The sequence below is a fragment of the Pituophis catenifer genome, unplaced genomic scaffold (genome assembly GCF_029215685.1).
Source record: "Pituophis catenifer annectens isolate HBS135680 unplaced genomic scaffold, rPitCat1.0.hap2 SCAF_17, whole genome shotgun sequence".
In the NCBI taxonomy this organism is placed as follows: Eukaryota; Metazoa; Chordata; class Lepidosauria; order Squamata; family Colubridae; genus Pituophis; species Pituophis catenifer.
In genome coordinates this window covers 1,843,189-1,914,382 of record NW_027256897.1, presented here as the reverse complement: position 1 = coordinate 1,914,382, position 71,194 = coordinate 1,843,189, and the positions used below count along the sequence as shown (strand labels likewise).

The 71,194-nt window shown below is 45.4% G+C and overlaps 2 protein-coding genes across 2 annotated transcripts; both read left to right on the top strand.

The window, feature by feature from the left end:
* Positions 1-15,837: 15,837 nt before the first annotated feature.
* FIBCD1 (fibrinogen C domain containing 1) lies at positions 15,838-58,327 on the top strand. Its single transcript, XM_070955690.1, has 7 exons — positions 15,838-15,909; positions 35,998-36,474; positions 39,822-39,981; positions 40,829-40,965; positions 56,136-56,232; positions 57,137-57,316; positions 58,068-58,327. The coding sequence occupies exons 1-7, from the start codon at positions 15,838-15,840 to the stop codon at positions 58,325-58,327; spliced, it is 1,383 nt and encodes a 460-aa protein (XP_070811791.1).
* A 10,793-nt stretch (positions 58,328-69,120) lies between these two features.
* QRFP (pyroglutamylated RFamide peptide) lies at positions 69,121-69,588 on the top strand. Its single transcript, XM_070955471.1, has one exon. It carries the CDS (start codon positions 69,121-69,123, stop codon positions 69,586-69,588), a length of 468 nt encoding a protein of 155 aa, XP_070811572.1.
* Positions 69,589-71,194: the final 1,606 nt, after the last annotated feature.

The following is a 71,194-nucleotide window of genomic DNA, read 5'->3' as shown; positions in this document are numbered from 1 at the left end:
TTCCCCCTCCAACCTCCTCTCTCTCCCTCCCAGCTGGATAAGAAAGGCGAGGGTAGAAGCAGCCTCCTTCAAACGCTCCCCGTTGGAGGGCTCTTCCTTGCTTGACCAAGCCACACTGACCGCTTCCACTTTCTAAAATATTTTTTTTTAATTGCCTTTTAAAATAATAACGGGCGAAATAAAAGCAAAGATACGTGCACACGACCAACAAGGCAGGCTTCCATAGCCACTGGGGGGGAAAGAAAAAAATTAGAAAAACAGTAACAGAGTTGGAAGGGATCTTGGAGGTCATCTAGTCCAACCCCCTGCTCAGGCAGGCAGACCTGTACTAGGGATTCAAACCGCCGAACTGCCGACCTTTCTGATCGACAAGCTCAGTGTCCTAACCACTGAGCCACCTAGTCAGGCTTGAGATAGTATATATACCAGGGGTGAAATCTAGCAGGTTCTGACAGGTTCTGGAGAACCGGTAGCGGAAATTTTGAGTAGTTCGGAGAACCGGCAAATGCCACCTCTGGATGGCCCAAGAGTGGGATGGGAATGGGGATTTTGCAATATCCTTCCCCCAGGAGTGGGGTGGGAATGGAGATTTTGCAGTATCCTTTCCCTGCCACGCTCACCAAGCCCACACCCACAGAACCAGTAGTACAAAAAAAAATGAATTTCACCACTGTCCAAGAGCAAGCAGGCCAAAAGGTGAGCTTCCTCAGCGAGCAGGAAAGATCCAAGATGTTGAATCATAGGAAAAACATCTAATGGACTTTGCTCTGCTTTAAAACTCCCAATTGGAGTATTGGTTTCAGAAGGTTTCAAACCAGCCTCGGTTGCCGGAATGATGGCAGTTCCATCACAAATCTTGTTAAAGAAAACTCGGTGGAAATTGTGCTTGCTTCAGGCAGCTACAAAACCACCCGAATTTCATGCTGCTTCCTAACTTAATTTTTGTTCATTTTTAATGTTTTCGATTTCTATGTTTATCATGGTGCAAGCTGGCCAGGATCACCTGACTGTGAGACGGGTGGCATATAAATTTAATTTAATAAAATGAAATGTACAGGTACCGTATAGGTGGGACCTTGCTCAATAGTAGTGACTGTGAGAGGGATCTTGGAGTCCTAGTGGACAACCATTTAGATAGGAGCCAGCCGTGTGCAGCAGCTGCCAAAAAAGCCAACACAGTTCTAGGCTGCATCAACAGAGGGATAGAATCAAGATCACGGGAAGTGTTAATACCACTTTATAAGGCCTTGGTAAGGCCACACTTGGAATCCTGCATCCAGTTTTGGTCGCCACGATGTAAAAAAGATGTGGAGACTCTAGAAAGAGTGCAGAGAAGAGCAACAAAGAGGATTAGGAGACTGGAGGCTAAAATATATATAAAGAACGGTTGCTGGAACTGGGTATGTCTAGTTTAATGAAAAGAAGGACTAGGAGAGACATGATAGCAGTCTTCCGATATCTCAGGGGCTGCCCCAAAGAAGAGGGAGTCAAGCTATTCTCCAAAGCACCTGAGGGAAGGACAAGAAGCAACAGTTGGAAGCTAATCAAGGAGAGAAGCAACCTAGAACTAAGAAGAAACTTCCTAAACATGAGGACAATTAATCAGTGGAACTGCTTGCCTCCGGAAGTTGTGAATGCTCCATCACTGGAGGTTTTTAAGAAGATGTTGGATAACCATTTGTCTGAAGTGGTGTAGGGTTTCCTGCCTAAGCTGGGGGTTGGACTAGACGACCTCCAAGGTCCCTTCCAACTCTGTTATTCTATTTCTATAACTTGGTTGTTTTCTTGCAGTTTTGTTACCGAACTAGGGTCAGTGCTCAATTTCAAACCTGAGCTACAAATATTCTCCTTTATTGGTAAATATCCTTTAAAAGTTTCAAGGCGTCCTTTTGGACTCAAAAACTACACAGGAAAAGAAAAAAAATAACCTCCAGGATTAACTATCCGCGCTTTGTGGGTCTGCGGAAGACGGCCCTGAAGATTTTAAAACCTAATGCTTTGTATTTGTGTTTGTAGATATGTGGACTGTGTTATTGGCTGTTTACCTACCGAAATTGGATCCTGGAAATAATGTTGAGCAACGCATGAGTTGTGTGGAGCATTAAAAAATAACAACCCAAATTTCAAGGTACACCATCTGAATTTCCTGCTGGGGATTCTGCTCGCAAGTTGCCCTGCAAGGCACGGTTCATCTAAAGTTCCTTCTCGCCAAGTTTCGAATTGAAGGTAGACTGCCCCTGTCCCTGGAGGTTTTGCTCCGACTGAATCTCGCAATGTGATATTCTAGACTAGCATTCTGCAGGGTTAATGCCTTGGAACTGGTCTACACTGACAAACGTTTAGCGATGGGGAAGAAACAAAAGTTTATTCGCGTTTCACAGTTTCTGACCGATGTGGAAGCTGACGGACGGTTTATGTATAATTCATACCTCTCGGAATATCTGCGGTTGCAAGAAAAAGCTTGCAAAAAAATTCTGTGCATTTCATGTTTCTCAGAAAGTGCATTTTGGAGAGACAGACCGGGCATGCCTCCTGCATAGCATTTTTTTTTCTTCTGTCTAACGCACATAGGAGAAAAATCCCAAACGGGAAAAATTCTGTTGGAACAAACATGTACAAAGGATGTTTTCATAAATTAGGGGGGATGGAGGTGTTTAAAACCAAGATAAATTCTCTTAAAATTGCTGAAAATCGAGGAAAATCAGGTCTCAGACTGCTGAGCAATATCGTCGAGAATCCATCGCTTTGATGCATGCTTTCCCCAAAATAAGGAAAACTCACTTGGCCTGCGATTCAAGGCAAAGGAAAGGCATTCCTAATGCTTTAGAGCGTACGGGGATGGTTTTTGGCATTAAAAACAGGAAAAAGGGAAGGAAGGAAGGAAGGGAGGGAGGGAGGGAGGGAAGCTTTGGGACAATCACTAGGAGATGGTAAATTCTAGTCCCAATTTAGGATGGCAGAGAGGGAGCAAGCCAGCAAGGGAGGGAAAGAGGAAGGAAGATTCTGTAAGATGGAGAAGGAAGGAAGGAAGGAAGGAAGGAAGGAAGGAAGGAAGGAAGGAGGGAGGGAGGGAAGAAGAAAAAAGAGGGAGGGAGGGAGGGAGGGAATAAGAAAAAAGAGGAAGAATGGGAGGGAGGGGGAAGGATTAAAAGATTCAAGAAGGAAGGAAGGAAGGAAGGAAGGGAAGGAAGGAGGGAGGGAGGGAGGGAGGGAAGAAGAAAAAAGAGGGAGGGAGGGAGGGAGGGAAGAAGAAAAAAGAGGAAGGACGGGAGGGGAGGGGGAGGATATTGAAAGATTCAAGAAGGAAGGAAGGAATGAAGGAATGAAGGAAGGAAGGAAGGAAGGAAGGAAAGGAGGGAGGGGGGAAGAAGGAAAAAGAGGAAGGGAGGGAGGGAGAGAGAGAGGGAGGGAAGAAGGAAAAAGAGGAAGGGGAGGAAGGAGGAAAAAGAGGAAGGAAAGAAGGGAAGGAGGGAGGGAGGGAAGAAGAAAAAAGAGAAAGGAAGAAAGGTTCTGAAAGACGCTGAGGTCAGAAAATTAAGGAAGGAAGAAGAAAGAAGAAAACAAACAAGTTTTAATTTTCTTCTGCCTTCTCTTGAGTCTGCCTCCCAGAGCAAACCAAAGCTCTTTTCTGTGCTGGGGGGGGGGGGGCGGGGGGGGCAGAGAAACTATATGCTAATCCTCCCGTCCATTCCCAGTTGGGAAGCAGGGGTGAGAAAACTGCCTATTGATTAACCAGCCTGGATGATTCCCCCCCCCACCCCACCCCACGGTCCCCGGGAGAACAGACATCCCTAAAGAAATATTTTTAGAACATATCCCATCATTGTATGAATCTCACTTGTTTTACTATCCCAACCCTTCTCAGTCCAGGAATTTTTTCCTCTCTCTCTTCCCCGTTCAGGGAAGCGGTTATTCAACCGGTCCAGATTTATTTCAGCAGCTCCATCTTCATGGATTTTTTTTTTCTTTCTTTAAAAAAATAATAATAAAAGCTTTGCAAACAGGAATCATGGTGCCGAAAAGCTGCCTCCTCTCTTTGGCGGTTTGCACTGCAATTAATCCACGGTTAAATGAACCGTGGCTTACTTAATTAGCCTAATTTTCCGGATGCAAGCTGAACCGTGAGCTGCGGAGAGCGGGTTCACACAGCTAAGGCTAAAACAGCCGTGGTTAGTTTGCAGTTCGGCGGTTTGTGCAAAGCAGACGAGACGGTGTCATTTGGAGGCCGTCGGATTGAGATTCGCCCAGCTGGCAGCTCCAGGAGAGGGACACGAATTTCAAGAAAATTCAGAATTCTGTGTCCAAAGGTGTAAAAAAAATAAATGGAAGTTTTAGTACCGCTTTATGATTCCTTGGTAAGACCACGCTTGGAGTATTGCCTCCAGATTTGGTCGTTATGAAGGACGTGGTGGCTCAGTGGCTCAGACGCTGAGCTTGTCGATCGAAAGGTCGGCAGTTCAGAGGTTCGAATCCCTAGTGCCGCATAAGGGGGTGAGCTCCCGTGACTTGTCCCAGCTTCTGCCAACCTAGCAGTTCGAAAGCAGGTAAAAAATGCAAGTAGAAAAATAGGGACCACCTTTGGTGGGAAGGTAAGAGCGTTCCGTGGGCCTTTGGCGTTGAGTCATGTCGGCCACATGACCACGGAGACGTCTTCGGACAGCGCTGGCTCTTCGGCTTTGAAAGATGTGCACCGCCCCCTAGAGTCAGGAACGAATATGTGTAAGGGGAACCTTTACCTTTTTACCTTGGTCGTTATGATATAAACAAAGATGTTGAGACCTTAGAAAGAGTGCAGAGAAGAGCAACGAAGATGATATGGGTATGGAGGCTAAACTATATAATGAATAGTTAAGGGAACTGGGTATGTCTAATGAAGAGAAGGACTAGGAGGGACATGATGAGAATCTTCCACTACTTGAGGGGCTGTGATAGAGAAGAGTGGCGGGGTCCATCTATTCTCCAAAGCACCTGAAGGCAGGACAAGAAGCAACGGATGGAAACTAATCAAGGAGAGAAGCAACTTAGAACTAAGGAGAAATTTTCTGGCAGTGAGAACAATTTATCAGTGGAACATCTAGCCTCCAGAAGTTGTAGTTACTCCATCACTGGAGGCTTTTAAGAAGAGAATAAACAGTCTGTCTATCTGCCTGCCTGCCTGCCTGCCTACCTACCTACCTACCTACCTACTTATCTATCTATCTACCTACCTACCTACTATCTATCTATCTATCTATCTATCTATCTATCTATCTATCTATCTATCTATCTATCTATCCATCCATCATTCCATCCATCCATCCATCCACCTACCTACCTACTATATCCATCCATCCACCCATCCATCCATCCACCTACCTACCTACTATATCCATCCATCCATCCATCCATCCATCCACCTACCTACCTATCATCTATCTACCTACCTACCTACTATCTATCTATCTATCTATCTATCTATCTATCTATCTATTTATCTATCTATCTATTTATCTATCAATCTCTCTCTCTCTCTATCTATCCATATCCATCCATCCATCCATCCATCTATCTACCTACCTACCTATCATCTATTTGCCTACCTACCTATCTACTATCTATCTATCTATCTATCTATCTATCTATCTATCTATCTATCTATCTATCTATCTCTCTCTCTCATTTATCATCTATCTCTATCATCTTTATATATCTATATCTTTCCTTCTAGCTCTATCATCTGGTCTATCCATCCGTCCATCTATTAGTCCATCTGTCCATCCCACCTATCCCTCTATCTGCCCATCTATCCAACCATCCCATTTATTCCGCTGCCCATTTCACAAGCGTGGCCGGTGGAGGGCATTCAAGCCCCCGTCTCAAGCAAATAAGACTACCACGGAAAAACAATCCAGCTCAGACATCAACGACTGGGCCCTTCTTTCACTCGGCACATTTCAGACCTGGCAGCTGCTCTCTGGATCCTTGACCCTTCTTTCCTCCCCCCCCACTTCTTCTTCTTCTATCCAGCCCAGATTTAATTTAGCTTCGCTGTGGGGAGGGAGGGGGCTGCAAAACTCTGGCTTAAACAATGCTTGGGTTCCAAAATCCGCACCCTGTTTCGCTCCTGAGCCTGCAGGAGTACGTGTGCATGAATGCTGAGTGTGCAAACGCAGGAAAGAAACCCCTGGAGGAGGAGGGTGGGGGGCCTTTTCCCAGCGTGCCTTTGTCGCCTCTCCGAGCCCCTCCAGAGTGACCGTGGAGTGCAAATGAGGAAGACCCAAATCAAATGCACATCGATCAAGGAAAGAAAACACTCGGCTCGCCCCGATGGAGTCGCCCTTCTCGTGGGCCTCTCTCAGCTCTCCCCCCCCCCCCAAAAAAACCCCTCTTGCAATTGTATTATGGGTTTATGTCAAGGTATGTTAGATGTTAAATTAAACGCCAAGCCGCCCTGCGTGTTCGCCTGCTTGGGCTGCAGAAAATGAGTTGCTGAGCTTGGAAAAGATCCAGTCGCTTAACTCATCGCACCGAACGATGGAGTGTGACAAGGGAGGCTCCTGAATCACTCCCTCTCTAGGCTCCCAGAGCTGTGTGAAGCCAAGATAAATGGGTTTTTAATGGTAAATGTTATTGTCGGAGTGAAGGCAGAACGGGGAGCTCCCATCTACCCCGGTTACGGCTTTCTTGAGATAGCACTGTGGGACCCCATGCGGTTAAAAACCTGCCCAGGGGTGGGAGATGGGGGGGGGGGGAACATGACAAATTAATTGGGTATCACCAGTACCCCATCCAGAGCGTGGAGATCCTGCTGATCTTAGCTGCTTAATCGGATGACAGTCTCCAAGTTCGGTTAGAGAAATGATAGCTAAGAGATGGTGAGTTCTAGTCCTGCCTTAGGCGCGAAAGCCGGCTGGGTGACTTTGGGCCAATCACCAGGCGATGGTGAATTCTAGTCCTGTTTTAGGTAAGAAAGCCAAGTGGGTGACTTTGGGCCAATCACCAGGCGATGGTGAATTCTAGTCCTGCCTTAGGCACGCAAGCTGGCTGGGTGACTTTGGGCCAATCACCAGGAGATGGTGAATTCTAGTCCTGCTTTAGACAGGAAGGGAGGAAGGAAGAAAGGAATTCATGCCCTAGCAAGGATAATTAAATTTGAGCAAACTTGAGAAAGGAAGGAAGGAAGGAAGGAAGGAAGGAAGGAAGGAAGGAAGGAAGGAAGGAAGGAAGGAAGGAAGGAAGGAAGGAAGGAAAATATGGAAAATATAGGAAGAAAAGAAGGGAAGGAAGGAAGAAATTAATTAATTCATGCCCTAGCAGGGATAATTAAATTTGAGCAAACTTGAGGGAGGAAGGAAGGAAGGAAGGAAGGAAGGAAGGAAGGAAGGAAGGAAGGAAGGAAGGAAGGAAGGAAGGAAGGAATTCATGCCCTAGCAAGGATAATTTTTTTTTTTAATTAAATTAAATTTAATTAAATTTGAGCAAGCTTGAGAAAGAAAGAAAGAAAGAAAGAGAGAGAGAGAGAGAGAGAGAGAGAGAGAGAGAGAGAGAGAGAGAGAGAGAGAGAGAGAGAGAGAGAGGGAATCATGGCCTAGCAAGAATAATTAAATTTGAGCAAACCTGAGAAAGTGACAGAAAAGCACCATCAAAGTCGGTGAACTTAACATGAGAAGTTGGGAGCGAAATCTCCAGGGATCTAAAAGCAAGGATACAATCTCAGAAACAAGATCCTAATGAGAATCCGACAAATATTTGACAGGCTGGAAGATGGTTGGAAGCTTCACCCCGAAGATAATTTGCCTTTGTGTGTGTATGTGTGTGTAATATCGCAGGCGTTGGACTCTGTTTTAAAAACCTGCTGACCTAACACCATTTTTAAATGTTTTCCAAAATATAATTTTATTGAAAATGTTAGCTACGGTAAGAGCTAATGCCAATTAAAGTCGAACTGAAAAGGAAAGGAAAAGAAGAGCAATTAAGACAATTAGGGGACTGGAGGCCCGGGGACACTGCAACGCGTCGTAAATCTGAACCAGTTGTTAAGCATCCAAATTTTGATCACGTGACCTTGGGGATGCTGCAACGGTCGTAACTGTGAAAAACTTTTTTTCAATGCTATTGTAATGGTCACTAAATGAATTGTTGTAAGACGAGGACTACCTATCTATCTATCTATCTATCTATATCTATAATGCTTGCTGGCAGTCGTGAAATCCAAATTTTTTTACTACCGGTTCTGTGGGTGTGGCTTGGTGGGCGTGGCAGGGGAAGGATACTGCAAAATGCCCATTCCCTCCCCACTCCAAGGGAAGGATACTGCAAAATGCCCATTCCCTCCCCAATCCTGGGGGAAGGATATTTCAAAATCTCCATTCCCTCCCCACTCTGGGGCCAGCCAGAGATGGCATTTGCCGGTTCTCTGAACTGCTCAAAATTTCCGCTACCGGTTCTCCAGAACCTGTCAGAACCTGCTGGATTTCACCCCTGCTTGCTGAGGAGGGAACCCCGAATCGCTTGGTTGCACCAATTCAAGGATCAACCAATCTTTTTCAGCCATGAATCTCATCTTTTTTTATTCTTCCCTCAAACATCACCGCCGACAAGGCCCCAATTGTAAGGTCCCTGGGAGAGTTAGGAGTGAAATTCTGATTTTTCTCCCAAGGTTTGCAAAGGTTAAACCGAAAGCTCTCCGTGCTGTAGTTTTGTTTTGTTTTTTTAATCTGTTCTTTGGTTGGAAAACAACCCTCTGTAAAATATTGCACTGTGCAAAAACCACCAACCGGCCATTAAAATCCTACAGTGCAATTTGGGAGCTGCGAGCGAGGAGTTCAGAGACCCCGCGGTAATTCAACGCCAGGCTACCTGAAACCTCCCACTAAAAATCCTTTCCCGCCCCCCTTTCAGGATAGAATTAAAAAAAAAAAAAAGAGAGAGAGGAAAATCATTCAGCCACATCTGGACGGGGTCTCCCATGCCTGCTTTAACCACTCTGCTCAGTTGTCTTGGGAACCATTTTCCTGCGGACGGGGTGGAAAACGTTCGCTTGCTAGAGCGGACAACGGATGAATGTCGAGTTTTCAAGAAATGCCTCGTGGCAAATGCAATCTATGCCCTTTGATTCCTTCAGTTCTCCCTCCGAAAAAATGAAATGAGTTTTTTTAGGGGATCAAAAAACAAAACAAAAAAAACATCTAAGGCATCTCCCCAACGGGCGTGACAACTGTGCATTGAGTGAAGGACCAAAAGGCTTGTAAATTGGATGGCCTTTTGCTACTCATCGCCGTTATTTCCTTTTGGCTGTCTGCAGCCTCCCTGGCTTCTTCTTGTCCCATTCAACCCTGGGAGATCTTGGCAAGCAGACCCTGCCGGGGATTTACAGATGGGGAAGCGTGGACAGCAGTGGTGGGATTCAGCTGGTTCGGGCCGGTTCGGGCAAGCCGATTTTTAAATTGCTCACTGGCTGCATCCCTCCACGCCCTTTCCAGGAGTCCCCGGGCACCCCGTTTAGGCTCCCAGGTAAGTGCCGGGAGGCCTACTAAGCCCAAAATCAGGTGTGAATCTGCTGCGGGCCAAAACAAGAAGCTGTGGAAGGACAGAGAGAGGCTGAAGAGACATCCTTCCTCCAACCCCCTGCAGCTTCTCTGGCTGCCCACACTTCCCTTCAATCCCCAGATGTTCCTTGCAGAGCGGTTTTTCAGAGGTTTTTCAGAGGATGTGAGGGCTACAGAAGGATAAAGAGATGGGGAACACACAGGCCTCTCTCCGGCCATCTCTCAGGCTGCCCCCTGTTTGCCTACCTTAAAATTCTGCCTGCAAAAAGAGTTCTGGGGGATCGAAGGGAAGGGTGAACCGCCAGAGAAGTTTCAGTAGGATAGAGAGATGGGAAACAGGCAGTTTTTCCTTCCAGCCCTCTACAGCCTGCTCCTTTCTCTTCTACCTTCCAAAATTCCTTGCAGAGATGTTTTTAGACAGGAACGTGGGATTACCAGGGTGGCTGCAATGCAGGGAGATAATGAGAGGAGAAACAACCTCTCTCCAGCCACCCACAGCCTCCCTGGCTGCTCGCTTTCCCTCCGATAAAAACTCCTTGACAGAGAGGCATCCAAGGAAGGTTGCAGAAGGATAGAGAGATGGTGAAGAGACAATACTTTCTCCGGCCCTCTGCAAGCTTTCCCTGGCTGCCCAACCCTTCCCTTAAAATAGCAGAGTCTTCCGATATCTCAGGGGCTGCCCCAAAGAAAAGGGAGTCAAGCTATTCTCCAAAGGACCTGAGGGCAGGACAAGAAGCAATGGGTGGAAACGAATCAAGGAGAGAAGCAACTTAGAACTAAGGAGAAATTTCCTGACAGGGAGAACAATTAATTAGTGGAACAACTGGCCTCCAGAAGTTGCAAATGCTCCAACACTGGAAGGTTTTAAGACGATGTTGGATAACCATTTGTCTGAACTGGTGTAGGGTTTCCTGCCTAAGCAGGGGGTTGGACTAGAAGACCTCCAAGGTCCCTTCCAACTCTGGTATTCTATTCTATATCTGATCAACCCCAAAAAGTTCCCTATGGAGAGGATGTGGGGTGCAGCCAAGGAGGCCGAAGAGGGGCAAGGAGATGATGAACCCACAAGCCAGAAGTCTGTGATTTCCCTGCCTTTCCGCCCACTTCTTTTCCTTCTCAGCAGGAAAATTCCATTATTTTTTTTTCCCCTAGAGATTTTTTTCTGTAGCCACCATACCAACGCCTCTAAAGTGATCGTCTTCACCTCAAGAGGCGGGTGAGGGAGGGGGGGGAAAGAAAAATCTGCTTTCTCTTCTGGAGATACTCTGGAGAAACCCTATTCTGTGCCCATAAACGGGAGATAGTAGGTGGAGGAGGAAGCGGGGGCGAGGAGAGGATTTCTCAGAAAGTCCAGATTTTAATTGCCCCCCCCCCTTCCCCTCTTAATGTCTCAGGAGATGTCAAATCCCCAGCCGGCAACTTGCGACGGAGAGAAGGGGAGAAATTGCAAAAAGATTCAAGGCAAGAAGCAAAATTGCACACAGGGGTATGTGTGTCTGTGTGTGTGTGTGTGTGTGTGTAACGCAATAGTCTCAGCCACTTTCATTGGCTGGCGGTGTCTGGGGAGCAAAGGGAAACGACACAAGTGTTGGAAGTCGGGGCTCAACTCTGCAAAACCGTATAATTAAAGCGCACAAGACATGCTGGAGTGCCTTTTTGACTCCTACGATTAAACATTTCTCACCACCCGAAGAAAATCTGAAAGGTTAAAGTTTCATCCAGCACGGAGTTGAATTTTCTCATTGTACGCAAAGCAGGGATTTCTCAAAAGGTTTTGTTTTTATTATTTTCCCCTGGCTGTCAAATCGCATCTTGCCTGCAGCTGAAGGATCATCCTGAAACTCGGTTTAAAGATGGAGAAGTCACCCAAAAGAGGGTTTATGAAGATTGGTTTCGAGACCCCAGATGGACCGAAGATTAGTTTGGATGAGTTCACGCAAAAAAGGACACGCTATAGATTGGGAGAAATATACATGTAGATTAAATATAAATGTAAATTAAAGGGGGGCTCCATCACTGGCGGCTTTTAAGAAGAGACTGGACAGCAATTTGTCTGAAATGGTATAGTGCAGTGATGGCTAACCTTTTCTGGACCGAGTACCCAAAGTGCGTGCAAACCCCCAAAATGCAATAAATGTGCAGCCATAAATCCTTAGATTCATTTGAACTGCCCGGGTTTCCTGATTTCCTATGTTTGAAAATAAGTTAATGAATGAAGTGGCAACTTCAACCCTCAAACAAGAAATGCTCTATCTTGCACATTGGCAAAAAAAATAAAAAAATAAAAACATAAAATACAAATTAGATGGACATGACCTTATAGATGACCCTCACTCTCTCAAGGACCTTGGAGTATTCATCTCTAAAGATCTAAGTGCCCGAGCCCACTGTAACAACATTGCCAAAAAGGCATTAAGAGTTGTTAACCTAATCTTGCGTTGCTTCTTCTCTGGGAATGTTGTACTACTAACTAGAGCATACAAAACCTTTGCTAGACCAATTCTTGAATACAGCTCAGCTCTCTGGAACCCGCATATCAGACATAAATATAATCGAGAGAGTCCAGAGATATTTTTACGAGTCCTCCATTCCTCTAACCGCAATAAAATACCTTAGGCCACCAGACTTGAAATGTTGGTCTTAAACAACTTAGAACTATGCCGCCTTCGGTCTGACCTAAGAGTGGTACATAAAATGATCTGCCACAATGTCCTTTCTGTCAATGACTACTTCAGCTTCAACCACAACAATACACGAGCAAATAATAAGATACAAACTCAAGGTAAACCGTTCCAAACTCGATTGCAGAAAATACGACTTCAGCAACAGAGTGGTCAATGCCTGGAATGCACTACCTGACTCTGTAGTTTCTTCCCCAAACCCCCAAAATATTAACCTTAGACTGTCTACTGTGGACCTCACCCCATTCCTAAGAGGTCAGTAAAGGGGCGTGCATAAGCTCACCAGCGTGCCTTCCATCCCTGTCCTACCGTCCCCATTTATTCGTACCCATTTCCTGTGTTCATAATCGTGTTTATACTTATATATGTTATCTTATATATGCTTGACAAATATATATATATTTGTATGTATGCTTGACAAATATATATATATATATATATATAAGTTTTGGCGAAGCCAAGTATTCTGGCTCGGGCAGCAGAGGGCACAGCAGACCCAAAGTGAGTTTGATTCCTGTCTCGGGCACAAAGCCAGCTGAGTGATTTGGACCGGTCCCCTGTCTCGGTCCTAGGAAGGAGGCAGCAAGGGCAAACCACTTCTGAAACTCCTTGCCAAGAAAACTGCGGGAACTCATCCAGTCTCCAGGTATACACAGACACATGAAGCAATTTCCTGACAGTGAGAACAATTAATAAGTGGAACAACTTGCCGGCAGAAGTTGTGAATGCCCCAACACTGGAAATTTTTAAGAAGATGTTGGATAACCATTTGTCTGAAGTGGTGTAGGGTTTCCTGCCTAAGCAGGGGGTTGGACTAGAAGACCTCCAAGGTCCCTTCCAACTCTGTTATTCTATTCTATTCTAAGACAGAGGAATCCGTTTTGGGGAAAAAAAGGGGGGGGGTTAATTTAGAGATGGGAAAAGTTGAGAATGCTACTTTAGAGAGACCGGCAGCTGGTTTTGGGGTATATCAATTAAAAACCCAACAATAATTGCTGCAGAGTTTCTTCTAGAATAGCATCTTCCTTGGATTAATTGTTGGGAAAGGAACATTAACCAACAAGTACGAGACGCTCCATCATTCACACAAACATACACACACAAAAACACACACACAGAGGCAAAGAGAAGATTTTTTGCATTTCTGCAGGAGCGACGTGGGGGAAAAAAAAAGGCTGGCATCCACATTCAGTTTCCCCTGGATCTCGCCTTTAAAAATATTCATGCGCCCGTCAAGTTTCTAGTCCTTATGACTCTAAAAAAACCCGCAGGAGAGAGATTTGCTGGGTTCCCAGAGCATTAATCCATATTGGCAGTTAAAGGGGGAGGAAGGTTTTCCCCTCTTCATCTTCCCCACGGCCACATCAGCAAAAGAAATTATGCAAAAGAGCTCCTCAACCACCTGAATCAATTATGCAAAATCAGAGCTGATCTGCATATGTACATGATTTATGCAAGCTGACAGATTCAGCAACCGCTTGGTGCAGTTTTAGAGGCGCCCCCAGGCCTCGTCATCGAAGTAGGAAATCAAAAAGAGAAAGAAAGAAGAGAAGTTATGAGTTATCACCAATGCAATCCAGGACGGAAATCCAGAAAAACTTTTTCGGGCAGCCAAACCAGCTCGAAGCGAAGTATTTTATTATCCACCCATTTCACAGAAGACGACTGAGGCTTGGAGAAAGCTAAGGACCAGGATCATCTCAAATCCCCTGGTTTCAGAAATCCTACAACAGCAAATGATCAAACCCAGTTCAGCCCACCGTTCAAGTTTGGACCAACAATCGTGGGCAGATCTCTGTTTCAGCTTAGTTTAGCCCGGAGGGATGATGGGAGCCAGGAAATGATGCTTTGGTTAGGGAGGAAGTATGTGGGGAGAACGCTAAGGAGGCTGCAAGGTCAGCTAAAGCCTGAGTAGCCGCATTCACACAACAGGCCAGCGTGGTTTAAACTCGGTGGGTTGTTTCATCGTTGACTGCATCAAAAAACAAAAAACCTCCCTGTGGCTCGTAATATTTTACAAATAAATCAATAAAGGACGCTTTCCCCCCACTTAACTTGCAGCCATGTTGTAACCTGGTCAACACTACTCAAATTTGGGAGTCAAAGGCAGAACATTCTGGAACCGTGATGGTGAACCTATGGCACGCGTGCCACAGGTGGCACACAGAACCACACTGGTGGGTACATGAGCTCAGCTCGGGTGTGCATGTGCACGCCGGCCAGCTGATTTTTGGGCCTTCTGGGCCACCCGGAAGTAGGGAAACAGGCTGTTTCCTGCCTCCAGAGGGCCTGGGGGGATGAGGGAAGGAAGGAAGGAAGGAAGGAAGGAGACAGGAGGGGAGGGAGGGAACGAAGGAAGGGAGGGAGGGAGGGAGGAAAGAAGAAGAAGAAGAAGAAGAAGAAGAAGAAGAAGAAGAAGAAGAAGAAGAAGAAGAAGAAGAAGAAGAAGAAGAAGAAGAAGAAGAAGAAGAAGAAGAAGAAGAAGAAGAAGAAGAAGAAGAAGAAGAAGAAGAAGAAGAAGAAACATCTGCTATGTCAAAAGAACAAAAATATTTTTATTTGCTTTCAGAAATACATCTCTCTCTCTCTCTGTCTCTGTCTCTCTCCCTCTGTCTCTCTCTCTCTCTCTGTCTCTCTCTCTCTCTCCCTCTGTCTCTCTCTCTCTCTGTCTCTCTCTCTCTCTCTGTCTCTCTCTCTCTCTCTGTGTCTCTCTGTCTCTGTCTCTGTCTCTGTGTCTCTCTGTCTCTGTCTCTCTCTCTCTCTCTCAGTGTAATCTAGTTGGCTGAGAAGTGTTCACTTAATACAGCCACGCAGAACCGCCGTCCCCCCAACCCGGGGGGAGGCTCCTTCCCCCACCTCCCCTGCTTGCAGCCAAAATCCATCTCTGACTTTCCCACCAGCTGGGAAACCCCAGCCACAGTCTCTCCTCCCCGAAGCCTTTTCTCTTCCAGCAGGGTGTCCACCGTCAGCCTGGCTGCCTTCACCCAACCACACGCCAACCAGATGCCTTCACACACCAGGATGGGTCCTTCAACTTGGTTCCCCGTGAACAAGGCGCGCTAAAAAAGGTGACGGACCAGTCGTCCTTTTTGCGGGCGGGCGGGCAAGCGTTTCACACGTGGGGTCGAGCCCAACCCAACCCAACCCAACCCAACCCAACTCAACTCAACCCAACCCAACCCAACCAGCCTGGCGAGTGCCTGGTTTTCCTGCGCCGCGCAAAGACCCCGAGACAGGAGGAAAGACGGTGCCCAGGTGCAGGCTGGCGTGGACGTGGCGGCGGCGAGTGCCAGCCTGCGTGTTTCTTTTAGAAGCGGCGGGCGACCCTCCCCATCTCCACGCGAGGCGAGGAAGACGGAGGCAACCGGCTTGGCAAGAAAGCTGCCGAGCCAAAGGGACGTTCCCTTCGGAGCTCAGCGGATCCAGCCTAGGAGGAGGAGACGGCGCCCCCTCCACCCTCCTCCCCTTACCCCACTGAGCAACTCTCGGCTTCCCTGATTCTCGTCCTTTGCTCTTTTTTGGGGGGAGGGGGAGCCCTTCGGAGCCGGGCAGAGGGAGACCTTCCTTGCTGGAGCGTCGCCTTCTCTCGCCAAACCCCCCCCCCTCCTTCCCCTTTTTCCCAACCGAAGATGGTCAACGAACGCTGGAAAAATGTGGGGAGATCGGCGCAGCTGGAAGACGGACCGCAGGAGAAATCTCAGGTAGGCATCGGCCGGCTTTCTGGGGTGGGGGTGGGGGGGAAACAGAGGGATTTGGGGAAGTGGTATGGGGGGGAGGAGAGGAAAGAAGGAAGGAAGGAAGGAAGGAAGGAAGGAAGGAAGGAAGGAAGGAGGGAGGGAGGGAGGGAGGGAGGGAGGAAGGAAGGAAGGAAGGAAGGAAGGAAGGAAGGAAGGAAGGAAGGAAGGAAGGAAGGAAGGAAGGAAGGAGGAGAAGGCGAGGATGGTGCAGGAAAGCGCCCCAGCTCCAAAGGTGAGCCCCCAGGCGTTTTTTTCAACACCTGGATTAGTTGCCCTTCAGACGGCCATCGGAATGTGTAGGGCTGTGTCCGTTTGGGGGGGGGGGATGAGTGGGGGAGAGATGTTAAGAGGGGTAGGGGTAAGGAGTCGGTTTGCAATGACCAGCCTTCCCGACCTGGAAGACCCAAAGCCCGAAGAGGCGATCTTGAAAAGGACAAGGCTGGGATTCCCACTCCCTAGAGGTGTTCCATTCAAAAGGAAGGAGAGCCCTCCCCGACCCCTAACTCCCCCACCCCCCAAAAAAACTTTTCAGCCTCCTGTTGAAGCCTTCCTGCCATGGGGTGGCGGTGGGGAAGGGGGGGGGACACAATTAAAAATAACCCCCCCAAAAAAACTAGGAAGGCGTCTGTTGACACTTAGAGGTTTGCTCAGCCTTCTGGAGTGGAGGAAGAGCTGGGGATTGATGGTCGGGGGGGTGGCAGTTGCACAGCCCCCTCCCCCAGCATTGTGGAAACAGGTGTGCGTTTGCAAAAGGAAGGCTGCAGAAAGCAGAGGAGGCAACTGGGTAGACAGCCGGTTGGCTCCGGAGTGCTTAAAAGGCACCAGGCAAGAAAGTGGGAGTTCTAGTATTGCCTTATCCAGGAAAGCCACCTGGGTGACTTTGGGTCAATCGCTAGGTGGTAATGAATTCTAGTCCCTCCATAAGCATGAAAGCCAGCTGGGTGACCTTCTATCAATTGCTAGGTGACGGTGAGTTCTAGTTCCTCCTTATGCATGAAAGCCAGCTGGGTGACCTTCTGCCAACCACTAGGTGACGGTGAGTTCTAGTCCTGCCTTATGCATGAAAGCCAGCTGGGTGACTTTTTGCCAATCACTAGGTGACAGTGAGTTCTAGTCCCTCCATAAGCATGAAAGCCAGCTGGGTGACCTTCTATCAATCGCTAGGTGATGGTGAGTTCTAGTTCCTCCTTAGGCATGAAAGCCAGCTAGGTGACCTTCTGCCAACCACTATGTGACAGTGAGTTCTAGTCCTGCCTTATGCATGAAAGCCAGCTGGGTGACTTTTTGCCAATCACTAGGTGACAGTGAGTTCTAGTCCCTCCATAAGCATGAAAGCCAGCTGGGTGACCTTCTATCAATCGCTAGGTGATGGTGAGTTCTAGTTCCTCCTTAGGCATGAAAGCCAGCTAGGTGACCTTCTGCCAACCACTATGTGACAGTGAGTTCTAGTCCTGCCTTATGCATGAAAGCCAGCTGGGTGACTTTTTGCCAATCACTAGGTGACAGTGAGTTCTAGTCCTGCCTTCAGCATGCAAGCCAGCTGGGTGACCTTCTGCCAACCACTAGGTGACGGTGAGTTCTAGTCCCTCCTTAAGCAGGAAAGCCAGTTGGGTGGCTTTTGAGTCAGTGCCTCTCTCTCAGCCCAGCCCACCTCACAGGATTGTTGCTGTGGGGAAGACAGGAGGAGGAAGGTATGTCGGATATGTTTGCCACCTTGAGCTATTTATATATATATATTAAAAATAAATAACAAAAGGTGGGATACAAAACAAATAAAACCCATCCTTTTGCCCTCTCTGATTCCTTCTCCGTCCTTTGGGTAAGAGATCTGGGTTGGCTTGCGCCCAGTCTCTGGATGACTTCTTTGCCCTCCCTTTCGCCCCCCCCCGGTCCTTCCCAAGGGACCAGCTGGGAACCTGTGTGGCTGACGGTTGGCAAATGTGCCTTGAATTATTTAGTTTATTTGTTTACAGACAGAATGTCATCTCAGATTTTTTCCCCTCTCTCTCTGGCTCAGGAAGAGGAAGAAAGAAAAGAAAAAAATGGGGAGGCAGGAACCCAAATGCCAGCTAGCTCAAATCCCTTGTTTGCTCAGTCTTCCCCCACGTCTGTTTGTAAAACATCTATCTTTTATTTATTTTTTATTCATTGGTATCCCTCCTCTATTATTTTTATAAATAACTCAAGGTGGCAAATGTATCTAATATCCTTCCTCCTCCTATTTGCTCCATAACAACAACCCTGTGAGGTGGAATTGGGCTGAGACAGGGGGACTGGCCCAAAGTCACCCAGCTGACTTTCATGGTTAGGCAGGACTAGAACTCGCCGTCTCCTGGTGATTGGCCCAGAGTCACCCAGCCAACTTTATGCCTAAGGTGGGACTAGAACTCATCAACTCCTAGTGATTGGTACAAAGTCACCCAGCAGGTTTGTATTGCCTAAGGCAAGACTATAACTCACCGTCTCCTGGTGATTGGCCCGAAGTCACCTAGCCAGTTTTCATGCTTTAAAGGTAGAACTAGAACTCCCTGTCTCCTGGTGATTGGCCCGAAGTCACCTAGCTGGCTTTCATGGCTAAGGTGGGACTAGAACTCCCTGTCTCCTGGTGATTGGCCCAAAATCACCCAGCTGGCTTTCATGGCTAAGGTGAGACTAGAACTCACTGTCTCCTGGTGATTGGCCCAAAGTCACCCAGCTGGTTTTTATGCCTAAGGCAGGACTAGAACTCACGTCTCCCGCTTTCCAGCCTGGTGCGTTCACCACTAGACCAAACTGGCACCTTCATAATGCCTCCCTCTGGATTGTTTGCACGGGGGCCCAACCGCCTGCTACTTTTAAGTCAGATAGATCTCTCTTGGATAAGTTCAAACCTTAAAGGGCTAGGATCATTCTTTGCCACCTCTGGGTATACCCTGGCACATGTGCGCGCGGGGCCGTCTACAGAACCAGCAGCTGCCAAAGATGTTTCTGCTTTTATCTATGCTTGTTTGTAAGAAAAGACCCGCGAATTCCCTCCCGAAGACGTGTGGCCTGTGCACAGGTTACTAAATAAGCAGGTAACCTAATGCCCGCATGCCACGGATTTCGTGTCACGCACTCAAAGCTGCCTCTGAGCACAGCTGTCCACCAGCGAAGAGCAGGTTCTTATTCAAGATCCTGCTCGCCTTCCCTCGTAAAACCGAGACAATAAATCCCAACCAGAGAAATGCAAACATGTGCCAACTCGTGGCAGGGGGCGCTGAAATGAAATATAGACATCCAGAAGGCCAGGCTCAGTTGGCAAAGAACCTTTTAAACCTTGGCCTGGCATCCTTTGTTGCCCACCGTTAATATTGCCCTCCTCTTCACGTGCGCGAGAAGCAACGTTTTTACGGCTGTGGAAAAGATGGTGTGATTCCCAATTTTGTTTTTGTTTTTTTAAAAAAAAAATAGCATGGACATTTTGGAGCATGTTTTGACGTTTATGTGAATGAGAGAACGGATCTACCTGCATGACTAGAATTAAACAAGCCAACTTGTTGTTTTGCAGAGCTGTACAAAATCAGGGTTGAGTTTAGGGCGCCGTTAATTTCTGGGAGGCGTAGATAACTTACAGTCTTGTGGTCACGTGATCAAAATTCAGACCAGTGGTGGGTTTAGAAATTTTTTAATACCGGTTCTGTGGGCGTGGCTTGGTGGGCGTGGCAGGGGAAGGATACTGCAAAATCCCCATTTCTTCCCGATCAGCTGGGACTTGGGAGGCAGAGACTAGATGGGGGCCAGTCAGAATTTTTACTACCAGTTCTCTGAACTACTCAAAATTTCCGCTACCGGTTCTCCAGAACTGGTCAGAACCTGCTGAAACCCACCTCTGATTCAGACGCTTGGCAACTGGCATGTACTTATGACGGTTGCGGTGTCCCGGATCACGTGATCCACTTTTTGCGACCTTTTGACCAAGGAAGCCAACAGGGAACCCAGATTCACTTAACAACCCTGTCATTAACATAGCAACTACACAGTAATTCGCTCAACAACGGTGGTGGGAAATTTTGTAAAACTGGGAGAAACTCGCTTAACGACCGCCTTGCTTTGCAATGGAAAAGGTGGTCGTAAGTCTAGGAAGACCTAGGGGGTGGAAAAACAGAAAATACACCCTTAATTTACAATATGTTTGCAAAATAGCTGATGGTGCCACCAAATCATCACCAAAGACGGAGTCAAGCTATTCTCCAAAGCACCTGAAGGCAGGACAAGAAGCAATGGGTGGAAACTCATCAAGGAGAGAAGCAATTTAGAACTAAGGAGAAATTTCCTGACAGTGAGAACAATTAACCAGTGGAACAACTTGCCTCCAGAAGTTGTGAATGCTCCAACACTGGAAGTTTTTAAGAAGAGGTTGAGTAACCATTTGTCTGAAGTGGTGTAGGGTTTCCTGCCTAAGCAGGGGGTTGGACTAGAAGACCTCCAAGGTCCCTTCCAACTCTGTTATTCTATTGTTCTATTGAATTGGAAAAGTCTTATTTTGCAGAGGTTTTTTGAATGTATGTGGAGAGAGTCTCAAGGGTGCCAATGAGTTGTGATCCCTTGCCTTGGGGGCAAAGAGAAAAAAGACATTTAAGGCTTCGTCCACCTCTTCTAAACTCATGTGGGCACCATATTTTTTGGGATATACTTCTACACACACACACAAAACCCATAATCCAGATCCTAGAAAGTTTGGTCACCAGGGGAAAGTAGAGAGCATGAGGGCGGCCTACCTTGAAGGCAAGAAGCTGGAGAGGTGGAAAAAGAAGTTCAGATGAGGCCCACCATGGGACATGGCCTTCACCCAGAAGTTCCCTTAGATAGCCAGTTGAAGCTGCAAAAGGAACATCAGCTCGGCCCAGGTGTCCTTCTTAATTCATCAGAGATGAATCCAAGGGCTTGGAAGGCTTTATTCATTTCCGCATGGCCTATATGGTATATTTTCTGAAGAAGCTGAGCTTCTCCAAAGCAAAGAAATCATCTTGAGCGTTTGGCTGTCCTCCATCAGTTTTCCTGAAAGACGATGGATGAGAAGTTGACCCTTTTGTCTGAGGAGAACTTTGGAGAAAGGCTTTTGAGGGGAAGTGAGGTTCCATGCGTGACAATGTGGTGGAGATGGTTGTCCTATTTTTTCATGGCACGATTGTTTCCTCAAGTTTCTCTTTAGTAGAAGATCTCAAGAAGGAACTGTTCCCATTGAGAACGTGCTGCTTCTGTCCAGGCCACGGGTCTGCAACCTTAAATACTCTAAGAGTGATTTAGACCTGTTTCCCACAGAAAAGAAAACACCAGGAGCCACAAAATCTGGATGGGTGTGGCCAACTCGATGTCACTCACTTATACCAGTCACATGACACCCCCCCCATCCACACCTACCCAGCCGGTAATTAGGGCAGAGAATGAGAATTAGGAAATTCTGATCAGACAGAAAGATTGGATGGAGACCGTCAAACATTTTACTATTTAGAGTATGTTTTCCTTCCAAGGAGTTGAGCTAACAGATGTGGTTCCTCATTCCAGGTACTCCAAGCATACAGTTGTAGCCTCATAACCTGATGAATATTAGGTTAACATTATGCTTCCCTAGAGACTGAGCCAGATTTTTCTGTATCCTACCTGGAAATGACACGACCGAACTGTGAAATTGTTCAATGCAACGTAGGTCTCTTCGGGAACGCTGAAGGTAGTCTACTTCTCGGTGGAGAAAATGGATTTCTTGAAGATTGTTGAGACAGGAGTCTGAAATTACTCATCGGCAGTGCCAAGCAAGCCAGCAAACACAGAGCTTGCAAATTGGTTACCTAGTAAACATTGTTTATTAAGTTATTCCGTCTAATTATTGCTAATATTGGGGGAAGGAGAAAAACCTTCTAGCATTAAGTGCTAATTTTAAACATCTTGGCGAGGAAAGGGAGGGGATTTTTCTACAGCCGTGGAATTGATGCTATTTTTTTTCCCCTCTGGCAAAGCACAGGGGGAAAGGAGGAGAAGGGAATTTAGAGGAGGGGGCTCTGGAGCATTCCTGGAATAAGTGGGAGGAGTGTGTGTGTGGGGGGTCTCGGCTGTCTCAGATTGTTCCCTGGAGATTTAACTCCCGATCTTTGAAATTAGTGCTATGCAGGGAAAAAATATCCTATGGTTTTTCCCCCACTGTTTTAACGAGCGTTTATTGGTTCCCCTGAAAGGAGAAGCCATTTTAGTTACGAGGGGCTCCCCTCATCCTTCTGCAGGTAATCATCTACGGAAAACCATTCGTTTAGCGACGGTTCAAAGGTATAACGGCACCGAGAAAGTGACTTACGACCGTTTTTTCCACATTTACGTCCGTTGCAGCATCCCCATGGTCATGCGATCAAAATTCGGCTCTTGGCAACTGGCATGTACTTATGACGGTTGCGGTGTGCTTTTGGGGACCTTCCAAGAAGCGAGGTGAATGGGGAAGCCAGGTTCACTTAAGAACCGTGCTACTAACTTCACAACTGGGGTGATTCACTTCTCTGTGGTCGTAAGCCAAGGACTCAGTTCTAAAGAAGGACCTCATCATCAACAAATGGTGTAGGGCAGGAGTGAAATTCAAAATTTTTCCTTACCCGTTCTGTGGGTGTATCTTGGTGGGCATGGTAGGGGAAGGATACTGCAAAATCTCCATTCCCTGTTAAAACTGTTAAGTCCCATAGGACCTTTTCAGATGTGAATGGGATAGAACTACAATAAACTCTACGCCAACCAGTAGCCTCTTCTTTCTGATGTCACCAAGACTGGATAGTCATAAGCAGGACACGGTGAATCCGGAGCGATCCAGACAGTTTCAGTGGGATAAAATAAATATTTAAGCTAACATGGTCTATGATGCTAGGAATAAGCAGATGCATTCAGCACCTTGGACAGAGAAGGTTCCATAGAGAATTCTCCATCACCGTTGAGCCCAACATTTTTGTCGCTAAGCAAGACACCATCACTCGCTTTTTCAGTGCTGTTGTAACTGCAAATGGTCACTAAACAAATGTTTGTAAATCGAGGATTAACCTGTGTTTTTACAAAGAACCCATCGGAGGTGCTACCTCGTCTTTTAAAATTTTAATTAGGCAAAATCTGTGGGTTCAAGGCACATGGGGATGTTGAAAGGCAAGGTAGAACGTGATAATGCTTGGAAATGATTTCCTTTCACACACACACACACACACAAAAAAAACTGTTCCTTCCATATTATTTACAAATATTTTCATAGCACCCTTTGATTATATTCCCAGGCTGGTTTATTCCAAGAAGAAAACAATTAAAATGTAAATACCAACGAGAGAGAGGGAGAGAAGATAACGAGGAGAGGGAAGAGCAGAGAACAAAAAAAAAACCCAAAAAAACAAATCAGCTTCAAGACAGAAAAAAATTATGAAAATCTTAGAGACAGGCCACAGGCCAAAAACTGCATATAAATAAGAGGGGGAAATTAAAATAAGTGTTTTACACGATGACTGAAGGGTTTTAAAGCAGCAATCCTGTAGCCCCACCGAGGATACCAAAGGGGGGGGAATGCAAAGGAGGAAGGGAGGGAGGGAGGGAGGAAGGATTAAGAGAGAGAAAATAGGGAAGACTGAAAAAGAAACATTATGGGAAGAAAGGAAGGGAGGAAGGAAAGAAGGAAAGAGGGAGGGAGGGAAGGGAGGGAGGGAGGGAGGAAGGAAGAAAAGATTAAGAGAGAAAATATGGAAGATTGAAAGAGAAACATGGGAAGGAAGGAAGGAGGGAGGGAGGGAGGGAGGGAAGGAAGGAGAAAGGAATGATTAAAAGAGAAAAAATATGGAAGATTGAAAGAGAAAATTATGAGAAGGGAGGGAGGGATGGAGGGAGGGAGGAAGAAAGGAAGGAAGCAAAGAAAGATTAAGAGAGAGAAAACATGGAAATTGAAAGAAACATTATGAGAAGGAAGGAAGGAAGCAAAGAAAGATTAAGAGAGAGAAAACATGGAAATTGAAAGAGAAATATTGTGGGAAGGAAGGAAGGAAAGATTAAGAGAGAGAAAACATGGAAATTGAAAGAGAAACATTATGAGAAGGAAGGAAGGAAGGAAGGAAGGAAGGAAGGAAGGAAGGAAGGAAGGAAGGAAGGAAGGAAGGAGCATCATGTTTTGGAAACCACTAAGGCAATGTAAACTGGGGCTGTCAGACTGTCACACAGCCAGCCCATCCATGCTCCTTCTAATTTCCTCCTATCCTTGACAGTGAGTTACAATGCTGTAATCAAATAGCTAACTAGCTGTTCATTCAGACATTCAAAATCGCTTGTCCCATCCCTCTGCTTAACAGCGGAGCCTAAGACACCCACTCACCCCAGTACCGGGAGGCCGAAGTTCCTTGAAGGGTTATTTCTACATATACAAAGGTGACCCAGGGCACTCTCTTCCAGAGAGGGAGGGAGGGAGGGAGGGAGGGAGGGAGGGAGGGAGGGGAGAGAGAGAGAGAGAGAGAGAGAGAGAGAGAGAGAGAGAGAGAGAGAGAGAGAGAGAGAGAGAGAGAGAGAGAGAGAGAGAGAGAGAATTATTGGTACATTCCACATGGATGCGCCGACCCCAAATTTATTTCCATTGAAGTCAAAGCACTATTGATTTTGATGGCGTTGACTTTTGGGCAAACCTTCTTAGAGATTGCTTCGCGTCTACTGATCAAAGATAATCATAAAACAGAATTTCTCGAGTTGGAGGAAATTGCTTTTTGTTCAAACAACCATCTGGGCCCAATAATGGAAGGAAAGCACTGGGGAACCAGGGGGGTGGCAGCTGCTCTGCTACTCTCTTGAGCCTTTGGGGAAGGTGACCCAACCTGGTTTATCTCAGTCGAGTGAGTATATTGACAAATTTGGGGATAGATTCAAGTCTGAAAGCCCAGGAACAGAAGGACAAGCAGACAAACTCCTGGATAGGCAGGGCTGAAAGTGAGCGACGTGTGTTTAGCTCCCAGGAAAGAAGATTACGCATGGGGAGAAAGCTATTCAAATATTGCATGGGATAAGAACTTGCTAATAAGGTCAAAATGCTTAAAAGATTTGCATCGCTTCATCCCGAGAAGCTTAGAGCGATGATGCAGCCCAAACATGGGGAAAACAAATTTACCGGTAGTTTGTTTGACCCTCTTCTGAAAATGCTGGATTACAATTTAGCCTTTGGCCACCACATTATAAAAAAGATGTGGAGACTCTAGAAAGAGTGCAGAGAAGAGCAACCAGGATGATGAGGGGACTGGAGGCTAAAACATACGATGAACGGTTGCAGGAACTGGGCCTGGCTAGTCTAGTGAAGAGAAGGACCAGGGGAGACATGAGAGCAGTCTTCCAATATTTGAGGGGCTGCCCCAAAGAAGAGGGAGTCAAGCTATTCTCCAAAGCACCTGAAGGCCAGACAAGGAACAATGGATGGAAACTGACCAAGGAGAGATTCAGCCTGGAAATAAGGAGAAATTTTCTGACAGTGAGAACAATCAACCCATGGAAGAGTAGTTGCCTTCAGAAGTTGTGGGAGCTTCATCACTTGAGACTTTCAAGAAAAGTCTCTGTCAGAAATGATGTAGGGTCTCCTGCTTGAGCAGGGGGTTGGACTAGATGATCTATAAGGTCCCTTCCAACTCTGTTAATCTGTTAAAGACATTTGAAATTCTAGGGTTCATGGCTGACACTGTAGGTAATCCTTGGCTGACAATGATTTGTTTTGTGACCATTCAAAGTTACAATAGCACCAGTTTTCACACCTACGACCATCCCTAGGGACACGGGATCGAAATCTGGATGCTTGGAACTGGTATGTATTGAATATGGTTGTTTTTGCAACAAGCACAGTCAGATGAACTTAGCAACCGTGTTTCTAACATGCCAGCCTTGGTGGCGCAGTGGTTAGAGTGCAGTACTGCAGGCTACTTCTGCTGACTGCCAGCTGACTGCAATTTGGCAGTTCGAATCTCACTAGGCTCAAGGTTGACTCAGCCTTCCATCGTTCGGAGGTTGGTAAAACGAGGACCCCAATTGTTGGGGGGACAATAGGCTGACTCTGTAAACCGCTTAGAGAGGGCTGTAAAGCATTGTGAAGTGGTATATAAATCTAAGTGCTATTGCTATTAACAACTGCAGTAACTCACTTAACAACTATGCCTCATAAAATGGGGCAAATTTCAATATCTGTAGCATCTTTTCTTCTTTGGTATCTGGAAATGCTTTCACTGGGGATGATTGATGGTTACGCAAGTCAAAACTAGGGTGTCCCAAAGGCGCTTCTGAAGAGCTGAAGAAGCTTCTCGGATGAGAAGCGAAACAACTTCAAAGAAAAACAAAGTCCAGTCGCCTTTTGAAAAAGCCCCTTTGGGACAACCAGGACCTGGATGACCGAGAATCTCCATAGAAACTAAAACTATGTTCTTTACTCTTCCCCCTTCAGTTGCCTGGAGGTGATTTTTAAGTTTCCTTAGGCGATCAGCTAGGTTGCTCATAAAAAAACATCTCGACAAAGAGGTTGTCAAAGAAGGAGCCAGAAGTCCTATTTGGGACAATTGCTGGTTTGCAGGACAGTTCTGTAGAATATAGAATCCTAGGGTTAGAAGGGACCTTGGAGGTCTTCTAGTCCAGCCTCTTGTTCAAGGCAGAAGACCTCATACCATACCATGCCATCCTAGTCCAGTCTCTTCTTGAAAACCTCCAGTGATGGAGCACCCATAACTTCTGTTCCAGTGCTTACTTGTTCTCAATCTCAGGACATTTCTTCTTACTTCTAGATTGAATCTCTCTTTAGCAAGCTTCCACTCAGGACTTCACACAATACGCCTATTTTTTTCCCCCTCTCAAATTAACCCACTTATTGTGCTTTTTAAAATGCCCTTTCCTTAATGCACAAAGCAATTGCATTTGCATCGGTTTGAATTGCGAACCATTAAATTTACCAGTTGTGGATTCGGGCATTATCAGCATTGCAATGCAGATAAAGGGATATTCAAATGTAAATTGGGAAATTAAAAAAAAAAGAAAAGAAATCCGCCACAGTCACATCGAAAAAGGAAAGTAATATCTCCTGGGTGGATCTGAAAGAAAGTAAAAGAAAATTGGCTGGGGCTCACCAATCTAGAATTAAGGAGAAATGTCCTGACAGTGAGAGACGGTTCCCACCTTCTTCACACGTTGCTTCATGAGTGGTCTTTTCTTCTTTAGATGTCCCCACCTTCCCTTTTTTTCAGGATGTCTTCAATACAGGTAAGTCCTTGATATACAACCACGATTGCCACCCTACAGTTGTTAAGATGAGTAACAGGGTTGTCCGGTGAATCGGCCTTCCCCATTGATTTTGCTTGTCAGAAGGTCGCCAAAGGGGGGGGGGGTCACATGACCCCAGGGCAGTGCATCATAAATCTGAGTCAGTTGCCAAGAATCTGAATTTTGATCACGTTGACCACATGGATGCTGCAACGGTCATTAAGTGGGAAAAACAGCCATAAGTCTGTTTTTCCAGTGCTGTTGCAACTTTGAATGGTCACTTAAATGAACTGTTGTAAATTGAGGACTACCTGTACTATACAGCTCTCTCCATCTCACCCTTCCTCTTGAATCATTCGCTCTTCCTTCCTAGCTTTGCCTTGCATTCCTTCCTCATTCAGTCATTTATTAACCCAACCCAACCCAACCCAACCCAACCCTACCCTACCCAACCCAACCCAACCCCATTCAACCCAACTCAACTCAACTCAAACCAACCCAACCCAACTCAACTCAACTCAACCCAACCCAACCCCACTCAACCCAACCCAATCCCACTCAATCCAACTCAACTCAACCCAAACCAACACAACACAACACAACCAAACACAACACAACACAACCAAACACAACACAACCAAACACAACCAAATCCCACTCAACCCTCTCATAGCTTTGTACCTTTCACTCATGTTTCTAGTTGATCCTCATTCTGGACCCAGTCTCCTTTTTATTCCACACACATATCCCAAGTCTCTCCCTTCCCACCCCACAATTCAACTTTTAAAATTCAATGTTTATGTTCTTCCTCACCTAGGCAGCAAATATAACCAGCACCGTTTCCCAAAATAAACCGCAAGTGGTCCAGATTTCTGTGTTGTTGAGTTTCTGATCATCCAGCGGCCAGCCGCTTTTTGCAAGAGAGAGGACTGCTCTTGTCCATCGCTACCTTAATCTTGATGTAATTTGCACTTAACGGTTCTTCTTGGCAAGCTGTCCCATCATCTCCTAATAAACATCTCAGCCTCGCTTGTGTTCTGGTAAAAAAACATAAGCAAGTCATCAGCCGCCGGTAACTTGGCTACAGTCTGCACCTCGACAGCTGGCTGGCAGGCAGGGAAAATAGACTGCCATATCAGTCCTAATAGCTGATCGTTTACATCCAAATGAAAGCAAAATGGCTTTGGAAATCCCAGGCCCTCTCCCCACCCAGGCTAATTTTAATCTTCCCTGCGATGCGATGCTTCCTGATCACAAATAAATAATTGGATTTTTTTTTCCTCGTGCATTGCACAGCTTGGTTTATAGATTCGGTCTGCTGTTGGCACTAAAGCAAAGAACTCTCTTTGCTTTGGGTTTACTATTGCAGAAGCCAAGGCTTCATGTCAGATTCAAAAGAAGCCACGGTTGATCACAGATCACGGAACATAAGAGTAATAGAGCTGGAAGGGACCTTGGAGGTCTTCTAGTCCAACCCCCTGCTCGAGCAGGAAACCACATTGTCAGGGTTCTGACAGATGCCCTAATTAAATCATGAGCCTCGAGCCAAGCTTCAAAAGAAATCCAGTTATTTATTCATGTCAGCACATTCCCAAGTGAAGCCAGCTCTGACCCTATATAATTTACGCTCCAATTATGACAGTGTTTCCCCTTCCCCTCAGGGTGTGTCATCAATCACATTAGCCAACGGAGCAATTTCATGAGTTGTAGAGGTCACTCCCCTCCGGCTGCTGTGGGTAACCCTGGGATACAGCCTTGAGAGAGATAAGCATGGAATGTGCATCTGTCTTTGGCTGCTGTGCTGTTTCGCTGGTTTCCCATCACCCCTTGGCCTATGGCAACTCGAAAGCAGGCCAGGGATGCTTTGCGAGTTGACACTCATACCATTTCAGACAAATGGTTATCCAACATCTTCTTAAAAACCTCCAGTGATGGGGCACCCACAACTTCTGAAGGCAAGTTTTCCCACTGATTAATTGTCCTCACTGTTAGGAAGTTTCTCCTTAGTTCTACGTTGCTTCTCTCCTTGATTAGTTTCCACCCATTGCTACTTGTCCTGCCCTCAGGTGCTTTTGAGAATAGGTGGACCCCTTGTCTTTATAGGAGCCCCTCCAATATTGGAACACTTGCTATTGTGTCTCCCCTAGTCCTTCTTTTCACTAGAGTAGACATGCCCAGTTCCTGCAACCGTTCTTCTTATAGCCTCCAGTCCCCTAATCATCTTTGTTGCTCTTCTCTGCACTCTTTCTAGAGTCTCCACATCTTTTTTACATCGTGGTGACCGGAACTGGATGCAGTATTCCAAGTGTGGTCTTACTTTGTAAAGTGGTAGTAAGAACTTCACGTAATCTTGATTCTATCCCTCTGTTAATGCAGACCAAGACTGGGTTAGTTTTTTTAGGCTGCAGCAGCATACTCCTGCCTCATCTTTAAGTGATTGTCCAGTAGAAGTCAAAAGATGCTTCTCACAGTTACTGGCGTTAAGCCAAGGTTTACCTTATGCATTGCTGATGTCAGCCTTAGACGTGCATCCCAACCTGGTATCCCCTCCCGCTTCTGGTTCTTCCATCTCCTGGAAGAGAAGATAATTGGTTTAACTTCAGAGATGTCTCAGTTATCAGTCTTGGCATCTTCGTTCGGGAGGAGAACACAAATCACAAAAATAAAATAAAATTAAAAAATGACAGTACAAGCGCAATGGCTGCTTTCACAGAACCTGCCAAGAGAAGAGCTCCTTCTCATTGAGACTAGAGGTCCTTCCCTTCGGTGGGTTTTGAGGACGGCCCTTTAGTGTAGCGTTGGCCCTTCGGTTTAAGGGCTGCTGTGACCTGTCCCTTTTCTGCGGCACGCTTCCCATATCAAGGACATAACTTGGGAAGGGTGGGGAAGACGGCTTCCGCTTCCTCCCTCCCCTCCTTTCCTAAGGAGCTTATTGCTGAAGTCATCTTAATGCAAATGGTGGCGGGGGTGGAAAAGAGAGAAGGCTGGAAGGGAGACGTCAATCGAAGCAGATTTGCACGGAGACACCACGATGGAAAGGAGGAGAAAGCCACGGAAGGAAAGGAGGAGAAGGGCCCAGGTTTTTTTTTTTGTTTTTTTGCAGAAGTAGTAAGACAGGAAAGGATTGGCTTTGTTTTCCCAGAGAGGAACCTGTCTTGGGTTGCATCTTGGCAAAGATGCAGCCTTCTCTTCTAGGACTTCAAAAACAGCTGCATTGAAAATCAGAAAGCACCCCAGCCCTCTCCGGAGGAAATGCAACGGAAAATGTGCAGCCACGCAGAAGGAAGGAGCCAAACAACAGAAAACAGAGGGAAGGAACAGGGTGGTCCCCGGTTTGAGAAACCCAAAGCAGCAGAGAACTCAAGGAGATGCAACTGAGTTCGGAGCGCTAGCCGAAGGTGTAAAAACCGAACAGAAAGTTGGAAGGGACCTTGGAGGTCTTCTAGTCCAACCCTCTGCTTAAGCAGATAACTGTATACCATTTTCTCCATAAATTTCTCCTTAGTTCCAGGTTACTTCTCTCCTGGATTAGTTCCCGTCCATTGTTTCTTGTCCTTCTGGTGCTTTGGAGAATAGCTTGACTCCCTCTTCTTTGGGGCAGCCCCTGAGATATTGGAACACTGCTATCATGTCTCCCCTAGTCCTTCTCTTCATTAAACTAGCCATTCCCAGTTTCTGCAACCGTTCATATGTTTTAGCCTCCAGCCCCCTAATCATTGTTGTTGCTCTTTTCCGCCCTGTTTCCAGAGTCACGACATCTTTTTAATACCGTGGTGAGCCGAAACGGTTGCAACATTTTAAGTGTGGTCTTACCGAGGCCTTATAAAGCGGCACTAACACTTCACGTGATCTTGATTCCATCCCTCTGTTAATGCAGCCTGGGACTGCGTTGGCTTTTTTGGCTGCTGCCCCACACGGCTGCCGAGCATTTTATATTCAGATGTTTGATCTTCAGAGTGGGGGGAAAAAAAACCCAACAACCCATCATTGTTCCTCTGCCTTGGCCATGTTTGTTTCTTCAAACATCAAATTCAAAAGCCCACTCGTGACTTCCCGGCATTAAGCTTCATAAACGAAGAGGCCATTATCTATCGCAAAGAAGAGCGGCCAGCGAACTCCTCCGAATTGGGGGGCAGCCACTCCAATTCCCTCCGATCATTAACGCTGAGCAGTGGTGTAACGCTTCTGTTGTTCTGAAGGAAGTATCCGATGCTTTGATTGCTAGGAAACTTCAAAAGCATTGCAATTAACACTTCTTCCTCAAAGAAGAAGCTTCGCTGGTTGTGATGTGCTGTGCACAAGCTGGAAAACCAGACCACACTATAAGCACATTACTACCATAGCAATAGCACTTAGACTTATATACTGCTTCACAGTGCTTTTACAGCCCTCTCTAAGCGGTTTATAGAGTCAGCCTATTGTCCCCAATAATCTGGGTCCTCATTTTATCCACCTCGGAAGGATGGAAGGCTGAGTCGACCTTGAGCCAGTCAGGATCGAACTCCTGGCAGTGGGCAGAGTTAGCCTGCAATACTGCATTCTAACCACTGTGGTACCAAGAAGAAGATGGAGAAAGGGAATAAGAGAGGGAAGGAGGAAGGAAGGAAGGAAGGAAGGAAGGAAGGAAGGAAGGAAGGAAGGAAGGAAGGAAGGAAGGAAGGAATAGCAATAGCACTTAGACTTATATACCACTTTACAGTACTTTTACAGCCTCTCTAAGTGGTTTACAGAATCAGCCTCTTGCCCCCAACAATCTGGGTCCTCATTTGACCCACCTCGGAAGGACGGAAGGCTGAGTCCACTTTGAACCAGTCAGGATCAAACTCCAGACTGTGGACAACCATTTGTCGGAAGTGGTGTAGGGTTTCCTGCCTAAGCAGGGGGTTGGACTAGAAGACCTCCAAGGTCCCTTCCAACTCTGTTATTCTATTCAAGTCTATAGCTACTCACATATACATGTTTGTGCCTGTAAGCAGTGCGTGCACCTATTTGCATTAAGCCGCCTCGCTAGGCTACCTGAGCTCAACTTGTTCTTCTCAGCATCCGTTGGACTGCAACTCTGATGGTTTCTCCTCCCAAGAAATTATGGAAGTTGTGACTGCCCAATGCCCAAGTCTGGTTGAGTTCTGTGAAGAGAGGGCAGCTTGATTGAACGCCGTTCCTCAAGACGGCCCCCGAATCCATCTCCTGTGGTGCTTTCAACCCTAACCAGCAGTTTCCCAGCTTCGTAAGAAGTTGTAAATCAAGTGTACTTACTATCCTACCGGGTTGCAGAACCATCCATCACTCCTCTTCCATCTTCCTTCAGAGTGGCGAGGGTCATACGAGTCTTCATTTCCAGCAGGCACCTCATGTCCACGGTCAAGGTTCAGCAGGAGGACGCCTCAAGGTGTGCGTTCAGCCCAGAGATAAAGAAAAATCCAAAAACACACACGAAGGGATGTCTGGTTTTTTTGTCTCAAAATGGTTTTTGAATGTCTCAAAAAATGTTTCAGGAAGGGAACAACCTTCTGGGTCAGGAAATTCCTCCTTAATTCTCCTTGATTGGTTTCCATCCATTGCTTCTTCTCCTGCCTTCTGGTGCTTTGGAGACTAGGTTGACCTCCTCTTCTTTGGGGCAGCCTATGGAACTAATGGAAGACAGATATCTTCTCACCCCTAACTTATTATGCAAATATACCGATGATGTTACCTCCTTGGATAATGAAACATCTGCAAGAGAACAACCAGAGGCTTAGAGCAATCGTATATAAACAGGGAACAGCAAACCCCACACTCACTAGCACTGATGATGTTACCTAGTTGGGTAAGAAAATGTCTTCAAGAAAATAACCAAGCTCAGAAAACATCAAAGACCTCCCAGTCATTCCCTTCCTCTTCCTCTTCCTCCTCCTCCTCCTCTTCTCCAAAAAAACCCACTCCCTTCTAGTACTGATGATGTTACCTGGTTGGGTAAGAAAATGTCTTCAAGAAAACAACCAAGCTCAGAGAACATCAAAGACCTCCCAGTCATTCTCCTCCTCCTCCTCCTCTTCCTCCTCCCCCAATTCCTCTCTGCCAACCCCACTCCCTTTTAGTACTGATGATATTACTTAGTTGGATAATGAAACGTCTTCAAGAAAACAACCAAGCTCAGAGAGCATCAAGGACCCCATAACCACATCTGTTAGGAAAGGCAGCTGTGCATAAAAGGACAGGAGCCAGCTAGAGGGATTTATTCATTTACTTATCTGTTTATCGATTCATTTATTAGATTTATACATCCACCCATCGTGCTGAACAATCCAGGTGCTTTTCAATTTGGGGGAACATAAAAGCAAGGAATTAAATGCAGAATAAAAGGGAATACAATGCCGTAAACATTCGGAATGGAGAGAAAGAGAGAGAAAAGAACAATCACCAACCAATAACTGAAATAAGAATTCGAACAGAATTAATTGGGGATAATCCACATGGAGATCTTTCAATCTACCAAAGGACAGAGCTCCAAACGCACACCCCAAATATAAACCAAGTTTCTCTCCCCCCCCATTTCCACAGTGTGAATGACATGGACTTATTCTGGCAAATCAAGCATTGTTTACCTCTATCAATCATTTCTCTCCATTCTCTCTTAACCCTCCGGCTTTCATCGCTATGCCTGAACTTTTAAAATATATATATATATCTTATTTTCCAATGGAAAGGATTAAGGTGTGAATATGAGAATGCAGCTGGAAGAAAACCAGTTTTGCCTGAAAGAAATGCCACATTAATTTTGAGATTTGACCATTAGAAATGTTTGCGATTAGAGAGAGGCTGTGTACTATTGAAATTTAGCTCAAAAGTTTAATGTGTTTTATAGTTAGAGCTCATTTGAAGAAAGTCAGATGTTTCTCTTTTTCTTTTCTCTTCTTTTTCCCCTTTATATCTTTGTACTTTTTCCTCTATTTGGGGGGCAAATTCAGCAAATGTCTCACTTAGCAACATAAAATTGTGGCTCAATTGTGGTCGTAAGTCGAGAACTTATATTCTGTATATCCCCGAACTGCAACTATAGCAACCTCACCATTTTAAAGTATTGGTTATAATATCATTCATGGGGGACAGCCAAGAGAATTATATTGAGTGATTGGAAAAGTACCATGATCCCAAATATCAAAGAATAGATCCAAGAAATATGTCACTTACCCATTTTTAAAAAGGCAATTTCTTTAACTACTAATAAAAAAAAATGACACCATCATATCCCTTGGGCACAGATTTCATAATATTTTATGAGAGTAAATAAACTTAGATGCACAGTTTGATACGTTATTACATGATGAAATGAATGTAGGCAGAATTGGGTGGTTGATGTTAATTATGTTGATTTTTTTTTTAAAGGAGGGTTTTTTTCCCTGTTTATTTTTTGGATTGACAGTTTTTCTATTTTTGGTACCGCAATTGTATTAGTTGCATTAGTTAATTTATGGGGATATTATTTATTTTCATCCATTATTTTCTTCTACGCTTCTGATTTTTTTTTTAAATGGACTCGTTTTAGACATTGGGAGTTGGATGGCACATACATTTAATTAATCATCATCTTCTAATACACTGTTTTCCTCCGTTGACTTGCAGATATATTGGGCTCTCAACCATCTTAATAACTTTAGTCTGCATTTGGAAGCTAAGGGAGCGTCTGTCTTCTTTAATACTTGGCTGGCAGATCTCCACACGGCATTAAAGTGGAGTAGGATATTTTTTTAAATCCCAGAAAGAGGGATGGATGGATGGATGGATAGAGAGAGAGAGACAGACAGATGATAGAAGACATGGATAGTTTGATAGAAGAGATGGATGGATGGATGGATGGATGGATGGATGGATAAATAAAAGACATACATGGAGGGAGGGAGGGAGACAGATGATACAAGACATAGGTAGATAGAAGGAATGGATGAATGGATGGATAGATAGATAAAAGACATACATAGATGGATGGATGGATGGATGGGTGGGTGGATGAATAAAAGACATACATGGATGGATTGATGGATGGATCGATGGATGGATCGATGGATAGAGAGAGACAGACAGACATAAACATGATAGAAGACATGGATAGATTGATAGAAGGGATGGATGGATGGGTGGGTGGGTGGGTGGGTAGGTGGATGGGTGAGAGGATGGATGGATAAAAGACAGACATGGATGGATGGATGGAGGGAGGGAGACAGATGATAGAAGACATGGATAGATTGATAGAAGGAATGGGTGGATGGATGGATGGATGGATGGATGGATGGATGGATGGATGGATAAAAGACATGGATGGATGGATGGATGGATGGATGGATGGATAAAAGACACGAAGGGAGAGAAGGAGGGAGGGAGGGAGGGAGGGAGGGAGAAAGGAAGAGATAGATGAGAGTAGTAATAGATGGAAGCTTATCAAAGAGAGAAGCAACCTAGAACTAAGGAGAAATTTCCTGACGCTTAGGACAATTCATCAATGGAACGGGTTGCCACCAGAAGTTGTGGGTGCTCCATCACTGGAGGTTTTTAAGAAGAACTTGGACAGCCATTTGTCTGAAATGCTATAGGGTCTCCTGCTTGAGTACTTCCAAGGTTCCTTCCAACCCTTTTATTATTCTACATTCTAATTCTACTTTCTGTTCTGTTCTCTATCGATTATTATTCATTTTCTGGACCCAACTCTATTGTCATCACTCCCCATTGCTAAGTGAGAACACAGAGAAGGTCACAGGGCTGGGAGGATTGGGCTGGATTCCTCCATGGGACGTCATGGTGGGCTTCCAAAATGACCTCACCCTATCCCCGCCTTCTGTCTGTTCCTAGAGAGTGAATTGCGGCTACATACTCTGCACCGTTCTTCTGTCCGTGGTGATCCTCTTAGCCGTAACTGTCACGGCTGCCATCCTCTTTATGAACCACTACCACACGCCGGTCACCGAATCCCCACCTGTCATCACCACCAACCCGGATGATGCCAACGCTTTGGTCACCATCGAGAAAGCCGACAGTTCCCGCATCAACATCTTCATTGACCCCAATTGTCCCAACCAAGCCAACAGCTTCGTCCGCTTGGAGAGCCTGCAATCGTCCCTCCTGAGAGTCGTGACGGACCACGATGCCGAGACCAAGTCCTCCAAGGGGCAAGAGAGGGCCTTGATGGTGGGCCTCTCGGACGAGGTCTCCAAGCTGCTCTCTCATGCCGCGCAGCTCCGGACGGACTGTGAAAATCTGAAGAAGGGGCACGGCGCCATCGGGCAAGAGCTCAGCGCCCTCCAGAATGAACAAGGGCGGCTCATACAGGTGAGTCAAAGATGGGACCTGATTGTCAAAAGGTGAGATTCAACTTGAAGGGGTAGTTTTGTGGCTTTGTTGGCCGCCGGCCCCTCCAGCAGCCAAATCAGATGAGGAGGAGGAGTGGGAGTCAGCGACAGCATCAAGGCAACCTCGCTCTTAAATCGGAAAGTCTCAAATCTGGAACTGCAGCTTCCAACCATCTTCATCTGGTGCAGGGTTTCCTGCCTAAGCAGGGGGTTGGACTAGAAGACCTCCTTCCACCTCTATTATTCTATTCTATTCTATTCTATTCTATTCTATTCTATTCTATTCTATTCTATTCTATTCTATTCTATTCTATTCTATTCTACTCTACTCTTCTCCTCTACTTTTCTACTCTACTCTTCTCTTCTACTCTACTCTACTCTACTCTTCTACTCTACTCTACTCTACTATTCTACTCTTCTCTTCTACTCTACTCTACTCTACTATTCTACTCTACTCTACTCTTCTCTACTCTACTCTACTCTACTCTACTCTTCTCTTCTACTCTACTCTACTCTACTCTACTATTCTCTTCTACTCCACGCTACTCTACTCTACTCTACTCTACTCTACTCTACTCTTCCATTCCATTCCATTCCATTCCATTCCATTCCATTCCATTCCATTCCATTCCATTCTATAACAATCTCAGCTCCAGCCCGAGATATTTGGAAGAGGTTCCCATTTTATGGCAATTCTTCCAGCCCAGTAATTTGATACCCGACGCAATTTAAAAGTGCTAATTAATCTTTACCGAGTCGTTCGTTTTACAAGGGCAATATTCTAGTCTGAATTGCAGATTGTTTTAAAAAATTCAAATGAAATGCAAAGTGCCTTGCTTTCGCTTCTTGTAATTGTAAGCTCGCTTTTTCCAAGTGTGTTTGTGTGTTTCTTTCTTTTTAAAAAAAAAAAAATGTGAGGCCGTTTGCAAAGCTGGCCGGTGTTTGAATCTCAGGTTTTTCCAGCATGCCAATTCGCAAAGCGACATCAACTCCTGGCTGTTACAGAATTCCAGAATCTTAGCTCACTCGGTCTCCTTTGAGCTGGAAATTGGGTAATTTTTGCAAACAGCAGGTGCAGGACCCAACAGGGCAGCCGAGATGGTTCTCTCTCTTTTTTTGGATATATAACCAAGCTTTGTTTCTCACAACAATTTATTTTCTCCTTAACGGCAGAGCAACATTATTATTTTTTTTTTAGAGACTAGGAGAGAAAGATAAAAAGAAATGTGTGCTCAACAGCCTTTCAAAAAGGCAAAAATTTGGGGCTGGAGAAATGGGTTGGGCGACGTCTTCGAATTTTTCTCCAAAATGGAGAAAATGAACGAATCTGGCTCCCCCAACGACTTCGCTGCACGCTGCAACCGTCGTAAATACAAGTCAGTTGCCAATCATCTGAATTTTGACCACGTGACCACGTAGGAGGCTGCAATGGTCATAAGTGTGAAAAATAGTCACAAACAGAGGTGGGCGTCACATACCGTAACAGCCGGTTCGCCCAGCAGCGGAAATGTGAGTGTGCAGACACACATGCTTGCTTTGCTCGTACATGCACCGTCCGTTCATGCGTGCTGCATCACAAAACACGGGAATTCGCTTGTGCACGCCATCCACACATGCATGCAGCATCCACACATGCGTGCAGTGTCACAAAACATGGGAATTTGCTTGCGTGCACCGTCCCAAGTCAAACAACACAGTGATATAGGATGGGACTGCGCCCGGGCAGGTGGCCACGCCCACCCAAAGGTCGCAACTACCGAACCGGCAGCAGCCCACAAGTCACTTTGTTTGAACCGTCATTAAACAAATGGTTATAAGCCAAGGACTGCCTGTAGTTATGACAGCCAACATTCTTTCTGGGCATCTACAACTTAAATCTGATATTTACTAATTACTCTTTTTTTTTGGCACAAACATAAGCCAACATTTGTGCTCAAATGTTAAAGCCATCTAGAATATTCAGCCAAAGATTTCCCTTATATTTGGGGAAGTTCCCCAATATATTTGGGGAAGTTTTCATTGGTCTAAAAGACAAAATATAAATATTTTTCCAGTAAGGTGCAAATTTGGAAGTTTTGGGCTTGTTTAGAGTTCAGCTTTGAGGACGGATGTCAGTTTTTTAGTCACTCACCCCAAATCTTAGGAGGCGAAAATGTTTTCCAGCAACTTTCTGACTGCTGCTCTTTTAAAGATTTCTTCTGCGCAGAAATCAAAATAATGTGGGTTTTTTTGGTTTTTTTTTTTTTTTTTTGCAAAAAGAGACTAGAGCCAGTGGGGCCCATATACTTATTGGCAAGCATGATTCACCAAAAATTGTGATAAATATCAGGCTGCCACTCTTGACAAGTCAAGAGCATCTTGCTTTCCTAGCCGGCAGGGCTGTGGAATAAGAAATATTGCTCATATTTGACGATGAACTATAAAAAACCCAGCCGCCTTAAAAATCAAAAGTTCAGTCCAAAGGTCGGATCAATACATTGACCAAATTAAGACATTGATGGAGACGACTTGTTGATTTGTTGTGAGGTGCAGCCGGTAGAAGAAACTAGCAATTTTCTGATGAAAAGTATCACGTTTGAGCTTTCAGATAAACGGGGGGTGAAAAGAAATCATTATTTATTATATTTGGATTTTCTTCCCACTGTAATAAAAAGCATGCACGCCCCCCCCCCCCTTGGCTTGATAAATTCCCTTTTTTCTTTTCTGGCAAAAGAAATGAATGGCCTTATAATTTGTAAACGGAACTCTCTTCCAGAAATTCATTGTAAGTAGTCCTCAACTTAAAACGGTTCATTTAATGACTTTTTGAAGTTACGGCGGCACTGGAAAAAAAGCGACTTAGGAGCGCTTTTCACTCTTAACGACTGCTGCAATGTCCCCCGTGGTCACGTGATCCGAATTCAGATGCTTGGCGACTGACTCGTATTTACGACGGTGGCGGGGATGCTCTTTTGTGACCTTCCGACCAGCGAAGTCAAGGGGGGAAAAGCCAGATCCCCTTAACAACCGTGTTGCTCGCTTAACAACGGCCGGGATTTCCCTTAACAACGGTGGCAAGGAAGGTTGTAAAACAGGGCAGAAGTCACTTGATAACTGTTCCTTGCTCAGCCCCAGAGGTTTTGGGCTCCATTACGGTCGTAAATCGAGGACTAGCTATAAACACAGGGTCTTTACAAAAAGAGAAGAAAAAAAAAGGAATGAGTAAGTGAAAAACTGGAGAATCAATCTTTCTTTCTTTCTTTCTTTCTTTCTTTCTTTCTTTCTTTCTTTCTTTCTTTCTTTCTTTCTTTCTTTCTTTCTTTCTTTCTTTCTTTCTTTTATGTGCAGCTGCTTTCCGAAAGCCAGACCAACATAGCGAGGCTGGTCAGCTCCGTCAGCGATATTCTGGAGACTCTGCAGAAGGACCGCGGCCTCGCCCGACCACGCATGAAGGCGGACCTTCAGCGGATCCCATCCCGGACCACGCGGCCCAAAGGATGCCCGAATGGTGGGTCAAATCCCTCCTCTTTTCTTTCTTGAGCCAGCGGTGCAGGCGGTCCTTGATTTGTGTCTACAGTTGTGCCCAGGAGTGGGCTTCAAAAATTTTAGCAAGGTGTTCTCTGCCCGGTTGCTGGGTGGGCGTGGCCATGGTGGGCGTGGCCTAGTCAGCCTCCTACATCATGGTGGGGGGGGGGCGTTTTTGCCTTCCCCGGGCTCCAGAGGCCCTCTGGAGGCTGGAAATGGTCCCAAACTTCCGGTAGGCCTCTCCCCCTTGTTCAAGAAAGTAAAGACTCTTGAAGCTTGGAATTTCAAAGGTAAAGGTTCCCTTCGCACATACATGCTAGTCGTTCCTGACTCTAGGGGGCGGTGCTCATCTCCGTTTCAAAGCCGAAGAGCCAGCGCTGTCCGAAGACGTCTCCGTGGTCATGTGGCCGGCATGACTCAACGCCAAAGGCGCACGGAACGCTCTTACCTTCCCACCAAAGGTGGTCCCTATTTTTTCTACTTGCATTTTTTAAGTGCTTTCGAACTGCTATGTTGGCAGAAGCTGGGACAAGTCACGGGAGCTCACCCCGTTACGCGCCACTAGGGATTCGAACCGCTGAACTGCCGACCTTTCGATCGACAAGCTTAGCGTCTTAGCCACTGAGCCACTGCGTCCCTTGGAATTTCAAAAAGAACCTTTTACTGAAAAGGGGTGATAGCAAGGCAGATTCAAAGCAGGCTCTGAAGTCCTTCAGGGCATACAACTAGAATAAATGAAATTAGAGACCCCTCCCAACAGTCCCCTTCCTCAGAAGAATGGCAGATACACGGATCTGACATTATCCTTCTATTCCATCTCTTGCTTGCAGGCTCAAAGCCTCGGGATTGTTTTGATGTCTTTGCCGGTGGACAACAGGGCGATGGAGTCTTCTCCGTCTTCCCCACCCACTACCCCGAGGGGTTCCAGGTCTACTGCGACATGACCACCGATGGTGGAGGATGGACGGTAAGGGGGGCATCGAAGCTCTGGGTGGGTCTCTTCTCTTCTCTCCCCCACCAGAGCTGAAACCACTTGATTTTCCCTCAAGGTGGACACCAAATTGAGGAGATGCAAGGGTGGAGAAGGCCAGGAGGGACCTCAGAAGGGAATCAGGGAGGAGGAGGGGGTTCTTTCTGGAGGGAGGGGCAAGGAAATTTGGGCTTGGTGTCATCTTGGACCGCAAGCAAAGGGATGGGTGGCTCAGAATGAGTTTAGAGGGCAGACTTTGAAGACTTCAAGAGTTTTAAAAATGGGTTTTGTTTCTGTGAACCTATCCCTCCTTGATTCTTGCAAACGCCTCTCTTCTTCAGCGATGGGCAAATGACAGGTTTATGAAAATGTTCTTTCTTTCTTTCCCTTCCCTCCTTCCTTCCTCCTTTCCCATTTTCTTTCTTCTTCTTTCTGCTTTTCCTTCCTCCCTTCCTCCTCTTTTCCTTCCTTCCTTCTGCCATCTTTTTCTTTCTCGCTCTTTTTTCTTCTGCCTTTTCCTTCCTTCCTCCATCCTTTCTTTCCTTCCTTCCTTCTTTCTCTTTCTTTCTTCTTTTTCTTTCTTTTCTCTTCCTTCCTTCCTTCCTTTTTCTTTCTTCCCCTTCCTTCCTTTCTTTCTCCTGCCATCTTTTTCTTTCTCATTCTTTTTTCTTCTGCTTTTTCCTTCCTTCCTTCCTTCCTCCATCCTTTCTTTCTTTCCTTCTTTCTTTCTCCTTTTTCTTTCTTTCCCCTACTTCCTTCCTTCCTTCCTTTCTTTCTTCTCATTCCTTCCTTTCTTTCTCCTGCCATTTTTTTTCTTTCTTCCTCATTCTTTTCCTTCCTTCCTTCCTTCCTTCCTTCCTTCCTCCCTCCCTCCCTCCCTCCCTCCCTCCCTCCCTCCCTTCCTCTCAATCCCATTTCTCCCTTCCCTTCTTCCCTTCCTTCTGCCAGGCATCCAAACTTCTTCCTCCCTTGGGGGAATTAAATCTCCTTTTTTACCCACCCCCCAAAGTCCATCATAATGTTAGAAAAGAAATGGGTAATTGCTACCATGACCACATTTCATTATATTTTTGGGGGTGGGGTGGGGTGGGTGGGGAGCAGAGTTCCTAAAAAGAAAATAACAAGCATTGGCTTCATCATGCGGGTGCAAAATAAACTAATTTCCGGAGAACAGCAGATGGGAAAATAAATCTATACAAGTGTAAATGTGAAAGATTGCAATAATGTCAACTTTATTATTAATAGATGTGGCTGCCTGGGCCATTTGCTGTACGGAAGAGTGGGTTGTTTGATATGCCAGCAGTTAGATGCTCGGTGGGTACAGTTGAATTGAGACACCATAATCAACATAATGAGTCTGGGTTTGTTTTAGCGTAGAATGTTAAGTGCCTTTCTAAAGAACAGTTTGCAAACTTGGCAACTTTTGAGATGTGTGGACTTCAACTCCCAGAATTCCCATGCTGGCTGAGGAATTCTGGGAGCCAGGCCACGTTTGATAATAATAATAATATTAAAAAAAAAAAAAAACAGGTTTAAATGCTATCTCAGCAGCAGATTTTGCCGCTAACTTTCTCAGTTGGTTTCCCTGGTTTGATCCCGGTCTTAGCAAGACAAATGTGTGTGTGCCTTAAATCAAGAAACGAAATCCAGATCTGTTTCTTATGCCCTGTTAGACGGTGTGGATTTTAGAGCTGGATGGAGGGGTTAGAAGTGAATGGGTGTCTCTCTGGTTACATCCATCCCATCAACCTTTTGACTTGCTGGATTCTGAGCCAGCTGGATGTTACTATTTTATTTTTTTTTCCAAGAAAGAAATCTCACCCTAAATTTGAGGATCATAAAACCAACTTACTTACTTACTTACTTTTTCCTTCTTTCCCTCTTCCTTCTCTCCCTTCCCCTCCTCCCCCTTCCTTCCTTCCTTCTTTCCTTCCTTCCTCCCTTCCTCTCTTTCTTCCCTCCCTTCCCCTCCTCCCCTTCTTCCCTCCCCCTTCCTTCCTTCCCTTTCTTTTTTCTTCTTTCCTCCCTTCCTCTCTTTCTTCCCTCCCTTCCTCTCCCCACTTCCTCCTTCCTTCCTTCCTCCCTTCCTCTTTCTTCCCTCCCTCCCCCTCCTCCCCTACTTCCCTTCCCTTCCTTCCTCCCCTTTATTTTTCTCTTTCCTCCCTTCCTCTCTTTCTTCCCTCCCTTCCCCTCCCCTCCCTCCCTTCTTTCCTCCCTCCCTTTCCTCTCTTTCTTCCCTCCTTCCCCCTTCCTTCCCACCCTTCCTTTTTCCTTCTTTTCTCCCTTTCTTCCCCTCCTCCCATTCCTCCCTTCCTCCCCTTCTCTCTCTCTCTCTTTCTCTCTCTTTCTTTCTTTCTTCCTTCCTTTCTCTCCCTCCCTCTGTTCCTTCCTTCTTTCCTCATTGGGCTTGTCAAAGGGAAGCTGAAAACATTAGCAGCAGTTAAAGCTACTTTTCACAAATGGACACCTCCTTATTAATGTTGTGTAAATCCAGGAGGCTCCAGCTTGGTTAGATATTTGAATGGGAAAATATTGAAAAAAATTTTCTTTGAACCAGAGAAACAAGCTTTGCTTTGAAAATAACAGATGCTATTACTATTTCCGGCAAGAAAGTCCTGCCTGGTTCTCCTCTATGAAATTGTCACGAGCCAAAAACGACTTGAAAGAAACCTGATTGTGTTTTTCACTGTTCCTTTGGGGGGGGGGAGCGAGTTGCAGAGTTGTACAGTACTTATTCTTCGAGGCCCCCATGAATTTTCCACCACTTTTGTTTAAATAAATCTACTTAAAGGAAAAAAAAATGAAAAAGTCACAAATGCCTAGAGGTGTAAATTACCGGTGATTTCCAGTTCTTTCACCTCCATACTGTATTTTTTTTTTTTTTTTACAAAAAAGTGTGAGCAGAAGGCCGTTTAAAACACACCTACCTGCCTCTAAGATACCTCGCCATGTCACTTCACCAAAATTCCTTTCTACCCACATTTTTAATGGTAATTTTTCCCCCCTTCGCACAATTACACTTAAATGAAAATTGGGCTGTGCGAAGGGAGGAATTGATTTTAAAAACGCCTGACCTTTCTTTTTTCCTCGCCAACATCCCAGCACCGTCCTAATTTGTTAATTAATCTTTTCTGACAAGTTTGTGGGTAGCACGAAGGTATGGAGCCTTTGCGCAGCTTTCGGAAAATTGAGAAGTTTCTTTTGAGGCTGCCACCCACTTTCCCACCCCTGGGAGTAGCTCAGTTTTATAAAGAAAGAGGGAATAAATTATTATATGACGGGTGTATCGATACTTTATGCACGCAACTAAACAAAGCTTGCAGCTTTTCGTACTGGTTCTCGTTTCAATTTACCTCAGAAATCTATATATTTTTTTCTCCAATGGGTAACGGAACTTCGCTTAAAATTCTTCTAGTTTTTGAAGTTCAAAAACTCCATCAGGACGATCTGTCTGAAGACCGAGTCTTAGCTTGTTAGTCAAAAGCAGAATGGAGAAGTATGGAACCTCGTTCATTTCATTTCCCCTACAGCCGTGGTTATTTTTATTATTATTATTTTTTTTCAATCAACACATTGGCTACGTGGCACCGCAACCGAAGCCTCCGGGTACAGATTTGCAGCAGATTGTCAAATTAAATCATTTACACCCTTTGCTTGACATTTCCCTGCAAATTGGCCAATGAGTAGGCCAATTGCAGAAAAACCAATTCGGCCCTCCAATTGGTGCATGATTCACGTATTATCCAGAGCCCCAGAGAAAGGGCGACAGAGCAAACCAGGTTAAATGGGGCCAGACAACACTCGGGAAGGGAATTGCGCTAAAAACAATTAATATATGCGTGATAAGGAACTCTAGCAGAATAATCTCGCTCCTGATGACAGCCTTTCCAGGTAGACCAAGCAGGAAACATGACAGGTGTGCTAATTCTACTTTATTCGAAAGCTACATTCATAGAATTTTACATGTCTGAAAGTACAAATCTCCCACCATTTCTTTCACAGCCTGAGAAACTAGGGAGGGGAGACTTTTGAATTTCTTTCTCCGCCCATTATGGAGCAGAGGGCTTTGCGGTCTCTTATCTCTCCCCTAAGCAGCATCTCCTTTCCTCCATCTCTCAAAGTCTTCCTCACATACTTTACATTTGCTTCCTGAATAGAACATAGAATCATAGGGCTGGAAGAGACCTCAGAGGTCTTCTAGTCCAACCCCCCAGCCAAGGAAGGACACCTTGTACTATCCTGGTCAAGTGGTTGTCCAGTCTCTTCTTAAAAACCTCCAGGGAGGGACCCACAACTTCTGAAGGAAAGCCATTCCAATCAGGGGTGGGTTCTACTTACCTTTACTACCAGCTTGCAACGGAATCGCACACACGCCTTGCTTCTGCGCATGCGCAGATCGCCAATTATGATATCCAGGGCGGTGGGCGGGGCCTCCCGCCGGTTTTACTACTGGTTCTTGCGAACCGGTCCGAACCGGGGGCAATCCACCACTGATTCCAGTGGTTGATTGTTCTCACTGTCAGGAAATTTCTCCTTAGTTTTAGGTTGGTTCTCTCCTTGATAATCTTCCACCCGTTACTTCTTCTCCTGCCCTCTGGTGCTTTGGAGAATAGGTGGACCCCCTCTTCTCTACGACAGCCCCCCAAGTACTAGAAGGCAGTTATCATCTCAACCCTAGTCCTTCTCTTTGTTAGGCTAGACTTAACTAGTTCCCTCAACACATTCATAGTATGGTTTAGCCACCAGGCCTTTTATCATCTTTATTGTTGTTCTCTGCACATGTTTTAGGTCTAACTTGCACAATTCTATTATTTTCTTCTTCTTTTTTAAATCCATGCCCCATAACGTGAGCTGCCCAAAGCAGATGTGGATATAAACAGGTTGTGTGTTTCTTCCGACTTTACCTCATCCCTTTTAGCAAGTTCTGAAATTCTTTTGGGAATCATGAGTGGGGTTAAATGGCCCCCAGAGCTCTATAAATCATCTCGGATGAGGTCACTGAATTTCTCCAACTCAAAAGAGATCCCGCCGTCAGCAAGATCTCGCCACAAGCTGCCAGCTTGTTTTCTCAACTCGTAAGTAAACCAATATCGCTCTATCCTGCATTGGGGAGGCCACAATAGAGAGACTCCAATCAGTTCTGGTCACCACAATACGAAAAGGTTGCTAGAAAGAGTGCAGAGAAGAGCAACGAAGATGATTAAGAGACCGGAGGCAAAATCATACGAGGGAGAGTTAAAAGTTCTAGGTGCGCTTAACTTAACGAAGAGTAGAATGGCAGGATAACATGATTCTGTTAAGGTAGCCTTAAAATTTGTTTATTTATGTCTATCCCACCTTTATTATATTTATAATTAACAAAGTCAAAGTTAAGGATGACAAACGTATCCAATACACCTTCCTCCTCCTATTTTCCTCACAACAACAATCCTGTGAGGTGGATTGGATTGAGAGAAAGAGTGACTGGCCCAAAGTCACCGAGCTGGCTTTCATGGCTAAGGTGGGACTAGAACTCCCAGCCCCCTGGTGATTGGCCCAAAGACATCCAGCTGTCTTTCATGACCAAGGCAGGACTAGAATTCACCATCTCCTGATGACTGACCCAAAGTCACCCAAATATATTTCATGCCTAAAGTGGGACTAGAACTCCCAGTCTCCAGGTGATTCGCCCACCCATCTGTCTTTTATGCCTAAGGCAGGACTAGAACTCACCGTCTTCTGTTTATTAGTACAAAGTCATCAAAATAGATTTCACGCCTAAGTTGGGACTAGAACTCCCAGTCTCCTGGTGACTGGCTCAAAGTCACCCAGCTGGCTGTCATGCTCAAGGCAGGACTAGAACTCACCGTCTTCTGTTTATTGGCCCAAAGTCACCCAAATAGATTTCACGCCTAAGGTGGGACTAGAATTCCCAGTCTCCTGGTGACTGGCTCAAAGTCATCCAGTTGGCTGTCATGCCTAAGGCGGGACCAGAACTCACAACCTCCCAGATTCTACTTTGTTGCCTTACCAAACTGGTTCTCCAATAAAGTACAATTAGATCATCTTTATGTATTTCCTATCTGGTCCATTCAGGAGGCTGACATCCATCCTGCAAGTCTGAAAATACAAAGCTCCCACCTTCTCTTTTTACTGCCTGATAGGTTAGGAACGCGGTGGCTCACTGGCTAAGACGCTGAGCTTGTCAATCGAAAGGTCGGCAGTTCAGCGGTTCGAATCCCTACTGCCGCCTAACGGGGTGAGCTCCCGTGACTTGTCCCAGCTTCTGCCAACCTAGCAGTTTAAAAGCACTTTAAAAAAATAGAAAAATAGGGACTACCTTTGGTGGGAAGGTAACAGCGTTCCATGGGCCTTTGGCATTGAGTCATACTGGCCACATGATCACGGAGACGTCTTCAGACAGCGCTGGCTCTTCGGCTTTGAAACGGAGATGAGCACCGCCCCCTAGAGTTAGGAACAATTAGCACATATGTGCGAGGGGAATCTTTACCTAACTGGGTTTTTTTTTCAATGCCCATTATTCATCTGTCAGCTCCCTCCAAATTTTATGCCCTAGGCAGCGTCTCTTCCCCTTCTCACCCACGGTCTTTCTCACATCCCATTCTTCCTTGCCCAGCCGGCACCTTAATAATGTTATCCCATTTTTTCAGGCGTGGTTGTTGCAAAGAGAGAAAATTTATCAATTCTATGCCTGTGATCAAAGCTGCATGCCAAAGGCCCCTTTGAAATTATTCAGGGCGAGTACACAGGACTCAAGGTCACCAAAAGCCGTGGGTATGGGCCTCAAAGGCACTTTTCCAAAACTAAGCCGAGAACCGTAATTTCGAACGGAGCCCAAAGAGGGAGCGATTGTATTCCCTGCATTAATTAGTTGAAATAAATTACATTTCGGTTACATTTTGTGCTCAATCCCCTTCCGTTCCACCAGGCCTGCCTCGCTTTCAGCGTAGGGTCTCCAGCCAATGTAGGGCTTAACTTCAAAAAAAAGGGAAAAAAAAAAGGTTTCCTCGTTTGCAAGGAAAACAAAACGAGGATGAGAATTTATTTAGTTTTTCTAAAGGGAAAAGAGAGTCTTCAAAGCCCAGAGGCTCAGCGTTGGTGAAACAAATAAGGCAGTTTCCCTCTGCTTTCTTCGGATGATCGGTTCGATTTTAAGTTTACCTTACTGCTTGCACTTTACTTGGGATGCGGTGGCTCAGTGGCTAAGATGCTGAGCTTGTCGATCGAAAGGTCGGCAGTTCAGCGGTTCGAATCCCTCGTGCCGCGTAATGGGGTAGGAGCTCCTGTTCCTTGTCCCAGCTTCTGCCAACCTAGCAGTTCGAAAACAGGTAAAAAAATGCCAGTAGAAAAATAGGGACCACCTTTGGTGGGAAGGAAACAGTGTTCCATGCACCTTTGGCATTGAGTCATGCCGGCCACATGACCACGGAGACGCCTTGGGACAGCGCTGGCTCTTCGGCTTTGAAATGGAGATGAGCACCACCCCCTAGAGTTGGGAACAATTAGCATATATGTGCAAGGGGAACCTTTACCTTTACATTTACTGTTGCACTTTATGGGAAAATGCCAGCCACCTATAACCAAATTTCAGAGAAAATGTTAAGAAGCAGAATTTTAATTTCCCCCCAACCCAGGAGGGGAAAACCACTCAAACATTTCTGCAAAATGATGCCTTCTGAATAATCTGGATTTGATCAATGCTTAAGGGAAACTTTCTGGGCTTCCGTTATGAGACAAATGTGGTTTTTTTTTCCTTGAGAAAGAAAAATGGGACAATCGTAGCCTTTTCAGCAAGCACTGAAAAAGTGACCATCTCAAGAGAAGTAGAAAATGAGACTTAATTTACAGATAATCCCTCGGAGACCCGAGTTTTTTTGGTTTTTTCCTTGAAGATGTTCCACTTCTCATCCAAGAACTGAAGAAGCTTCTTGGACGAGAAGCAAAACATCTTCGAGGAAAAAACAAAGTAAGTTCGGTTGCCTTCTGAAAAAGCACCTTTGGGATAAAACATCAAAAGCTGAGTAAGAACCTTCTCAAGATGTGGTCATCAAAAACAGCTTGACCAAAATACCTTTTGGTACCCCGAAGCTTCCAGGAGATGTGGCTTTTTGAGAGAAAGAAAGAAAATCATTGGAGAGGGAAAAATGTCCTTTCCAAGCATGGTTGAAGGAACGGAAGATCTTGGCTGAGTATTTTCTTCAATCAGGAATCATTTGATGCCATGTACAACTTTTCCCACATCCCTAGGGAGTATTATCCCTGTTGCACTTTTCCTCTTCTTCGGAGGTAGGTTTTTAAAATGGAGTCTAGTTAGCTCTTTTCATCTCTTAGAATGCTATCATAGTCAAGTTCTTCAAACAATTGTGAGAAACTTCTTGAGAAGGTTGTTGAGATGGGGGCCACCAACTCTCTTCTTGTCCAGCTAAAGGAGGAATAACAGAGTTGGAAGGGAAGCAGGAAACCCTAAACCCTATAATGGTTGTCCAGTCTCTTCTTGAAAATCTCCAGTGATGGAGCATCCACAACTTCTGGAGGCAAGTTGTTCCACTGATTAATTGTTCTAACTGTCAGGAAATTTCTCCTAAGTTGCTTCTCTCCTTGATGAGTTTCCACCCGTTGCTTCTTGTCCTGCTTTCAGGTGCTTTGGAGAATAGCTTGACTGCCTCTTCTTTGTGGCAGCCCCTGAGATATTGGAAGACTGCTATCATGTCTCCCATGGTCCTTCTTTAAATATTGGAAGAGTCACTTCTAGTGATCATATCAAGGAGTGGTTCTCTTAGAGATAAACCTTGAGAAGAAAGCTGGTGGATCCATCCTTGCAATTTGAAGCTCTCCAAGGGCCATCACCATCTTGCTTTAAGATTGTATTTAACCCATCACCACATATTTATTTATTTATTTATTTATTTATTTATTTATTTGCAAAAATCCATCTCCTTGTTTCCATTCCTACATCCGAAATGCCAGTTGCTGATCTGCTTGCTTTTTTCCTTGATGACTGCCTTCCCTTGGCAGAATGCTATCGAGATGTCACAGTGAGAATCTTCAAATAATTCATCACTAGGCCCGCAAACGCCCTTCAAATGCCTTTGCGTACTTCCCGTCTTCGTCATGAAAGGCACAAATGCTTTACTCGTCTTATCACCGAGGACAATCACAGCAGCCCTGCTAATTAGCATTTCAAATGATCACGATTATTTTCTGATCCACAGAACGCTCTGACATGTTAGCACTATCAGCCAATATTGTATTAGCAGGATGGAAACTATCTCTTACCTCTGTCTGGTTGCTAAGATTCAATCTTTTTGATGGTACTTAATTCACCTATCAATAGCTTGTTTCCCTGAAAATAAGACCCAACCGGAAAATAAACCCTAACATGATTTTTCAGGATGATCGTAATATTAAGCCCTACCCCCAAAATAAGCCCCAGTTAAGATCGTCAGCAGATGGAGGCGTTTAGTACTGTATTTTCCCCCAAAATAAGACCTAATCAGAAAATAAGCCATAATGCATCTTTTGGAGCAAAAATTAATATAAGACCTGGTCTTATTTTTGGGGAAACACGGTATAGCAACCCAAGTATGTCTCTTGGCTTGATTTGCAACTGCACTAAACCATGTTTAGCTGTGAAAGCTGAACAGCTGCCTTCAGAAACGTGGCTAGCTTTAATCTTTCTGCCTTTGCATCTTAACAGAAGAACAGAATTAGAAGGGACCTCAGAAGTTTTCTAGTCCAACCCCTTACTCAAGCAGGAGACCTGATGCCATGTCAGACAAATGACTGTCCATCTCTTTTTAAAAACCTCCAGTGTTGAAGCACCCGAAACTTGTTGTGACCTAGTCTTCCTGAGTCATTAAAACACACAAGTAGTCCCAAAAACCTCTTTTCTTGCAACAGCTGTGAATTACGTTCATTCACAGCTGAGTCCCAATTAGTTGCAAAATGTCCTTCGGGAGAAGTTCTTTGGGATAATCACCAACTTTTATCTCCCTTTACACTCTGCCAAAGTCCTACTTGGCAAAACCACACGGAGTCCAGAATCAAACAGAGATGCCGACTGGGAACAGAATTAACAACGTTGCTTTCCTGCAAAGGCCCCATGTGTCTTTGCTCCTCTTTTAAGCCTTATGGGAGGGGCCAATCATCTCCAAGCCTTACTCCTGAGTCGTCCCTTTTGTTTTAACTGTTCGTGCCTTCTGGCAGCTCTTCTCATGCGTGCACTAGGAACAGGCTCCTCCTGTTCCTCTGCCTCTCTGCTGTCCGACTCTGAAGGCTCCAGAGTCCGGAGTTTCAAAACTGTTGTGTCGGAATGAAGATTAAGCTTGCGTCCAAACTTTTTAACTCAACCAAAGAAGCCAAAAAGCTAGAACAAGAAACCCCTTTTTTAAAAAAAGGACTGTATGACTTCATTCCCGCAGTCCAAGCTATGCCACTTCTATATCTTCTATATTGTCTTTTTTTTAAAAGGGACACTTGATCTGGGTTTCTTGGCTGAAATCGTCAGGGGAAGGCTAACGGATCTGCTACACCAAAAATGGATTTTCGTTTCACTTCCCACAATTGGGTTATTTTACCAGGAATGACATTTTTTTTTGCCTTGTCAGCGTCTCAGACCCCGGGCTGAATTTTTGCCCTCTTGGGATTTAACAAATAGATCAGTTATAAATGAATATTTGATCTAAGGTAACCGCTTAAGCTCTCTTGTTTCCCTTTCACCACCAATACCTGCTAAATTTTACCTGCTTTTGAAACCCTAGGTTTTTTTTTTTGAAACCTTTTAATAAGCCTACAGACCAACGCTGTTCGTTTTCTGAAGCTGAAAGGAAACCCTGTTTAGTTTTCTGAACCCTCAGTTACCTATGTTAGCCGACATTTCTTGCATAACTGGATAAATAAAACCGCTGCCTTAGAGATACAAGCACAAATCTCAATGCTTTAGCTTTTAGCAGATTTACTGACTTCCACTAGCGGAGAATAGCACTTATTTTCACACTCCCACCGGCTGTTAAAAGGCAGTTCCTGAATAGGAAAGAGTTGCAAGCTTTAAGATGCGTGAACCTCAACTCCTAGAATTCCCCAGCCAGCCTGCTTTAAGATGGGTGGGCTTCGACCCCCAGAATTCCCCCGTGCTGTCTTAAAGTTTCTTAAAGTGCCTAAGTTTGAGAAACAGTTTTAGACAAATTTTTTTTGAACCAGAAGTTGTTCTCCCAAACTGCCTTTGGACCAAGGAAATTTTTTTAGCCAAATTTTGTTTGATCCAGATTTTGGATGGAACAGAATTTTAAGTTTACATCCAAACTAGCCTGAGTCATGCCCACTATCCCTTCTGGCAACGGTAAAGCCATGCCCATATTTTGACGCCAACTGCAGGAAGAGAAAGGAAGGGAAGACGTGATACCAGTCGTAGAGGAGATCAACCCTGACTGACTGCTCTTGAGAAGGCCAGATCCTGAAGAGGAAACTCAAATCCTTTGGCCACCTAATGAGAAGGAAGGACTCCCTGGAGAAGAGCCCAATGCTGGGAACGATGGAGGGCAAAAGAAGAAGAAGGGGACGGCAGAGAAGGAGGTGGCCGGATGGAGTCCCTGAAGCAGTCGGCGTGAGCTTAAATGGACTCCAGAGGATGGTAGAGGACAGGGAGGCCTGGAGGAACATTGTCCATGAGGTCGTGATGGGTTGGACATGACTTCGCAACTAACAACAACAACAACAAAATATGCTCTAATTTTCCCAAGAGGTTTAGAATCCTACTGCAGTCAGGAGAAAACTCAGCAACTGAGCAGAGTCCCACATGTGGAATTTTTCAGGAAATGAGACAGATTTCTCATTTCCCCTCATGCCTGGCTCAATATTGTCTAATTTTAGACAAATAAAAAAAACCCAGCTCTTCATCTCCCTCTTAGCTGCAAAAGGGACAACGGTGCTCTTCAGCATGCAATCCGGCACCCACTGGGTTCCTGGGTTGCACCCCTCCATTTTCGTCCAGCTTTTTTTTTTTAATGAGACCTTTCTTAATTGTTCCCCAGCGGTGCTCTATTTTTTATTTATTTATTTTTTATTGTTTAGCACCTCAGTTGGGTCTCCTTGATGCACTCATAAAAGGAAACTCTACTGCGCCCAATAATGCAAAAAAAAACCCCCAAACCCATAATAATAATCCTGCAAAAGGAATAAATAATGCAAAAAGAAAAAAAGGGAGGAAATCAAAAGAGGAAAATTTTGCCGTTGAGCTGCCAATTGGGAGGCTGGTGCTTTGTCTTCACGAGAAGACCCAAACTTCAAAAGAGAAATAATGTGGGGGGGGAGGAAGTCACATTTTGTCCGCCTCCAATAAAGTCATTGTAGTATATCGTAGGTTTTTATTATATTTTTTTGTGCGATAACCTAATCACAAATAATTTATGCAGCATGAAATTGCCAGAAAGTCCGTTGCAGATTAAAAAGAAAAAAAAAAAAGCTGAAAATTTGCTTTGAGCAACTCAGAGAGATTAATGTTTTTCAGGATATTAACGTGCCAGATTACCCAATTAATTAGTAATAGAATGGAATGGAATGGGTTGGGACGGGACATAATAGAACAGAATAGGACAGGACAGAATAACAACCCTCGATCAGGCTGGAAACCCTGCATCACTTCAGACAAATGGTTGTCCAATCTTTTCTTAAAAACTTCCAGTGTTGGAGCATCTGCAACTTCTGGAGGCAAGTAGTTCCACTGGCTAATCGTCCTCACTGTTAGGAAATTCCCCCTTAGTTCTAGGTTGCTTCTTTCCTTGATTAGTTTCCATCTGTTGCTTCTTCTGGTGCTTTGGAGAATAGCTTGACTCCCTCTTCTTTGGGGCAGCCCTTGAGATATTGGAATGTACTGTTATCATGTCTCCCCTAGTCCTTCTTTTCATAAGACTAGACATACCCAATTCCTGTGGTTGTTCTTCCAGCAGCTGACACCAAATTCAGACATGGCTTTACTGTTCTGATGATATGACCATGGGGATGCTGCAATGGTCATAAGTGTGGAAAAACAGCCATACGTTTTTTTCCCCCAGTGCTACTGTAACTCCAAACGGTCATAGATGAATGGTTGAGGGCTACCTGTAATCATTGGATAAAGGAAAGTGCCTCCGTGTTGCATAGGATTTTGGAGAAAGCGGAAAAGCTCCTGAGATGAGCCTCTGGAGGCCCCTCAAAGCATCTTCTCGAGATCCTTTCCAATTAAAGTGAACCCAAGCTAAGTTCAGAGCGATTAAATCTAGGGATGAGGGCTTAATTAATAGCAAGCGGTCAGTGGCATTTTCCTTACCCCAGTCAATAAATTAACCTTTCAATCAAAGGAAGACATTTCCCCGGGCTAATTTGAGAGTCTCACCAGAAAACGAATTGTTCAAAAAGTCTTCTCCAGCTTGGAAACCCCCCAGGCGGCTGAGCTGCTAGAGGTTGGGAGATCCTTTGTTGAGAATCTGAGGTGAAGACACTTACCTGTGATGCTATCCAGGTTAAGAAGGCTGACTTTGATTCACAGGTAGGGAAGGATTGATGGATGTCTCTTCATCCAAATGAGTGTTGACCTTCAGCAACCCCATAGATAAATGTTCTCCATGATGACCTGTCTCTAACCTGGTCCTTCAGATCTTCCAATGGTTCTCCCATCATCACCACTGGAACTGAGTCCATCCGCCTTGTTGCTGGTCACCCTCTAAAGAGAAGAGGGCTACTTCCACTAGTCACATCATTGTGGACATCTCCGGAAATTGCATAGCTCTTACTTAGATGGATAGATGGGTAGATGATGGATAGATGGAGGGATGGAGGGATGGATGAATGGAGGGCTAGACTGATTATGTGTCATCAAGTCAGAGTTGTCCTTCAGCAACCCCATAGATAAATGTTCTCCATGATGACCTGTCTCTAACCCGGTCCTTCAGATCTTCCAATGGTTCTCCCATCATCACCACTGGAACTGAGTCCATCCGCCTTGTTGCTGGTCACCCTCTTCTCTTTAATTCCCCTACTCGAGGACTACCTGTAGATAAATGTGTAAGGACGCCTGTCCCAGATCCCAAATCAGAGCCTCCCTCTTCCAAACATGTGCCAAACCCACTTTATCCATTTCCTTCTGACACAGGTAGTCCTCGACTTACGACCGCAATGGGGATCAGGATTTCACATTGCTAATTCAGTGATTGTTCAGTGAGTGAGTCATGCCTGATTCTAGGAGCTTTTTGGCCATGATTGTTAAGCAAATCACCGTGGTTGTTAAGTGAGTCACATAGTTATTAAGCGAATCCAGCTTCCTCCATTGACTTTGCTTATCAGAAACCGGTTGGGAAGGTGATCAAATGGCGATCACGTGATCCCCGGTTGTAAATACATTTCAGTTGCCAAGTGCCCAAATTTGATCAGGTGACTGTGGGAGATCCTCCAATGGTCGTAAGCGCGAGGACTGGCCCTTTTTCCAGTGCTGTTGTAACTTTGTCGCGAGCAAATGGTTGTAGACACGAGGAGTGACTTTTTTTCAGTGCCGTTGTAACTTCATTTCATTCTATCCTATCTTATTTGCTAAATTTATTGGCCGTACAGCTTACACCCCAGCTTAAAATAAAACACCAGTGCTAAACGAATGGTTGTAAGTCGAGGACCAGCCCACATAAGGTCCAATAATTGATGGAGAGGGAGTGGAGGTGCAAATCGGCACCCGTTCATTCCTTCCCCGATGACTTTTCCATTGGCTAGAGAAACGATCATTGGCCGAAATCAACCCGTTCGGGAGGGCGGAGAGTTTCCGGAGAGCCCGTCTTAAAGCAGAAACCGGTAAATTGGACTGTCCTTTCCTTTCCCATCTGACTGAAGGGGTGCATTTTTCACGCAACCCCAACCGCCTATTAATCTTGACAGGCAGCGTTTGCGGAGTTCCCGATGCCGAACCACTCCACCTAATTAGCCAATTTCCAACCCTTTAATTAATGCGCATTTTGCACTCAAAACCTAATAAGCGGCTCTCCTCAAAGGCAGCCTGACGGTGGAAAAGCAAGAACCGGAGGGGACTGAAAGCGACAGGGGCTCTTGGACATCAGCAAGTGGGATTTTGTGTGTTGGGGTTGTTTTGTGTGTGTGTGTGTGCGTTTTTGGGGTTTGCGCCCACTCTTGTTCATTCTGCGCCCCTCCAGGTCTTTCAGAGGCGCGAGGACGGATCCGTGAATTTCTTCCGCGGGTGGGAAGCTTACAAAGATGGATTTGGAAAACTCACGGGAGAACACTGGCTGGGTACGTCCACCGCTGGGGAATATTGGACAGAGAATTCTAGTCCCGCCCTAGGTAGGAGAGCCGGCTAGGTGACTTTGAGCCAAGCACAAGGAGAAGGTGAGTTCTAGTCCCACCTTAGGCAAGAAAGCCAGCTGAGTGAGCGGATCACAAGGAGACAAGGGAATTCTAGTCCCACCTTAGGCAAGAAAGCCGGCTGGATGACTTTGGGCCAATCACCAGGAGACTGTGAGTTCTAGTTTCACCATAACCATGAAAGCCACCTGGATTATTTTAAGACAATCACCAGGAGACGAGAGAGTTCTAGTCTCATTTTAGGTACGAAAGCTGGCTGAATGATTTTGGACCAATAGCCAGGAGAGGATGAGTTCTAGTCCTGCCTTATGTATGAAAGCCAGCTGAATGACTTTGGGCCAATCACCAGGAGACTGTGAGTTCTAGTCCCACCTTAGGTACGAAAGCTGGCTGGGTGATTTTGGACCAGTCATTCACTCTCAGCCCAATCCACCTCACAAGGTTGTTGTTGTGGGGGAAACAGGAAGAGACAGGTATGCTCACCGCCTGGAGTTATTTCTAAAAAAAAATAATAAAGGTGGGATACAAATCAATATATAAGACCACGCAAACAATAACCCAAGAAGCAGCAAATAATGGTATTAAAAAGAATCTTGTCACCCGTTTTGACTAGGAACAGAAACGCCTATTTTGCTTTCAACCCCAGATTATATAGCAGCAAGAATCCCATCATCATCAAACTCATGTAAACATCCAGTCTGGGCTGGAAGGGACCCTGGAGGTCTTCTAATCCAACCCCTTGCTCCAGGCAGGAGTCTTTGCTACCCATGGCCAGGAAGGAAAGAAGGAGAAACGCAAAGCTGATTATTTCCTTAATCTCTTCTGGATTTAGGTCTGAAGCGAATCCATGCTCTGAGCACACAAGGAACGTATGAATTGCGCATCGACCTGGAAGATTTTGATAACGGCACAGCCTATGCCCATTACGGGACGTTTGCCGTCGGCCTGTTCTCCGTGGATCCGGAGGAAGATGGCTACCCCATCACTATTGCCGAGTATTCTGGAACAGCAGGTGGGTCTCCTTTCTAAACTCCCTCCCTTTGAGGGAGTCTTGCTTCTTTTTTTGTGGGGTCTTTGGTGCTCTCTGAGCTTTTGCTGTTTTCCGGAAGACATTTCATTACCCAGCTAGGTAACATCATCAGTGCTAGAAGAGAGTGGAGGGAGGAGGAGGAGGAGGAGGGGGAGGACTGTGGAGGGGGTGTCATTGGTGCTCTCTGAGTTTAGTAGTTTGCTTCTGTATATGTTTTAATAATCGCCCGGAAGTCGTTTTGTGTGTAATTTTTCACGTTATCATTCTGACGGAAGAAGACTTCCAAGGTTCCTTCCGACTCTGTTATTCTGCATTCTATTCTTTGGCTAGTTTCTTTCTCAAAGGTAGGTTGGGTTGCCATCTGGCCAGAAGGTTTTAACTCACTGTTCTGCCCTCAACAGAAGGTGGATTAAATGACCCCAATGTTCCCTTCCAAGTTTCCATGATGTGGTAGAGTTATGGTTCCTTCCCAAGACGGGATGGGAAGGGATGCCAACGTCACTCAGAACGAATCTTGTGGAACGGTGGAACGTAACATTCTAGCATAAATTGTAATTTGATGATGGAGACAGTTCTCCCAGGAGGTTGATGGGTCTCCATGCTGGATGTTCCTCCGAGATGAGGTTGGAGACATCCTCATTGAGGGAGAAGGACCTCAGTCGCTTCTTCTACAGTTCCATGAAACTTCATTTTGACATTATCTCGCCAACCTAACATGCTTTCTCCTTTGTAGGAGATTCTCTCTTGAAACACAACGCCATGAAGTTCACCACCAAAGACCTGGACAATGACCACTCGGAAAACAACTGCGCTGCCTTCTACCACGGTGCTTGGTGGTACCGCAACTGCCACACGTCCAACCTGAACGGTCAATACCTTAAGGGCCACCACAGCTCCTACGCGGACGGAATCGAGTGGTCTTCCTGGACAGGTTGGCAATATTCGCTCAAGTTCACCGAAATGAAGATTCGGCCGGTCAAAGATGAAAAATAGCCGAAGCCCCTCTTGGGTTCTTCCTTTGTTCCTCTCCTGCTTTCCCTTTGAAGCCCACCGTGGTATTTTTTTTTTTCTGGGTCTGGACTGGAGAAACACAGAAGCTGAGACATTCCCTTGCCACCTCTTAACACTTGACTGTGTCAAATGTTCTCTTCGTGTCCTCCACTGAGCTTTCGGAGAAGACACTCATCGTATACCTCTCTCTGACGCAAGACAGGCATTCTTGTAAATCTGTTTTCTTCTCTACACTCAAAGGGACAGGCTGGAGAGAGAGAGAAAAAAAAAACCATATCTCCTCACTTCATCGTGATGGGTCTAATATCCTACACCTCCCCTACCAATTCGAGATGTTATTTTAAGAGAGGTCCTTTGCTTTGCTCTTCTGGGAAGTTAGCCTTGTGGTTCAAGAGCATCTTCCCAAGGACCTCCATTGTTAGTGTTGTTTTTTTTTTTTTTTTTTTAAAAATGCCCTAATTGTTTTTATGGAGAGCCACACATTAATTATTCAGCCAAGGTGAGCTCCGAGGAAGGCCGCTCGAAAAGGAAGAAAAGATTTCACCGGTAACCAGAATGAGTCAAAGTTTAAGTAGGAGATGCTCAGGGTGAAAGCTATAACGGGGAGTCGGGGGGCGGGGGACGGGGAGACAAATTGCATGGATGGAGATTGGAGGTCAATTTATCATTGGACGCAAATTGGTTTTCGTCGCCTGAACGCTGCTGAATACAGAAATGTGTTGGTGCGAGAGAGCTAGTCAGAGGTGGGCAAGGGGGTCTCTGCCCGGTTGCTGGGTGGGCGTGGCTATGGTGGGAATGGCCTAGTCGGCCTCCTGTACCACGGCAGGTGTGTGTGGTGTTTTTGCCCTCCCCAGGCTCCAGAGGCTTTCCTTGAGCCTCCGGGAAGGCGAAATCGACCTCCCCAGGCGCTGGAGGCCCTCTGGAGGTAGGAAATGGGCCTGTTTCCGGCCTTCCCAAACTTCCGGTAGGGCCGTTTTTCGCCCTCCCCGAGCCTCCACGCACGCCCTGCACTTACGTGCATCCAAAACGGGCCCCGTGGGGACTCCTGGGAGGGGAGGAGTGGGATGGGTGGGGCCATCGAGGAGTGAGATTTGGGGGTTCTCCGAACTGCACAGAATCTTAGCTAGAGGTTCTCCCGAACCCCTGCGAACCCCCAGCAGCCCCACCCTTGGAGCTAGTTTAGTACTGGGCCAACTATGAGAAAAAAATGTATTTTCCATCTGGATGAATCAATCGAGAGAACCAAAAGCCACACGCCAGAAGATCTACAGGACTTTTCAAAGTTAAGTTCCTTGAAGTTTTCCACAACCCGCTTCGATCTAACGTGAGTTGTGAGTTACTTTGTGGACTCTCTTGGAGTTGAAGAAGATGGGAAAAATGATGGCGACCGGGATAGCTATTCCTATAAGACAAAAGGAGATATATTTATAGCTTGCGGTCGAATTGAGGGGGACCTGGAAACATGGAAATTAAAAGCGTCTTTTTAAAATAAATTTACGTGCAGGTAGTCTTTGACTTATAACCATTTATTCATAACAGTTGCAGAATCCCAGGGACCAGAATTTTTTTTGCTAAGCATGGCAGTTTTTAAGTGGGTCACGCCCGATTTTACAACCGGGGGCCATGGTTGTTAAATGAGCCATTGAGTTGTTAAGCGAATCTGGCTTCCTCCCGCCCCTCCCATTGACTTTGCTGGTTGGAAGCCGGCTGGGAAGATCACATATGACAATCCCGTGCTGGTGGCTGAGCACTTGAATTTTGATCACTTGTCTGTCGGGATGCTGCAACGGTTGTAAGTGCGAGGACCGGTTGTAAGTGCGAGGACCGGTTGTAAGTAAGTCAGTGCTTTTTCAGTGCTATTGTAACCTCAAACTGTCACTAACAAATGGTTGTAAAGTCAAGAACTACCAGCCTAATGTTTGATTTTATTTATTTTTTTTGTAAATATTGTCTTGGATTTTGATCTCGGATTTTCCTTTGTAAAGCCAAGTTATAAACAGAAACAATTAAAATGGTTTATCCTTACAGATCTTTGTCAGATTCGTTCCTTTTCTCGGCTCCGTTCGTTCTTTCCTCCAAGAAAAGACGGCCACTGTAATTATCTCTCTCGGGATGCGCTGTGTTAGAAATTTAAAATGGTTAACATGTTTACAGGCGGTCCTCGACGTACGACCACAACTGAGCCCCAAATTTTCTGCCGCTAACCAAAACGGTTGTTAAGCAAGTTTTTGCTCCATTTTACCACTTTTCCTGACACGGTTGTTAAGTGAATTGCTGCACTTGTCAAGTTAGCAACATGGTTATTAAGTGAATCTGGCTTCCCACCCCCTGATTTTGCTTCTCAAAGGCTTGCAAGAGGGAATCACACTGCAACCGTCATAAATGTGGACCAGTTGCCAATCACCCAAATTTTGGACCAGCTGCCAAACATCCAAATTTTGGACTAGCTGCCAATCACCCAAATTTTGGACCAGCTGCCAATCACCCAAATTTTGGACCAGCTGCCAATCACCCAAATATTGGACCAGCTGTCAATCACTCAAATATTGGACTAGCTGCCAATCACCCAAATATTGGACCAGCTGCCAAACATCCAAATTTTGGACCAGCTGCCAATCACCCAAATTTTGGACCAGCTGCCAATCATCCAAATTTTGGACCAGCTGCCAAACATCCAAATTTTGGACCAGATGCCAATCACCCAAATTTTGATCACATAACCTTGGAAGATGCTACAACAGTCGTAAGTGTGAAGAATAGTCACTTTTTACGGCGCCGTTGTAACTTGGATCCCTAAACAAAACGGTTGTAAAGTCGAGGACTAGCTATCTTTAAATTTACAGAGAAGACCCTGGGATCTTCAAACCACATTTTCACGACTGCAGCTCCAGAGGAATCCTTCGGAAGAATCCTTCGTAAAAAAAACCCAAAATCCTGCTTGTCTTTACAGCTGTGGCTGTTAAGTCTGGATCATTCAAGGATATGCTTGCAAGTTCGGTCGGAAAAGATAACATTCATACGTCCAGCCAGCCAAAAAAGTTGGCAGTTTGGCTGTTTCTAATTTCTCCCTGAAAAGTTGGAGGCATCTTTTGATCGGGTACGGTTCTCGCCTCCGTTCCAGAGTGTTTGTTTGCATGCTTCAAAAATCAACACGATGCGCTATTTGTCCAGAGCTGACAAAATCAAGACTCGAAAAATATGAACAAACATATAATCAGCCGTGGCTTGTATCGCTTTGGAATCTCTTTAAAACAATTTCTTCCAGAATGTTGGAAAGCAAGGAAAACTTCTACAGACTGCGAATGAGGTGGGGGAATTTCCACCCCCCCCTTTCTCTCTCCCTTCCAATGAATGATTTCCTTCAAGGAAAAAGAGAGAGAGGGAGGGAGAGAGAGAGAGGGATGGAGGGAGGTCTATGGAGCAACTTTTAATCTGGATTATTTGAGACTGACGTGAGCACATTGAAATGAGAGGTCGGTAGGAGTTTAATGGGATTGCTGGTTTTCGCCTAGGGAAAAATACCTTGCATAAATTTCTTATACAGGCAGTCCTTGATTTACAACCATTCGTTTAGGGACCGTTTGAAGCTATAACCAACTGAAAAAAAATAATTTGCAAGCGTCCTCATACTTATGACCATCGCAGCATTCCCACGTCATGTGATCAAATTCAGGCCCTTGGCAGTTAGCGTGTATTTACAACTGATGATACAACATCCTGAGTTCGCACGACCACCATTTGCGACCTTCCCAGACGGCTTCCGACAAGCAAAGTCGAGACAACTTGCTCGCTTAACAACTGCGTGATTCATTTAACCACTGTCGCGGTTTACTTAACAACCATGGCAAAAAAAATGGCCATAAAACTGGGCCACGGCTCGCTTCACTGCCTTCTTGCTCAGTGATGGAAATTCTGGCTTCCGCTGCAGGTCGTAAGTCGGGGATTGCTTGTCCTGAGTAAGGGGTTGGGCTGGATGATCTCGGAAATCCCTTTGCATACTGCGATTTGGTAAGAGAAACAGCATCTTTCTCTCTCCCATCCGTTCGACGAAAAGCACATTTCTTCTGCTGGGATTCAGCCCAAGAGGAATGGCAATCAGGCTGAAAGGCAAAGATTCCCAGTTGTGCCGATGTCAGAAAAGAGACTGGGAGGAATGGGAGGGTGAGACGGGAGCCTGGCTAATCCCACACCAATCTCTGCTGATCCTTCAGGGCCCTCCCTCAAAGATTTAAGGATTAGCTGGGCCCTCAGCCTGTCTCCAGAGTTGCACAGACCAGCCTTTGAAACTCTTAATGCAATTCCAAATCCGTTCAAAAGTAGCCACTGAATTGCAAAGTTGGATAGGAAAGGAAGTGAAAAATAACCCTTACGTTTAGCACTGAATGCAGTCCAGGGAAAACGTCTGCTAAAAAAATGGGGGGGGGGAGGGAGGGAAAGATGCTTATGACATCATCATGGAAAATGATTGAAAACATCCCAACGGAAAGCATGAAAAAATCCCCAGCAATAAAAGGATCCGTAACTCTCATCCGATAACCATGAGTGCACTATTTGTGAACCTCAGCGATTCCAAGATGTGTTGTCACTAGAAGAGGCACAACACTGTCCCAAAACAACAATATCCATAGAGTCTCACAACAGAGCAAGAATTTCCCATCTATATTCTAGGTATTTTGAGATTCTGCCTACCTAACTAGTATCTTTCTAGTACCAGTTGTATAAACATCAGCCTGGCAAAATCTTATTAATGGGATTTTTGGCTCTTTAGTTAAAAGCTTCCTGCTTCCCCTTCTGTTTTAACTCATTAAGAAGCTGAAGGGACGCAGTGGCTCGGTGGCTAAGACGCTGAGCTTGTCGATCGAAAGGGTCGGCAGTTCAGCGGTTCGAATCCGTAGTGCCGCGTAACGGAGTGAGCTCCCGTGACTTGTCCCAGCTTCTGCCAACCTAGCAGTTTGAAAGCACGTAAAAAATGCAAGTAGAAAAATAGGGACCACCTTTGGTGGGAAGGGAAGAGCGTTCCGTGCGCCTTTGGCGTTGAGTCATGCCGGCCACATGACCACGGAGATGTCTTCGGACAGCGCTGGCTCTTCGGCTTTGAAACAGAGATGAGCACCGCCCCCTAGAGTCGGGAACGACTAGCACATATGTGCGAGGGGAACCTTTACCTTTTTAAGAAGCTGCCTCTTCAGTTTTGTTTCCAAAGCCTGGTTTATCCCAAAGCGAGGACCACGATTTGCCCCCAAACCCTGAAAACTGTTCACTTCCTTCAGCAGTCCTAGTTTTACCCGTAAATCAAGGGTTTAGGTGGGCTTAAAGAGGGTTTGGAGGGTGGGGGAACCAGGGTTTTTAGATGCTTCACACACGAATTAAATAAAACCGAAGGGCAAAAGCCATCAAGTTGATTCTCTTGCTTTTCTCCCCTTCTCCCGCGGAGCCTTACGTGGGTCTAATCAGGTTGTCATTGTCACCGTATCCCAACTATTCATTATGGTATCTTAGGCTCTGGAATGTGTACAGCAATAAGCACAATAAAGGGAAAGGTGAGAACTAATGAGGTGTCTTATTTAAAGACAGACAAGCGGGGATTTTCAGACCCCGTCTGCCAAACCATCAGAGAAGGTCTGAATTCCGAAGAAACAAAAATGTAAGTAATTCAACCCTCTTTAATTTATACTCCATTCCATTCTATCCATCCCTCTCTCTCCCTCGTTCCATCCTTCCATTTCTTCATCCATCCATCCATTGTTCCATCCATCCATCCATCCATCCGTCGTTCCATCCATCCGATACTTTCTAACCTTAGTCTAATGTGTAGTTTGAGAATATTTGTAGCTCAGGATTGATGTGAGGGGTCCTTGGTGCTCTCTAAGCTTGGCTGTTTTCTTGCAGATGTTTCACAACCCAAGCCAGGTAAAATCAACAATGCTGAGTAACGTCTAACACTGACGGTGTTATCTATAGTTTGGGTCATGAAACGCCTGTAAGAAAACAACCAAGCTCAGAGAGCACCAAGGACTCCTTACTTTCTAACCAAAGTTTCCACCTTGTCAAACAATCGCTTGAATCTTTAGTTAGCTCCTCAAAGTATTTTCTCTACTACCTCCTCTTATTGGTATCATTATTATTATTATTATTATTATTATTATTATTATTATTATTATTATTATTATTATTATTATCTGCAGATGTGCCACCTCCAAACACTAGCGCCAATGCAAACCCACACAAAATTGCCCTTCCCTTCAGGGATTTCTCACACCCTCCCAGCTCCGCAACCTTACAAAAGCACACATGTAGACGGGGATTGCGTCCATCCCACACAGCCTATTAAACCAAACAAAAGGCAGATGCCAACAAACTGGAAACCGGCTTCAGACTAACATCATTTCCTTTCCCGCAACGCTTTCGGGTTAAATCAAAGCGTTGCTGAACATCTTCCTTCCATCTCATTCTTTGCAACGACGACAACAACAAAAAAGATAATTTGTATAAAAATAGCACACGGCAGCGTCACAAGCCGATGAAGATCACGCGGAAGGTTTGCTTCAATCAAGGAGACGCCGAGTTTGTTGTGTTTTGGGGGGAACATTACAGCTTATTTATTTTGCCATGGGGGGGTGGGAAAACAAGGCGAAAAAGTTAACTACACTCAAATCACATTTTTTGGAGGCATCTCCTGGAGCCAGTCCAAAGAGAGTTGGAGATGGTGGTGCCCTACATCCTTCTGAGACGCCTTCGAACTGGAAGGGATCTGAGAGGTCGTCTAGTCCAACCCTTGCTTAAGGCCTTATTCTATCTTGAACATTGTCCAATCTTTTCTTGAAGACCTCCAGTGATGGAGCACTCACAACATCTGGAGGGAAGCCTCCTAAATCTTGTTCCAGTGTCTGTGGCTCTGGTAGTAAGGGCAAAGATCAGTTGCAAGTCACTTTTTGTTCAGTGTTATTTGAACTTCAAAACAGTCTTTAACCAAATAGTTGAAGGTGGAGGAGTGCCGGCATATTTGAAAGCAGTTATCCTGTGGCTGGAATTTTTTTTCCACTTCCCAGTCTAGCTAATAGCCCTGGGATCTCTTTGTGGTCTCTCATCCAATGCTAAATATGCCTCATCCTGCTAAGCTTGTTGAGATCAGCCATGGTTTAGCTACCCCGTTTCCCCCCAAATAAGACATTCCTCTGATAATAAGCCCAATCGGGCTTTTGAGTGCATGGCAATAAAGCCAAGCGCTTATATCAGGGTTCAAAAAAATATAAGACAGGGTCTTATTTTCGGGGAAACACGGTAGATGTAACCGAAATCTGTTGAAAAGGTTTCTGTGATATCTAAGCCATTTCTCCAGAGCTCTCCATGGTACTGGAACCCAAGTTTCTGCCTACAGAAACATAATATTTTTGGATACCGCTATCCCCTCTTCAAGTCTTTTATCCTTTAAAAAAAGAGATTTTTTTTTTAAAAAAATCAGGGTTTAAATTACAGCAGATGCAAGGTCCAAAAAAGAAACCTTCTTGGGTCCATGGTTAACTTTTTGAGATTGGCCTACAGGAGTGGCCAAAATTGTGGAAACCTTTTGGGGAAAATGTATTTTCTAAAATTAGCTAATAACACCACTTTTTTTTTTTGAGTAGTAATACCATATATATATATATCAATGGAAAGATAACTTAATCAAGAATGTAATGCAATAACTTTTATGAAGGATTTGCTATTAGAAGAGAGTTACCGTATAAAGAGGTAAAGTGAAACACATAGAAAAAATGAGATATACAAAAAGGATCCCCATGTCAGTTAATATTTAGTTGGGCAACCTTTAGCATGAATGAAGGACTTACAACACCTTCCCGTGGAGTGAATCAAGTCTTTTAGTTCTGCAGCTGTTCTGATGTGAAACCAAGATTGAATGATGAATTGATCTTAAGGCACGTTTTTTTCAGTGCCGTTCTAACTTCAAATGGTCACTGAACGGGAGGCTGTAAGTCATGCCTAAGGTTGTAAATCAAGGACTACCTACCGTGTTTTCCCAAAAATAAGACCCTGTCTTATATTTTTTTTTGAACCCTGAAATAAGTGCTTGGCCTTATTTTTGGGGAGGTCTTATTACTTTGGGGTGCGTGGACCAAGAAGGGGCTCCTCTTGCCATCTTATCTGATTTCAGCTCTGTCACCCTAACCCTAACCAAAGGAAATGGCGGGGACCAGCTGCGCATGTGTTTATTTTTGGGGAGGGCTTATTTTTAGGGAGGGCTTATTTTAGGGGAAACAGGGTACATAACTCTGGAATTCCCATCCCGTCATTCAACAGACCCAATCCGGCTTAGCTTTAACAGCATCCCCCAAACAAGACACGCCTACAGAGTTTCTACTTTGTGGTCCAGAAAATGGGGAAAGGAAAAAAAAAAAAAAGACTCTTAAAAGTCATCCAAAGTCAAGTCGAATAGCTGTTGCTTTTATCCTTCAGCAGCAAGGCTGCCCCTTTGATGAAGAAGAAGGGGGGAAAAAAACCCACAAAAAAAACTCTGGGCTTCCTAAGGTTTTCTCTTGGGATGTTAATTACATTCTCTGTTCTCACAGCTTGAGAATTTTCCCCCCCATCTTCCTTCCAAGAGCCGTTGTATAGATTGCAACCTTGATTAAAATTCTGGAAGATCCGTTTTTATTAGTCTCTGAACTCCAAGCTGGTTTACGTAAGCCTCAATCTTGGCTTGTTTGGCTTCCGCAGAGGTTCTTGCAGCCGAAACAAACTGGCTAGGATAAAAACAACACACACACACACACACACACACACACACACACACACACACACACACACACACAGAGAGAGAGAGAGAGAGAGAGAGAGAGAGAGAGAGAGAGAGAGAGAGAGAGAGAAACGCAAAACCTCCCAAATGAATCATCGTATTTGGACAGCTTAATTTGGTCAGGGAGGTTGGGGGAGAGAGAGAGACAGAGAGAGACAAAGAGAGAGACAGAAAAAGAGAGAGAGAGATGGAGAAAGGGAGGGAGGGAGAGAAAGACAGAGAGAGAGAGACAGAGAAAGAGAGACAGAGAGACAGAGAGAGGTGGAGAAAGAGAGAGAGGGAGGGAGAGGGAGGGAGAGAGAGAGAGACAGAGAAAGAGAGAGAGACAGAGAGAGATGGAGAAAGAAAGGGAGAGAGAGGGAGGGAGAGACAGAGAAAGAGAGATAAGGAGAAAGAGAGAGAGAGGCAGAGAAAAAAAAGAGATGAGCCTCAACAAACATCCCACCCAAAAAACCCCTTGCAAAGGCGATCAAATTTTTCGAGTTCAAAAGGGGAAATTAATTTCGCAGCAGGAAGCAAGGAAGAGCCACAGACACAAATATTGCTTCATTCTACAATCTCGCCTGGCATACGTTGCAGGTCAAATTCTCCGAAGGATCTTCTCTCAGGTTTTTTGAACCATAAAATAATCTTACTGATGGAGACTGGAATTCACACGCTCCTCCCTCTCTTTCTCCCCCCCCTACTCTCTCTCTCTCCCTCTCCCTCTCTCTCTTTGTCTGCCTCTCTCTGTCTCTCTGTCTCTGTCTGTTGTGTACATTTTATTCCATATTTCATAATAGTCCGAATCCTCTCTCCCTTTTAACTCTATAGTCATTTTATCCATCTCTGCGCATTCTAGAATTTTCCTAATTACAGTTTAATCTGACGGTATATTTTTTTGATTCCAATTTTTTAATGTATTGAAGGTTTTTATTCATTTTCAGGTCCGGTATTCCTAATAAAAATAATTCAGGTTTCAAATCTATTTTTTGCTTTGTAATTTCTTCCAACCATTTTTGAATTTGACACCAATACTTCTTTGTGATGGGGCACCTCCACCACATATGGTAGAATGTTCCGGATTTATAGTTACATCTCCCCAGGGGTGAAATCTACTTACCTTCCTTACCAGTTCGGAAGTGTGCATGCAGGAAGTAACGACGTCTGGGAGGGTGGGTGGAGCCTCGTGCTGTCGCCGCTACCAGTTCGCCGAACCAAACACCACCGCTGCTACCACTTTGCCCGAACTGAAGCGAACTGGTAGCATTTTACCCCTGCTTTCACCATTTGTCGCATTATTATTAGCTCTCTCTTTTTTTTCTAAAGAAAGTTTCCTTCAAAAAAATAAATAAATAAACTCGTTTCTTCGGAAACTTTCTTCCATTGTCTTCCCACATCTCTAGAATCCGAGTATTGGCATATATAATCCATTAAGCTTCACTTTTCATCTGAGGCTGGTGTTTTTTTCAGAAAAAATAAAATAAAACCAAGCTTCTGGCTCTCTCTGATTACCATGATGTGCTTGAAGGAAAGAAAAAGGGGGAACAGCCGTCACTAGCAAGAAATATCTGTCAAAAAGGGAGGGAAGGGGAAGGGAGTAGAAAAGCCCATGATGCCTTGCCTGATTTCCCTAACCGACGCAAAAATATGGTATCAGCGGGACTCAGGATAACAAACTTTTTCAGCGGGGCTTTGAAAAATGCTTTTTCCAGAGCAATGTAAGTGTTGCTTAAAGGAAGCAGAATTTTGGGGAAGGGGTCAAACCCCCTAACCCATTCCCAAGGTAGACCAAACCAGATCAGGATATATAGGTAACATCATCAGTGCTAGAAGGGAGGGGGAGGGGGAGGAGGACTGTGGGGTCCTTGGTGCTCTCTGAGCTTGGTGGTTTTCTTACAGATATTTCATTACCCAACTAGGGAACATCATCAGTGCTAGAAGGGGGTGGGGTTTCCTTCAGTACTGACCGGGCGATCTGACAGTGTTTATTTTCTGACAGATGAAATTCCCCAACCACCTCTCCTGCCTTCTCCTGCTGAGTTTTGGGACCTCTCTCCCTGCCGCCGACCTCCAAGCCCCAAAACACCCTGGAGAAGAATTCCAAGGGCTCCCAAATGAACCAGGCTTTGGGGAGGACGGAGGTGTGAAGTGGCGGCGTTCGCCCGTCGATCTGAACCCCCTTTTCAGCATCGCCAAAGAGCTTCAGAGCTTCGGGAAAGAGAAAGCGGGGATCCAATTCCGATTTGGGAGGCAGGACACGGACGAGAATCTCAACGCCGTCACGGATCTGCTGAAAGAAGATGGTGAGAAAGAAGCCAAAAATTTGGGGACCCTCACAGAACGACGGAATGGCTACTACGACGGGAAGAAAACTGGCTTGAAGATCTGGTTTGGGAGGCGGAAACGAGAAGTGCTTTGTGCCAAAGGTAGCTTTCCTGGAGCTCCAAAGCTGACAGGATCCATTTGATGTGATCCTGTACACGATCCATTTGCAATGCTTGATGTGCTCCTAAATCCGTCGCCCATTTCTCAACCTCTCCGCGGTCTCCAGGGATCTGAAAGTTTCCAATTGGTTCTTTCTTGTTTCTTAACTTCTCCTCTCCAAAATGAAGTTGGTGTCATATCTAAAGGGGTGTCACCAAGAAGAGGGGGTCCACCTGTTCTCCAAAGAACCTGAAGGCAGGACAAGAAGCCACGGGTGGAAACTAATCGAAGAGAGAAGCAACCTAGAACTAAGGAGAACTTTTCAAATTTCCTCATAGTGATAACAATTAATCAGTGGAACCGCTTGCCACCAGAAGTTGTGAGTACTCCATCACTGGAGGTTTGCAAGAAGAGATTGGACAACCATTTGAAATGTTGTAGGGTCTCCTGCTTGAGTGGAGGGTTGGACTAGAAGACCTCCAAGGTCCCTTCCAACTCTGATATCCTGTTATTCAGAAGAGCATGAGATAGATCCAAGCTAACTGCCACCAATCAATTTTTCGCCAGTTCCTTTGAAAGACCCAAGGCCATTTGGACCATCCAAGGTGGACTTTTGCTTGCCAGGTGCTGTACTTGGTGGGAGACAATGCAGCAGCACCTGCCATTTTCACCTCTTCAGATCCACAACCCCCCCCCCCAGCACAACTGTGGATCTTCCAGATGTGCAGTAGAATGCCTCCTTCAGTAGTCCCACCAGGAGTTGCAATCTTCCACATCTGGAAGACAGATGGAGGAAATGCGTGCCCTGAATCCTTCACCGTGCTGCTTTTCAGCTCTGCAGCAGATGTGCTTCCCAAAGGGAAAAAAAAGCATTTGAGATCAAACATCTGTAGCACCAACCAAAACTGCCTTATATCTTCTTTTTTTCCCCCTTTTCACGTTGTTCACACACACACAGTTGTCCTCAAGTACAAAAATAAGAATTGGATTATCTTGGAAGGAAGGCAGGACAAGAGGATGGAAACTAAACAAGGAGAGAAACAACCTGGAATTCAGGAGAAACTTCCTAACAGTGAGGACAACTAACCGGTAGAACAACTTGCCACCAGAAGGTGTGGGCGCTTCATTACTGAAGGTTTTTTAAGACAGTCATTTTTCTGAAATAGTATAGGGCAGTGATGGCTAACCTTTTTGTCGTCGCATGCCAAAAGTGGGGGGAGCACGGGGGGTTGCGCGCCAGCGTGCCTACACCCATAATTCAATGCCCCCCTGCACCCCACCCACCCCCCACGCATGCATGCATACCCCCTCTGCACTCGCCGCGCTTTTGGTATGCGACGGCAAAAAGGTTACTGGTGGGCCCGGTAGGTCCATTTTTCGCCCTCCCCAGGCTCCAGAGGCTTTCTTTGAGCCTGGGGAGGGCGAAAACAGCCTTCCCCATCTCCCCGGAGGCCGGAAATGGCCCGTTTCCTGACTTCTGGTGGGCCCGAAAGGCCCGAAAATCTGCTGGCTGGCACACGCGTGCACGCTGGAGCTGAGCTAGGGCAACGCTGGCATGCCCACAGATATGACTCCGCGTACCACCTGTGGCACGCGTGCCATAGGTTCACCATCACGGGTATAGAGTCTCCTGCTTGAACGGGGGTTGG

Coding starts and splice junctions, on each gene's coding strand:
- QRFP (XM_070955471.1), top strand. CDS start 69,121: ATGAAATTCCCCAACCACCTCTCCTGCCTTCTCCTGCTGAGTTTTGGG.
- FIBCD1 (XM_070955690.1), top strand. CDS start 15,838: ATGGTCAACGAACGCTGGAAAAATGTGGGGAGATCGGCGCAGCTGGAA. Junction 15,910..35,997: donor GACCGCAGGAGAAATCTCAG/GTAGGCATCGGC, acceptor GTCTGTTCCTAG/AGAGTGAATTGCGGCTACAT. Junction 57,317..58,067: donor CGAGTATTCTGGAACAGCAG/GTGGGTCTCCTT, acceptor TCTCCTTTGTAG/GAGATTCTCTCTTGAAACAC.